Genomic DNA, 71,552 nt, shown 5'->3' on the forward strand with positions numbered 1-71,552 from the left:
CCCCCGGGCCAGCAGCGAAACCAGTCAGGGGACTGATTCACAAGATGCTGCGGGAGACGTTCTTCAGAACTTGGCCACTGGTAGGATGTGCAGGGGACAGTGATGAGCCACGGGTGACCCCCGCCCACCCCCCGCTCCCCAGGTTGTTGGCCTGGGAGTCTGGCTGGGGGGTGAGGCGCTCAAAACAAGACTAGGAGTCAGCGGGATGCCTGGGTGACTCGGTCGGCTCAGGTCGTGATCTCACGGCTCATGGGTTTGAGGCCCACTTCGGGCTCTGTGCTGACAGTGTGGAGCCTGCCTGGGGTTCTTTCTCTCTCACGCTCTCTCTGCCCTTCCCCCACTTATGCTTTTTCTCTCTCTCTCAAATGAAATAAATAAACTTAAAAATTAAAAAAGAAAAAAAAAAAGAATAGGAATCTTTCCCTCGGGAGACTAAGGGCAGGGAGTAACGAGCTCAGTTTTGACACGTGTTTGAGGTGTTCACGTGACATCAGAGTGGGGTGCTTGGGCGAATATATGGCTCGGGCCTAGGAATCTGGATGACACAGTAGGAGAAGGCAGGGGGCGGGCGAGGTGGTGCAGGCCACACATTCAGAGAGAGAAGGGGACACAGGGCAGAGACCTGGGCAGGACCCCATGAAGACCTGGGTCTTAGGAACTCGAGACATTTCTCTTCCGGGGTGTCGATGATGCTTTAATGAGTCTGAAGGTGTTCGACTGTGTTGGAGTGGCCCGTTGGGAGGCCAGCACATCTGAGGGGCATTGAGGAAGGCAGGAAGACCCCAGAAGTGACTGGAAGGGGTGGTTACAGATGAAAATCGGGTTTGAGAGGTTAGCAGTAGAACCCCTATATAAATGTCCCCAGGCAGAAGGGGGCAATGGTGGGATGGTCATTGACTGGCCGTGTTGGACCGATGACAATGAGTAGCCGTGGTGGGACCTAGGTCTGGGCTGGAGGGCAGCTGTTTCTTTTTTTGTCTTTTTTTTTTTTTCTTTTAATGTTTCTTTAATAACTTTTGCTAGACAGAGAGGGGAGACAGAGGGGAGTGACAGAGAGAGAGAGGGAGACACAGAATCCGAAGCCGGCTCCAGGCTGGGAGCTATCAGCACAGAGCCCGACGCCGGGCTGGAACCCACCAACCGCGAGATCATGCCCTGAGCTGAAGTGGGACGCCCAGCTAACTGAGCACCCCCCCCCCCAGGCGCTCCAGGGCAGCTGTTTCTACAGAGACCTGCCACTTCCTGTGTGCCCTACATCGTGCTAAGCCTCTCAGAGGGGTGTGTTGACCCTCTCAGCGACCTTGGGTGGCGGCAACGACTGGCATCCTCACGCCACCAAGTAAGGGACAGTTGGAAAGAGATGGAATTCCTTGCCGCGCGTCACGTTGTAGTCAATGGCAGGGACAGGGTGTGCGGAGCCCCTGCGCGGCCGCCTCCCGCGCCTGCAGTTGTCCTCGGGGCCATAGGGGTCAAGGTTTTCAGCAGGAAACGGATGGTACCTTCAAAGCGGGTGTCTTGAGGTGAAATTGATAAAGAGACTATTTTGGGAGGTGTGGGCGGGGCTTACGGAAGCCAAGGGAAGAGTGCAGGACCTCAGGACTTCACTCCATTTGTTAAAGAAATGCTTCCTGGGGCACTTGGGTGGCTCCGTGGGTTAAGCATCCGACTTCAGCTCAGGTCATGATCTCACGGTCTGTGGGTTCGAGCCCCCGCGTCGGACTCTGTGCTGACAGCTGGGAGCCTGGAGCCTGCTTTGGATTCTGTGTCTCCCTCTCTCTCTGCCCCTCCTCTGCTCACACTGTCTCTCTCTCTCTCTCTCTCTCTCTCTCAAAAGTAAACATTAAAAAAGAAAGAAAGAAAGAAAGACTGCCAGATTTTCCCAGCTTTTCCCAATAGTCAAGTGCACGCTGACGAGGCAAACCTGAGTTCTGACCTGTAGACCGTCTAGAAAGGACTGTCTTCTCACTTCAGGGTAAAGAGAGATGGGGAAGCGCTTGCGTACGAGGGCGTGTATGCGTGTGTGTGCATGTGCACACGTGGATGCGGGGAAAGAGAGAGAAAATGGATGAAGGAAGGAAGGAAGGAAGGAAGGAAGGAAGGAAGGGGCTGGAAGTGAGATATGACAAACTGAGTTCAGAGACGGACCTACACTCCCAAGCAAAGGCCCACATGGTGTGTTTCTTCTCAGCACCTCGTCCATCCCTAGTTCCTTACATTGTGACCTGGTCCTAGACCCCTGGCTGAGGGCAGGTCTGTTTGGAGGACGCGCTGTAGAGTAAGAGCGGGGACAGCGGCTGGGATGCCACATTCCTCGTGGGGTCTCCTGCTGGAGACCAGTGGCGATCTTTGGGTGACAGGCCTTTTTGGGGTACCCTCTGTGCAATTTTATTGTGCCTGCTACCTGTCGCCAGGAGCACCCGAAGAAGTAGTATTTTTGAATGCTGATTCGGGTGGCTCTGAAATTACTTTCATGCATTTGTGAAAATTAACACGAGAGGGGTATTCATTCATGTCCTAACAGTGAGCAGGAAGCTAAATTAGATGCCAACGGGAAAGATCACTGCAGACACATTTTTGAGGGGGGCGGGGTGAGATCCGCAGTGAAAAGTTTTCCTTTGCTGACCACCAGCCATGTTCCTGCTGGCCACCCAGAGCACAGATGACACATGGTGCCTATGCCCCCAAATGGGTTCTGGGATCACAAACTGGGTTTTCAATTTCCTTGAGTTTTGCCCTGGACACCAGGAGGCTCAATACCAATTTCTATGTTATTTCTTCCTCCTGGAATATATTCCTCCCTTTTCATGATTGTGGTGTCTCCTTTGTCTCCAATGGTGTCATTATTTCACTTTATGCCTTTTATCGTAAGGACCCTCAAACTCGTGTGGAGGGAGATAGGAGGATAAATAATTGTAAATAGAATAGAACGAAGGATTTAATTTGAGATGCAAATAACATACTGATTTTTAAAAAATTAGTTTACTGCGAGAGACAGAGCGGGTGGGGGGGGGGGGGAGAGAGAGAGAGAGAGAGAGAGAGAGAGAGAGAGAGAGAATCTCAAGCGGGCTCCACGCTGCCAGCGAGGAGCCCGACATGGGGCTCGAACTCACAAACGGCGAGATCATGACCTGAGCCAAAACCAAGAGTTGGACGGTTCACCGACTGAGCCACCAGATGTCCCAACATACTGACTTTTTTTTTCACACATTAGGCTTGGTTGATATAATATTACCTCTCAAATAAGATTATAAAACTAGATCATCAGAACCTACTTCTCAAGGACTGTCACAGCAAGTCGGGGTCCCAGCTTTGTCTGGCTTGCTAATCAGACTGGGTTTGTGTTGGATCCCAGAGCATGGGATGTGCTTTGACCCCGGTCTTCAGCACGTCACAACTGTCTATCCCTTTTCTGCATTCATACTTCATTTCTGGATTCCTTCACAAGATGTGTTCTGTTTATTTCCTGACTAGCATAGTGGGTTCCTCACTAGCATGGGTGAGGAACAAGAATTTTTTTCTGTTTCATTCACACCTATAGCCTCACCTGCTAGAACAACGCCTGGCACATAGTAGGAGCCCGATAAAGAGTGAATATAGTGGTGTCTGGGTGGCTCAGTCATTTAAGCACCCGGCTCTTGATTTCAGCTCGGGTCATGATCTCACGGTTTGTGGGATCGAGCCCCGCCTCGGGGCTTGGGATTCTCTCTCTCCTCTCTCTGCCCCTCCCCTGCTCGCTCTCTCAAAATAAACAAATAAACGTTTTTTTTTTTTAAAGAGTGACTATAGAAGGAGCCCAATAAATAATCACTGAATGAATGAACGGTGGTATGGATTTTTTTAAGTTAAGAAAAAAAGAAGCAAATGCAGTAATGGGATGTTTTGAAAAGGGAAATAATTCTGAAATTTCTGAAGAGGGAGAATGTTCTGCAAAAAAAGGTTTTGCGGGTTCCTAACAAACCGCCATTCACACACGATCCTCATGCCTCCTTGCTGTGTATTCAGTTTCAAGCTAGCCATCCAGCTGTGCACAAAGCCTGTGGAACCAGATGAAGGCGGCAAAGGGTATTATATGGAATAGAAAATATGTGTTTCTTGTTTCTGATATATTAGATGATTTCTCCCTATGGCGATGCTCGAACTGCACGTAACAGAAATCGTTTCTGTGGCACCTGAAATATTCTGTTCATTTAGAAGCTGTCCTTCCATTGTCATTGAGGAGCTTGTACAGCTACGACAACCTGTTTTTAATAGCTTCCAAAATCTCTCAAAAGTATTTCGTAAACAATAGTTATTTGGGCATACGGTGATTCGAGGATAATAACCCTTTTGGCTGAGTGTGGGAGGGGGTTGGTGCGAGTAGGGAGACGCAACACATGAATCCTTTGTTCTAAATTGGCCTCGTTTTTTGTCCAGTCGGAGCTTGTGGGGTTTCCTACCTGAGGGGACAGCGTCTGTCCTGACCCTGCGTGCTTCCACATTTTAACACTGGTGGGAGCGGGGAGTGCCTGCCGAGCCCAGCTTGGTGTAATAGCAGGCAAAAGGGTCGTGATCCGTAAATGTTTCCTGAACAAAACCAAATTCGTCGAGCGTTCCTAGGGGTCATACAGCCACGCCAGGCCTCGTGAGGAGCAGAGCAAGATCTTAAGACATCATCTTCTCCAGGGAGGGGGTCCGGGGGGAGGGATGAGATAGGTGAAGGGGATGGAGAGGACACTTGTCGTGATGAGCCCTGAGTTGACATACGGGAGGGTTGGATCCCTCTATTGTACACCTGGCACTAATATGACGCTGTATGTTAACTACACTGGAATTAAAACGTGAAACAACATAGAATCTCTGTGGCTTGCAGGTTGACAGTCTCCCTAAGGCGACATTACTCCCAGGAAAATGACCAATCAGTGCGTGGTGGAGTTGAATGAGCATGTATGAACTACGGTATTGGGTCGTTGAGCTTTGCTCTGGGCCACCTCCTTACACTCACTCCCTTGGTGGTGTCACCCAGTGCTTTTCTTTTCTCTTTTCTTTTCTTTTCTTTTTCTTTCTTTTCTTTTTCTTTCTTTTCTTTTCTTTCTCTTCTCTTCTCTTCTCTTTTCTCTTCTCTTTTCTTTTCTCTTCTCTTTTCTTCTTCTTTTCTTTTCTTTTCTTTTTTCTTTTCTTTTTTTTCTTTTCTCTTCTCTTCTCTTGTCTTCTCTTCTCTTTTCTTTTTCTTTTCTTTTCTCTTTTCTCTTTTCTTTTTTAACGTTTATTTATTTTTGAGGCAGAGAGCGACAGAGCATGAACGGGGGAGGGTCAGAGAGAGAGAGGGAGACACAGAATCTGAAATAGGCTCCAGGCTCCGGGCTGTCAGCACAGAGCCTGATGCGGGGCTTGAACTCACGGACCGCGAGATCATGACCTGAGCCAAAGTCGGACGCTCAACCGACTGAGCCACCCGGGCGCCCCCCCAGGGCTTCTTTTCTTAAAGTAAAATGATTTTATTTTATTACAATAAGTAAATTTATATTGCACGTTGGTGTTTTTTTTAACTTTTTTTAAAGTTTATTTATTTTTGACAGAGATAGAACGTGAGCGGGGTGGGGCAGAGAGAGAGACACACACACACACAGAATCCGAAGCGGGCTCTGGGCTCTGGGCTGTCAGCGCAGAGCTTGATGCGGGGCTCGAACCCATGAACCAAGAGATCGTGACCTGAGCTGAAGTCGGATGCTTAGCCGACGGAGCCACCCAGGCGCCCCATGTTGTGCGTTGTCGTAACTAAAAAGAAAATAATCAAATATCACGCAGGGCTTGCAATGGCTTTTGATGCTGTCTGGATGCTGCTGACTCTCACGTGTGTCCTCTGCCCAAAGAGGAGGTAGATGGCATCTCCAGCTCACATGCTTAAAGCAACGGTGCCCCAACCTGCTCCTTGACCAGACGTGCTCCTACTGGTAAATGACATTGCCGTCCCCCTGGCTGTTCAAGCCAGAAACCCGGAGCATTTTATTTTCCCCTCTCCTCATCCCCTATATCCAGTTGATCTCAAGCTTGGTTGTTCCCAACTCTTCAACCCCCCCCACATAGTTCCATCATTTTTTTCACTCTCTCTGCTGCCTCCACACTAGTGAGACCCACGACTGGCTCTCACGACGGAGAAGCAGCCTCCTAACGGGTGTTTCACAACCATTGGTGTCAAAAACAAATCAGATTATATTTCTCATTTAAAATCCTTCGCTAGAATCTATGCACGGGATAAGATTGCATTGGACCATACACACATACGAACGAAACTATACACACGCGCGCACACACACACACAATCCATAAAGCTGAATAAGATCTGTGGTCTAGTTAACAGTGTTGTACCTCCTGGTTTCGATTTTGTACGACACTCATGTAAGATGCCACCGCTGAGGGAAGCCGGGTGAAGTATGGGAATCGATGAGCTATTTTTGCAACTTCCTGAGCGTCTATAAATAGTTAAGGAGTCACCTGGGTGGCTCAGTCCCATTGAACATCGGACTCTTGATTTTGGCTCAGGTCACGATCATGCGGTGGTGAGATCGAGCCCCGAGTTGGGCTCCGCACTGGGTGTGAAGCCTGCTTAAAATTCTCTCTCTCCCTCTGCCTCTCTCCCCTACTTGCATGCATGCGCGCTCTCTCTGTCTTTCAAAATAAAAGAAAAAAGAACGAGGTTAAAAATGACTTGCGTAACAATGAAGAAAATCATTGATGTTCCACTGCAACCAGTCCAACTCTACTCCAGCCTGTGGAAATCATTGACTTCTGTGATTCTTGCCAACCCCCTTTCCAATCCCACCCAATGTCATGCTTCCATCAGTTTATCTTCCTCAGCTACTCTGGCTTCCTGGTAGTTGCTTAAACACAGTAAACACCTTTCTCAACCAGGACATTTGCTGGTCCCATATGCCTAGAATGCTCTGTCCATGGCTGGTTTTCCCTCATTGATCAGAGAAGTCTTTTCTGACACGGGACACCTATATTGGACCCCCCACTTGGCTCTTTTCCTTAATACAACTGTTTGTCATCTGTTATGAATGTTTGCCTAATATGCACCGGAACATATAGCCTAGTGAGAGAACACAGGTCACGTCTGTTTTTTTTTTTTTTTTTTAAATTTTTTTTTTCAACGTTTTTTATTTATTTTTGGGACAGAGAGAGACAGAGCATGAACGGGGGAGGGGCAGAGAGAGAGGGAGACACAGAATCGGAAACAGGCTCCAGGCTCCGAGCCATCAGCCCAGAGCCTGACGCGGGGCCCGAACTCACGGACCGCGAGATCATGACCTGGCTGAAGTCGGACGCTTAACCAACTGCGCCACCCAGGCGCCCCAGGTCACGTCTGTTTTATTTACTACTGTATCTTGTGTCCCTAGAGTGGCGCTTGGCCTAAAACCAGTGTTCAATAAGTTATTTGTTGATAAAAAAGAAGAGGAAGCAAACATGATTAGGGGCTCAAAAAATGGGGATGCCAGTGTCAAAAGAAGCTTGAAGGAGAAGTTTCTTTTTTTAATTAATTTATTTTGAGAGAGAGAGAGACAGCATGAGTGGTGAGAGGGGCAGAGAGAATCCCAGGCAGGCTCTGTCCTGCCAGTGCAGAGCCCAACACGGAGCTCGACCCCATGAATTATGTGAGATCGTGACCTGAGCCGAAACCAAGAGTCAGACACTTAACCGACGGAGCCACCCAGACGCCCCAAGGAAAAGTGTCCTATAAAAATGGATATGTCCAGTTCCATTTATTTACTTTGAAAGTTTTGCAATCTCTTTTAAAACCAACTACAGAAACTACTCTAAGGTCTAATACTTTAAGTCTCCCCCAATATATTCAATAGTAAATTTATTTTAACTCATTTTACCTGATATTTTTTTGTGCAGGATAAAGGAGGGGGGTGCTGCATTTAAGTTACTTTATTAAAAAATATATACGTATTGGGGCACCTGGGTGGTTCAGTCAGTTAAGTGTGTGACTCCCGCTCAGGTCATGATCTCATGGTTCCTGAGTTCGAGCCCCCTGTCAGGATCTATGCAGACAGCTCAGAGCCTAGAACCTACTTTGGATTCTGTGTCTCCTCTCTTGCCCTCCCCCCCCAAAATAAATAGACATTAAAAATAAATAAATAAATAAATAAATAAACATTAAAAATATATATGTTGTTATTGTTTTCTTCTTATTAAAGTTCTAAGTGCCCGTTTCAGATTATTTGGAAAATAAGAAAGTTAAAAATGAAAAGAAATATCACAGTTAACCAATTATCTGGAGATCACCACCATTCACACTTGCATTTTTTTGTACTGTTCTGTGAATATTTCTTGACCATCTAGGAACACACTATAAGTGAAATATTATAAAATATTATAAAATATAAAATAAAACCCTTGCTTTTAAAATGTAACATTAACATAAGTGGTTTTATGTCAACAGGTATGATTTGAAAGAAGCTTTTCAAATGATAATGCCCTGATTTATTTCACTATACTCCTATCGTGTGGATACACTCCAGCTTATTATTAGTCTATTTGAAATGTAGGCTAATTTTCGCCTACTTTCACATATTTGCAATGTTGTGATTACCTCTGTCCACAAATGTTTGTCAACGTTTCTAATATTTACTTGGAATAGCTCTTCAGAAAGAGAATTACTGAGTCAGAAGGTATTCACATTTTTAAACCTCTTGCTAATGTATGGCCCAATTGTTTTTCAAAGAAACTGCATTCCTATGGCTCTTACTTTATTTTAGAGCCACTTTGGCATCCACCGGACCCTAGACCAAAGTGGGGATGGCTCAGGCCCAGATTGGATCCCTTCCAAGAGCTGGATTACAAGGGACCAGCATGGCGTCCCTCTGGGGCGTCTTGCATTCACAATGGTCCCCTGCATGGATACCCAAAGACCCAAAGACGTTCCTGAGTCTCCTGCATGTTTCTTCCTCATTATTCTAGGGAGAGACGTTAGCATTCGGGTCTGGTTTCCTGAGCTTTAATTTGGAGAGAAAGTGGAGGAAGTGGGTTAGTTTAAATTCCCAGAGCATTCCTTTGCATCAGTGAAAAGTTACAATTTTTGAATAGATACCTGTATTCCAGCTGGTCCCATGGTGCCTGAAGAATTTAGGGCATGATTAAAAGAGTTGAAAGGAAGCAGTGTCAAAAGACCCAGAAAATCTAGTGTGTCGAGTCTGAAAACAGGATTTCAAGCTTTTGAATTGCACCAACTCATTCACAGCTGCACATCCTGTCAGATTTGGGCCACTGGGTAAACATCTTTGGAAGAGAGCCTTTGACATTGAAGATAAAAATATTTTGAACCTGAAGGAAAATGAACAATTGCAATTACAAGGGGCCGACAAGTTTTCTGGAAAATAGTTCTTTTGATTCTTAATGAGGTAGGACATGACTGCTCTGAGGAAATGGAGTATTTTTGGCTCATCCATCTGTGTCTCAAGTATTTCGTTACAAAATTGTGTTGACTGAACACAGGGAGGGTTTTTTTCACAGTTTTGATTGTGATTAATAACAAGTACGTGACGTCTTTGTGTGTGTGTGTGTGTGTGTGTGTGTGCGCGCATGTATGTGCCTACAGGGAGTGAATGCTAATGGAGACTTATGTATGCCTTAGATCACAGAATCCATCATATCCACCTGGGTTAGAAGTTTCTGGTTAGACCTCGAGGGAGCCCATGTGGTGACTGATGAGCCTCAGTAGCCCCAGAACAACAAAGCTTGGCGTAAATACTCCTATCTTCAAAGCAGCAGTTCTAGTGAGGTTAAAGTCCTTTAACTCTATTTCCTTTCTGCCAGAGCTTATGTTGCTAACAGATATAAATCACTGTGCCTGTGTCACGCTTTCCTTTGAAGGTGTTCGAGGGTGTTACCTAATTACTGGGCAAATGAACAATTATTTGAAAGAGGTTTTTTTTTTTGTTTTTTTTTTTTTTTTTAAAAGCATGTTTGTTGATACTCCGGTGAGGCTATTTATAGTAATCTTTTCAAGCAGGTTCTGAGTCCCCGTAAAAGCAAACAGATAAAATTAATACAGACGTGCAGCGGGGAGCAGTGATGTGAGCTCTTTTTGTAAGAACATAGAGCTAACGCATCTCTGCTCTGTCAGCTCAGAGCCTCACAAATGGTGAGATCATGACCTGAGCCGAAATCAAGAGTCAGATGCTTAACAGACTGAGCCACCCAGGCGCCCCAGTAATCCTTACTTTCGTAGGATCCTAACTAATACACAAATGTAACATGGTTTGTTTCGTTTAAGGAATATAAAGGAAATACAGCTTCCATGGTACTAGATAGAAATAGCTATTATTTCTAGAAATAATAGAAATAGAAATAGCTATTATTTCCCCTAAGGAAATCGCGAGGTCTCTTAGCTAACGTATTCCATCTTTTACTTTTACTTAAATATTTAAAAACTTTTATAGTACCGTGACATTTCTGCAACTAAGGACTATGGATCTCTAAAAAGGAAGGACATTTTCCTACCTAACCATAATACCATTATCACACATAACAAAATGACTAGTAATTCCCTAGTTGTATTTAATACTCATTTTTTTCCCTCCAAACTTCCCCAATTGTCTTTAAATGTTATTTACAGTTGGTTTATCTGAATCAGTCAAGGTCCACACTGGTTACGGTTGGCTCCTCAGTCTCTTTTAATCTAGAACAGTCCCTCCCACTCCCTCCACCTCACTGACTTGATGAAGAAATCACCCAGTGTTTTGTAACAATCAGTTTCAATTTACTCATTGGTCAACAATAAGCCAACCACGATGGCCAAGATCGTCTTGCCAACCCAATGGAACCAGGTGTCTTCATTCCATCACTGATACTTTTGATCTGACGTTTCCTGACGTTCAACCTCAAGAGCAAAGAAAACAAAAGCAAGACCGAAAGCAAACCCTGCCACTGACTTGAATGTGACCATACATATAGTCATTCTGGAATCTGTGTGATCTAGTTCCATGAGTCTCTGAGTCAGTGGCTGGTTTCGCGCCTCCTTTCTGTGAATGCCTGCTGTGATTTCTTTCTACCTCCCCTGATTCTGAGGTCAGTTTTCAGACAACCACCTTTACCTGTGGGGTTGCCTGCCATACGGTATGCAGTCTCCCGCCAGCTCTGTGAAGCATCTCACGGACAGGAAGACCGTATGAAGTGGAAAGATGTTCCCTGAATTTCTCTTTTACTTCGTTACACCTGACCTTCCTGTTTACCTTTTTCTTTTTTTATTATTTTTAAAATTTTCTATTTATTTATTTTTGAGAGAGAGAAAGAGAAAGCACGTGTGTGCAAGTGGGGGAGAGAGGCAGAGGGAGAGAGAGGATGTTAAGCAGATTCCACCCTCAGTGCAGAGCCCTAGAGGGGGCCCGATCCCACCACCCCGGGGATCATGACCTGAGCCAAAATCAAGAGCTGGGCGCTCAGCTGACTGAGTCACCCAGGAGCCCCTGCCTTTTTCTCGTATGGAAACGAAAACCCCGAGGACAGAATGGTAATCAGTACTGGCAATCCCTCCAGTCACCAGGAACCTTAAACCTTAGAGTGCACATGTATTACAGGCATGGGGGAAGCCTTTTTTACTCACAATGAAAGCAAACTGCCATTTAAAAATTCTGACTCCTACGGGAAGTATTCAGAAATGGTGACCCCCTGGTAAACTAGTATGGGTTAGAGGTTAGCCTTTCCTGCTACACTTGTGAAATAGAGTGCCTCCATCAGGCCGTGTGCTAATTCCAGTTGAACCATATTCAACTGGGTGACCTCAGGTAACCCACCTATCTTCTGCAGCTGAATATTTTCTCTGTGAAAAGTCGGCAGAGCGAACTAGATGTCCCAGGTCCCATCCAGCACAGTCAAGCTTGGTGACCTAATCGTGCTAATAGCTACCTCAATGTTGTCTTTCCTCTTCTCCCATAAATAACCTGACAGGCACCTGCCTTTGTGTGTGTGTAGGAGCCTCTGTGATGGTTTGCCAGCCATGAGTCAGGAGGTTCCTGTTTTTAATCTTTAAGTATGACTTTGCCAAACAGGTTATTTTAGGTAGGTTTCCCGCATATTGGAACCACTCACCTTTTAAATTAAGACCGGTGAATCCAAATACATTTATGTTGAAACGTGTGCCATCACAGGATTGCCTAGATCTGGTTGGATTAAGAAAATACGGAGCAAACAAATAGGCTCATACCGACTAGAACAGTTGCAAACGCGCTGAACGCAGTGCCTGCTCGAAAAAAACACAACCCGTTACGGGACTTGACCCTGTGCCGGGCACACGCCGGCTGCTCATCTCAGTAACCCCCACAGGGACCACGGATGGAGCCAGCCTGTTGTGGGAACGAGCAAAGAAACACCCTTGCCCACAAGGGAGTGAGGATTCCAACGCAGATCCTTCTCCCTCCTCAGACCGATTCTCTTCCTGGTGCCGCAACTCAGTTTTTTTTTTAAGTTGTGTAGGTGAGCGGTATTCTGGTTTATGCTTAGAGCGAGTGCAAGCGCTCTCCTTGTTTTGCTCTGGTGTCATCCCACGGAATGCATCCCGCAGACGAATCTGGAACCCTTCTCAGAATGATTCACAATCGGGGAGAAACGCAGCCCCGAGACCTCCGTATCAGGTGGCCATAGAGACCGCAACCTCGGTTTGGGTCTTGTACAGGTTCTCTCACGAAGCTGAACGGGCCCCAAGTCCTGCTGCGTCGTTGGAAAACCGATCTGTTATTCATGTGCGTGGTTATTTCCCCGTCTCTTCCGTTTCTGCCGTCTGGTCGGTACAGCCGTGGCCCTTTGCGGCCGCTGGGATGTTTGAAGTGGGAAGGGAGGCCCGGTCGGAGGGGAGAAGGGCCGACCAGCACAGTGAGGCCCCGAGCCGGGCAGGGCGGCCAGGCAGGCCCAGTCTTGTCGATTTCGGTCCGCTCGCCTCCTCTGTCGGCTCTATGCTGAGCGAGCTTTAATGATTTCAAGGTTGGCACGGGAAGCGGTGTTTCTTGTCATGGGAGAGACGGTCCATCTCCATTCGTACCCCGCGTGGTGGTTAAGGCCACACATTTCGATGGAGCTTCAGCTCTGGCAGAATTTGAGGCGTGGTATTACATTACCTGCCCGTTTCTAGCTTATTTTTAAAGGCTACGCGTATACAAATACTTATGCTATATGTCAGGAAAATGTTTAAAAATGATTTACAGTTCAGGGGCGCCTGGGTAGGTCAGTGGGTGAAGCGGCCCACTCTTGATTTCGGCTCAGGTCATGATGTCACAGTTGGTGGGTTTGAGCCCCGCATCGGGCCCGGCGCAGGAGGCCTGGAGCCTGCTTGGGATTCTGTCTCCCTCTCTCTCTCTCTCTGCCCCTCCTCCGCTCGCACACGCACGCTCTCTCACTCTCTCAGAAACAAATAAACTTAAAATTATTTGTCGTCCCCCTTACCAGTTTATAGATGTGTCACTTCATGAATGTATGTCCTTCTGGAAAGAGACTTGTCCGAAACCAAGATGAGAGTTTGTGACTACATTCATGATCCCTTTCGCAAATGCCGGCAGGATTTTTGCTTTTGCTGTTCTGTTTTGCTTGGTTTTGGGTCATTCCTGAAACTTCTAATGAGGACAGACTGCTTTTGCTTATTAATTACAGTCGGCTTACCACCCAAATTGTTGACAAATAGCTAACCTCTATCAGAGGAGTAGAAATCATGTGCAGCCTTCTCCATATACATTCAGCCAACAGCTTACTCTAGCAAACATTTGTGAAGCACCCACTACGTGTCAGGCATTGCTCTGGGCACAGTAGAAGGTCTGATAGAAGTGATCTCAGTCCCTCAGGGGCACATAGCTAGTTTCCCCAGTTCAGTGATCCCCAAATTTCTGTAAAATTTTTCTATACATAGAAAAAGACACTTTTTTCTTTATTTTTTTTTTTAATGTTTATTTTATTTTTGAGACAGGGAGAGACAGCATGAACAGGGGAGGGTCAGAGAGAGAGGGAGACACAGAGTCTGAAACAGGCTCCAGGCTCTGAGCTGTCAGCACAGAGCCTGACGCGGGGCTTGAACTCGCGGACCGCGAGATCATGACCTGAGCCGAAGTCGGATGCTTAACCGACTGAGCCACCCAGGCGCCCTTACACTTTTTTTTTTTTTCTATTGCTATTGTAGCAAGAAGAAAAAAAGATGCCAAATAATTAAAGGTTGTTTGGGCTTTACATACCCAGATGTTATTATGACAGAAAGTGCTCCGTAAGTAGTAACAGTTACGACCATCTGTCCAGTGACTGTCTGGATTTGCTCCTTCTCTGGGTTGCTAGAATCATCCTGAATCAAATGACATTTTTCCAGTACTCATATCTCAAAAACCTTTTAGCCACGTCCCAGCCAGACCTGCTCTTCTGGCAGAATTTTCTGTGTTGGCTTATGGTCCCACCAGCCACATAAGCCACTCCTTCGCTCTACCATGCTCCTGCCTACCACAGGGTCTTTGCATGTGCCGGTCCTTGTCCTAGAATGTCCTTCCCACTTCTCCATTTCAAAGATCAGAGCTGCCTTCTGCGGAGGTGGCCTGTCTTATCTCCCTGAGCAGCTCAAATCCTGCTCACTACCCTTTAACACGGGTGCCACTTTATATCTCATTGGGTGATTATTTGATTGATGTCCGTCCCTCCCAGCAGGATATAAGCTCCATGAGAACCAGGGAAGTAGTAATTTTTGTTAGTCGTGGATCCCCACCGTCTAGCCTGAATTACATAGCAGATACTTAATAAACATCTGTTGAAAGAATGGACTAGAAGGCTGTAGTTCATGTGTTATTTGAATTGCTTCATGGAGTATTTATTACTTAACTATAAAGGCGGTGCATGGTATTTGTGATAAATACAAATAATACAGACATTTATAAAATAAGAAATGAAACTGTTTCTAAACCCTGTAATCCCATCTCCCAGTGGTGCCCACTATTGAGACACTATTGATGCAAGCTTTATTATATCTTTCCAGACTGTTCCTGTGCCTACCAATCATACACACAAACACACAGGCACATATATGGTTCTTATAGGAAAACAGAACCATATGCTACATATGTTTTTGTTTTGTTGAACAGTATACTGGAGCTACCTTTCTAGGTTGGTATATAATCGATCTCTCTCATTAAGATGGTTATGAAATATTTCAGAAAGTTGTAAAAATAATACAATGGGCACTCATGGACACGCCCAGATTATTAAATAAAGATTACAAAAACATCGATCGTGTTCCCCCCCCCTTGCCGCCATGAGATGAGGCCACCACCATCTTGAATTTGATTGTTTCTTATTCCTGTGTATTTCTCTGTTCTTTGACTATAGACTAGGTCTGTATCTATAACCATTGGAGAGTCTTTGCATATTTCCAAATTTTATATAAATGGTATCATTCTGTATGCATTTTCTTGCAACGTTATAGTTGTGACATTCATTCAGACTGAAATGGGTAGTTCAGGTTCATTCATTTCCCTTGAGGTAGGGAATATACATTTTTATTTTACTGCAAGAATATGTTATAATTTTACTGCAAGAATATGTTCTATTTTACTGCAAGACTATGTTATAATTGGTTTTCTATTCTTCTGTTGATGTGCATTCAGGTGGTTCCCTCTCCCCCCACTTTTTTTTTTTTTGCTAAGTCAAACAATGCAGCTATAAAACATTCCTCAATATGCCCCCTTTGTGCCTAAGTGAGACGATTTCTCCAGAGATTAAACCTGGGAGGGGGAAATGCCAAGGCTATGTATTTCTTCAATTTTAGTAGCAGGTGCCCATCTACTTCTCCAAAGTTCTCTCGTTGTTTATTACAGCTGAACAGTAGCAGTCCATTAAAAAATGTACACCAATGTATTTGCCCATTCCTTACTGCATTTGCTGGATAGTATCGGGGCGGGGGGAGGTAGTTAAAACAATATTAAATGTAAAATCTTTCCCGTTGAGATGATCACGCTAGCAGGGCACTGGAGAGTTTGGAAGGTCCTCTGGGGCGTTTTAGCTCATTTCATCTGCGGAGAGAGTCAGGTCAGTTACTACCGTTGCTACTTTTTATTTTCAGTGGAGCCCACGAAACTAAACCTGAGACCTCAGGTCCTCGTGGGGGTGAGCAGCAGAGTCAGGTGAAGCGGCCCGGTCCCTGGCCCCTGGCTTGGCCACCGGACTTCTCTGTCTCCTTACCCAGTGACCGAGCTGGTTCAGCCTAGAACGAGTACTGGTCAGAGCACGGGAAATGATGTCACAGCCGCCGACCGCAACAAAGAACAAGGAGGAAACACGCCTTCTTTACCGCACCTGTGAAAATGCAGGGTGTCAGCTCCCAGGCTGCTGCTGGGCCACATTGTCCTGGAAAAGGGGAAACAGATGGCAATTTAATAGGAGCCTGATAGCATTGTTTTGGGTTGGACAGGGGGGATCCTCTGGGGAACCAGGAGAGAGGCTTTCAGCTACGGGCACAACCGGTTGGAGAAGAGGCTTGCTGTGACCACTTCCTCCCTCCCACCCCTGACCTAGGAGGGGCCCAGCGCCCAGAGCGGGTGGGGATGCATAGACCTCTATTGTTTGCCTGCCGTGGGTGTGCACGAATGTGTGTGCACATGTGTGCGTGCATGTGTGGGAGTGCATGTGTGTGCTCACACACACATGTGTGCGTGTGTGTGTGTGTGTGTGTGTGTGTATGTGGGTGTTGGGAGCAGGGCTGGGATGGTGAAAGCCAAGTACAGGAATGGCTTTGGGGGAGGAATAGCTGATGGGGGAAACATGTGTTCACCGGTGATACCCACCCCTCTTACCTTCCTTTTTCTTTTTTATGTGCTAGCTGTGTGTCCGGAACTTGAATGTCTCTTTATCTCTCTTTTTTTTTAAGTTTATTAATTAACTTATTTTTTTTTAATTAAAAAAATTGTTAATGTTTATATTTGAGAGAGAGAGAGAGAAAGAGTGCAAGCACAAGCAGGGGAGGGGCAGAAACAGAGGGAGACACAGAATCTGAAGCAGGCTCCAGGCTCCGAGCTGTTAGCACAGAGCCTGACTCGGGGCTTAAACTCGTGAACTGGGAGATCATGAGCTGAGCTGAAGTTGGGCGCTTAAACCGACTGAGCCACCCAGGCGCCCCAGTTTATTGATTCATTTTGAGAGAGAGAGAGAGGGAGCCTGAGCGGGGGAGGGGCAGAGAGAGAGGAGAAAGACTCCCCTGACAACAGAACTCACGAGCCATGAGATCATGCATGACCTGAGCAGAAATCAAGAGTCGGACGGTCAACCGACTGAGCCACCCAGGCGCCCCGAATGGCTCTTATGTGAATAGACACAGGTTAATACATGCTGCTGTGCGTTGCTCCCTTGGGGAAGCATAGTTGAAAAACCAGAAATCTGGGCACGGCCACCAGCCAGCGGGAGAGTCCCTTACCCTCCCTGAGATTCTTATCTCTTCAGAGATGCCACATTCCTTCTTCACCACAGATCTTTCTAGTGCTGCTCTGCAAGAACAGGGTTGCAGGCTGCGGCCAGGGGTAAAAGGCATGGCCCTTTGCAGGCTCCCTTCTCCGGCTCTCCGATGTCTAGCCCCTGGCTGGCCACCGAGTATCAGAGGAGGAATCCGACTTAAGGTTGTTGGGGGAACAAGGCAAACAGAGGCTTGGATGGCTCCGAGATCTGCGTGGCGCCTCTTTGGAAGTCGCTTAATTGGGGAGGGAGAGGGGTTCTGAAACTTGGAGCGAGGCTGTTCGCCCGGCCAACACCACTTCCCGAAAGCCTTGAATCTAAGACACCCACGCAGGGTACAGACAACACGCTCGGTCTCCCACTTGTCTCCGGATGCCGCTTACGTGTCGCGCCTCCCCTGAACTGGGCACCCCGGAGCCCCGTCTTCTTGCCTTTCCCGGCCTCCTCACGTGCTCTCCACGGGCACCCCTGCACTCCTGTTACCCAAAGGCCGGGGGCTCCGCAGCCCCTCTTCCTGGTCTGCTGCCCTGTAAGCTGTCTGCCGCGCGGCCACTGGACGTCTCCCCTCCGATGTCCCACGGCCACGTCCACCCACCGTGTCTCATCTGCACGCCCCACCCTCACTCCCGACTGCTCTCTCTCTCCGGGGTCCCTTTCATGGTGACTGGCAGCGGGACTCATCACCAAGGCTACCCGGGGAGGCCTCCTGGACGCGTCCCCGCAGCTCTCTGCTCCCACCCCGCCGGCAATTTGCCCATGACTTTGCTTTTCCACGTATCGTTCCTCAGAGCACCGCTTCCTTTTTCAAGCCAACTTTTCTGTGCTGGGGTTCCCCGTCAGAAAAAACCCCAAGCCCTTCAGGGTGACCTGCGAGGCCTGGCTGCCTTTCCAGTCTCTGGCCACTCCTGCCATCTTCGTCCCCGTCCTCCAGCCACCTTGAACTGCTGGCGGTTTGGCCCATGGTTCACAGGGCCTCCACTCTTCTGCAGGTGCACTTTGCCCCCACTGGCTTCCTCTCCTCGGGACTCCTCCCCTTCCGCCAACCCAGCCTCCTCGCCTGCCTGGCTCCCTCCTTCTCACTCTTCAGGAGTTCAAGGGGTAGCATTTTCTCCTCTCTCTGGAAGCTTCCTTGGCCCTCTCATCTAGCTCCGTGGCTCCTCCTAGGGGTTTCGATGGCATCCTGCAGTGCCCTTTACTGCAGCCTTAATGACACCATTTAAGGTGCTTCTCCAGAGGGGGGCAAGGTGATTATCTAGTGTCTACTCCTGGCACGTGCCTGGTTCTCAATACGTGGGATAAGTAAACACATTTTACAAGTCAAAGAGAGAAACTTGCTCCGAGTTTTCTCAGAGTGGCGGTGGGAATCTCAGAGTTTCATCGTATCCCGCCGTATTTACGCGACTTGAAGCAGGTACAAATCCCGGTGGCTGTCCCCAGGTTCCAACAAATCCTCATAACTAGCTGAGTTCTTACACTTCCTTGTGCCACCTGTCACCAGCTCCCCCACTTAGCCATGAGGAGCTGACCGACTGGCTGCCATCCAGGAGCTGGTGACTGACAGATAACCTGGGCATCTTTGCTAAGTTTAAGAGAAATGAGGTAGATGGCAGAGGGTCAGCTGTCCGGGTACTGGGAGTCAAAGCTGATGCCTTCCCCTCGTATATTCATCCGTGCCTCCAGCAGAAGCAGCTTGCAAGAAGAAAGAGAACGGTGGCATGGGGTAAGGCCGAGAAGCCGGCCACGATGGCAATGGAAGGCAGTGAGGAGGTGTGGACGAAGTGACTCTGAGGGGAGATCCTTCAGGTTGTTCTGGAAAAATAGTTGCAGAGGCAACCAGTCAGAAAGGAGACTGGTGCCCACTCCACCCCACCCCCCCGCCACGACCCTATATCTCTTGGCACTTTGGCTGCCATCAGATTAGCGAAATCTTTCCAGTCCTGACAGAAATGACAGCCTCAAGAGGAAAAAAGTATGTTTTCGCACTGGATAAAAGATGAAAACAACTTGAAGAAGCAAACCCATTTCTATATAAGGGCTTGAGTACTTGCCTTGTGCAAAATGTTGCGAGTTAGTATCTTGGTCTCAGGGGTATACTTTTTCTCCTTGAATCTTTAGAGTTTTTTTTCCCAGAATTGCAAAGGACATTTCAGAAACCGTGTTTGAAGTCTCAAGTGCACGAGTACAGTCAGCTCTGTGAGCGGAAAAAAAGGGAAGGGTGTCTTACTGAGAGATGAGAAAGTTACTGCCTTCCAGGGTGAATGTGCAACGTGAATTAAGGTTGTTTTTTGTTTTGTTTTGTTTTGTTTTTAAAACTTGACAACTGTAATGCCTTAAAAAAAAAACTCTAATGATTTTTGGAAAGTTGAAGCAAAGTGAATTTGATTACTCTGGTAATTAAAAAAGAATTCATTTGTTTAAACTGTACTTATATATTTTTCCAGTGCAAAAAGTATAGGATTTATGAAGCAATAATGAGTGGCAGGTGTGGTTTAGAAAAGAAATCTGAATGGAAATCGTTCCTTTCCACAGATAACAATATTTGACTTTAAAGTTGGTTGTTACACTATTAAAGGAATCCGCCCACATAAAGTAAAAGCTAAGTTATATCTCAAATCATAAAAGTGCTTTTTAATTTAAAAAAGATTGTCACAATGTGTTCCCTTGTAAGCATTAATAAGTAGCTTATTTTAAGAATTATGCTTAGATGGGGCACTTGGGTGGCTCAGTCGGTTGAGCGTCTGACTCTTGGTTTTGGCTCAGGTCATGATCCCAGGGTTGTGGGATCGAGCCCCGCATTTGGCTCTGTGCTGAGTATGGAGACTGCTTAAGATTGTCCCTCTCTCCGGGGCACCTGGGACTTTGGCTCAGGTCATGATCTCACGGTTCAGGTCACAATCTCCTGGTTCAGGTCATGATCTCACAGTTTATGAGTTCAAGCCCCCTCTTCTCCCCACCCCCCACCCCAGTCATATATAAACAGTAAAGAGAAAAAAGATTCTCTTCCTCTCTCTCCCTCTGCCCCTCTCCCCTGCTCACACACTCTCTCTCTCTTAAAAAAATATTTTGGAAAAATGTGCTTGTCCACACCTTTTTAGGAGTGCAGCTATCCAAATAGCAAATGATTTTCAAACGGACATTCAGAACACATTACAGTGGGTATTATGTTTAGAGCTTAGATATTCCTTTTTTTAATTTAATTTTTTAAATGTTTATTTTTTGAGAGACAGAGAGACAGACAGACAGAGAATGAGAGGGGGAGGGGCAGAGAGAGAGGGAGACACAGAATTGGAAGCAGACTCCAGGCTCTGAGCTGTCAGCACACAGCCCGACAAGGGGCTCGAACTCATGACCCGGGAGATCAGGACCTGAGCCGAAGTCGGACGCTTAACCGACTCAGCCACCCAGGCGTCCCTAGAGCTTGGATATTCTTATCGAACGTTATTCATTTTAAGATTCGACAGCACACAGAGTCCCTAAGATTAATACGTGCCCTCAGCTAGAATGTGCTTTCGTGTCCCTTCCCTATCCTTAGGAAGAAAAGCCAGGCCAGGACTTCCAGGTCCCCGCGAAGCATTTCCTCTTTGCTTCTCAAGAGCACCTCTCGGTTCCTGGGTTCCAATCTTCCTTCAGCCACTTTTTAGCTGTGAGACCTTAGCTAGGTTGCTTAACTTTTCTGTGTCCCACCTTCATCCATCATTTGGGGCTAAACAGTCTTTTCTTCGTAGGTGTGCTGGAGACTTAAACCTATTCATGTAAAGCTTTAGAAGGGCTGATGACTGGTGCCTGGTCTATCCTCAGTAGGTACGAGCAACCACACTGGTCGATATTGGAAAACTCTCACTCTTTTGTGAAGAATCACATGAACGGGGCGGGGGGGAGGGCTTAGTTTTGAAACATCTTTTTAGTACCTGCCCTCAGACTCTGCGGTAGAGCAAATCCCTTTTGGTGAACAGTCAATATTATTTAGATAAAATATCCTCTCTGTCTCTGCCCTAGGATCCGTTGTCCTGCAACAAAATAAAAAGACAAAGGAGGGGGGTGGAAATCCTGGCCAGGGGACAAGTTGCAGAATTGTTTTAAAGCGGTCATTGTGTTCAGGTGGCCTGGAGGGACGTAAGGAGGAAATCAGAACCCATTGTGGGCCCATAAACCGTAAACCGAGTGTCTTTTCAACTAAACAGATCGCTATCAGCCCGACAGAGCGACAGAGCCCACTCCTGTTCCTTTTTTGCCCGGTCATTTCCTTTCCTGAGTGTCTGTAAGAACCACCCACTTGGATGTTTCTCAGGATTGTAGGTTTTTAGGGCAAACAGAACCCCTGGGGAGTGCCTGGACGAGCCAAACGCGCAGTGACACTGTGCGCGCGAGTGACGCTGTGGCTGACATCGACCCCCGCTGCGGTCGTGCCCCGATCTGTGTGGATTGCCTCCCGTGTGGCCGCCGGCAGCCAGGGGCACAGGTTGGGAGCTCGGCTCGGAAGGGGGGCGGGGGTGCGGGTTTCCTGGTGGGCTGCAGGCTCTGCGTGAGAACCGCCCGCTGCTCCTGCTCCGTTCACCGCGGAAGCTTGCCCCGGGCCCCCCTCCCCTTGCTGCCTCTGTCCTCGGTCAGTCCAGCATGGACGAGACACCAGAGCCTCTGGCCATGACCGTCCACCTCCTGGCCAACTCTGGGCACGGCTCGCTTCTGCAGCAAACTCTCGACCGGCTCCTGGACTGCGTGTGCCCAGACGTCCGTCCCTTTCTGGTGTCAGAGCGGGTCCGGCCAGCGAAATACTACGACAGGGGCCACTCCAGGCGCTCACGGTTCCCGGGGATGTCTGTTTTGCTCTTCCTGCACGAGAGCCTCGGGGAGGAGCGGCTGTTCCGGGTCCTCGACTCCCTCCGGCGCTGGCCCTGGCAGTGCTACCCGGCCCCCAATGCCCCGGGGCGACCTTGTCCCTACGTTCTCGCCAAGCAGGAGTTCTACAGCCTGGACAGCCAGATGCCCGTCTGGGGCGTGAGGCAGGTGCACTGTGGGGCTGAGATCCTGCGAGTGACACTCTACTGCAGTTTTGACAACTACGAGGATGCCATCAGACTCTACGAGCTGATCCTGCAGAAGGACGCCACCTTGCAGAAGAGCAACTTCTGTTTCTTTGTGCTCTATGCCACCGAGAGCTTCGCTCTGCAGCTGTCCCTGAAGCAGCTGCCCCTGGGGATGTCAGTGGACCCCAAAGAGTCTTCAGTGCTGCAGTTTAAGGTCCAAGAGATTGGCCAGTTAGTGCCTCTTCTACCCCATCCGTGCGTCCCCATCAGCCGCACCAGGTGGCAAACACAGGACTATGACGGCAACCAGATTCTGCTTCAGGTATTCCTGTTTTGCCTCTGATCTTTGTAGACGCACATGGAACTGTGTGATTTTATGTCTGAGATGGGCCTTAGCGATGATCCGATGCAGTGGGTCTCAACCTTGGTGGCACGTCACAATCCCCCGGGGAGCTTGGCTTGGAAAACGTCTCCTGCCACAGCAGCACCCCAGGTCAGTGAGACTGGTGTCTCCGGGGGGCGCCTTGGACGACTCAGATATGTAGCGAGTGTCAGGGTTGAGCATCAGTGGGCTAATAAAATCCCCTCATCTGACAGATAAGGGAGTTCAAGCTCCGCGAGCTTGTAGCTTATACAAGATTGTCCTTTAAAACTGTGTGCAAATACTTGGCCCACTCTTGGTTCAGAAATAGTGTAAGCTCCTTCCATCCGACCTAAGGAAGCTCAAGCTGTAATTATAGTTGAGGATGTTAAGTTTGCAGTCCTGTGGACTTAATATTTTCCCTGTTGACTTATGTAGTTTTCTTTTTTATTTAATTTGAGAAAGAGAGAGAGAGAGTGTGTGCATGCGTGAGTAGGGGAGGGGCAGAAGGAGAGAAAACCTTAAGCAAGCTCCACATCTAGCGTGGAGCCCGACCTGGGGTTCGATTCTACAACCCCGGTGATCGTGATCTGAGCTGAAATCAAGAGTCCGATGCTCAACCGACTGAACCCCCCAGGTGCCCCTTGAAAACGCTCCTTGAGAACACTTGACCTCATTTTCAAGCATCTTGTATCACTGTCAAATTCTACCCCAAATCAAGCTAGGTGGTTCGAACTCCTTTTAAAAAAAATCTTGATATAAAAGCCTTCTGTAAGCATCCCCGATAAGCCAAGCACCATCCTGATAGCGATCATGTGGCGTCTCTTATGGAGTATTCTCTTCGGGGTGAGCCTGGCACCTAGAAGCTGCCTGGCTTAGTCTGGGTTTCTTCATTAGCACCACAAAGGTAATATCAACATCTTCCTAGAGTGTGGGTTGTTATGCACACGAAATGCCTTAACACTTAACGCCCACAATGCAATTTTAACTATTATTGATTATGACCTAGACTAATGTATTACGTTGATTACTTCATTTAATTCTTATTTAAAAATTTTTTTAACGTTTATTTATTATTGAGAGACAGAGAAAGACAGAGCATGAGCAAGGGAGGGGCCGAGAGACAGGAAGACACAGAATGTGAAGCAGACTCCGGGCTCCGAGCTGTCAGCACAGAGCCCGACGTGGGGCTTGAACTCACAAACTGTGAGATCATGACCTGAGCCGAAGTCGGACGCTCAACCGACTGAGCCAACCAGGCGCCCCATTCATTAATTCTTATAACAACCTAGGAAATCACTATTTTTCCCATTTTGCAGATGACAAAACTGAGGGGGAGAGATTCTCAGTGAATTGCCTAAGACATAAGACAACTCATGCAATTCTCCATTCTTATCCAGTGCTCTGTGAGTGTGCATGCTTGAGTAAGTGTGTGCAGGCAGGGCATGATACTCACAGCAAAATGTTCTGTGGCTTCTGTCCTTGAGAAATGGTCAGAAACCCCTTTAAGGCCGATTGGATACAGTAATAACAGGACAGAAGACAAAAAGTCTTTCCCTTTGATTAGTTTTGTTGTCATCAGCTTTGAGCTGTTAATAACATATGAATCATAGTGATTCTGTGTCAAAAGATTTCTAAATTATTTACTTCTTGTTCACCTAAGGTGGACAGGTACTCTTTCTGTCGGTTGCCTTGTAATTAACCCAGCAATTTCCAAGGCATCTAAAGTTTCTGCTTCAGCCCCGGTTAATCTCCGGAATTTATAATCAACCTCACTGTCAAATAAACATTTAATATGTGTGTGCAGCAGGGGGCACATTTTTTAAACTGTTCTTATTTTCAAGATTAACCCAACCAGCTCGGATCAGATTCTCTTCTGTAAACCAATTTTTGCATCCAAGGGAATGGGATCATGGGGGTTAGTATACTTCTCAGGCAGAGGCTTATTTTCTATAAAGTCAGACCCCCCTGGGACTCACAGGGGAGGGTCAGGGACCCCCAGTGAAGATTGTAGGGAAACAAATGCCTGGCGGCCCAGATGACTGATGTTGACCAAAAGAAAGAAAATAATACGTACTCAGTGGAAAACCATAACTATGGATTCACCTCTCCACAAATAACCCTTCCTCAGCACCGGAATGGACGTGAGTGTGGGCGGGTGATGGGCAAAGCTTCCTGAGGAGTGATACCTGGGCCTCCTGAAGCTGGACAGCCCGGAAGAAAGGAGCCAGATGGAGAAGGGAGGAAGGTGTTATAAAGAGGAGAGACCGTGGGTGACAATGTGTGATGTGGCATTTCCTTAGCAGGGCATGTAAAAAAACACACACAAAAAAACAAAAAAACAAACAAAAAAAACTGCCCAAGGTTCTATGTGGCTGGGGTGAAGAGAGTGGGGTCACGGGAAGAAGATGAGAGGTAGGTGGGACCACATCATCAGGAATATGGTCAGCCACTGGAAGGTAAGCGCCATGGAGCAGGAACCTCTGTCTTCCCAGTACCTAGGACGGCCCGGCGCATGGTAGGCAAATACATTCTCATGTGGACGAACAAGCGTCTCGCTAAGGAGCTTCTATTTTATCCTTATTGTAATCAGCGGTCACTGATGGAGCCTGTGCATGGTACTGACTGGTACAATTAGGTACAGGATCAAAAGAGAGAAAATATAGATGGAGGTGCTCTGTAAAGTGGACGCTGTAGGAGATTGTGCAGAAGCAATGCAGTTCTTGTGTGTGTGTGTGTGTGTGTAAGAAAGCCACCAGCTGTCCTGCCAGAGGCACACAGGGAACAGTTGTTTTCCCAGCTGACCTGCCAGTGCAGAATGTCAGAATGCGCATTTTTGCAGAGAGTGATATTAGGGTTCATAGTAGGTGCTCAGTAAATGAATGGATGTGTCAATAAACGGTCGACTATGTCCATGTTGATTCACCCACCAAATACTTTTTTATTTTTTTAAAGTTTATTTATTTTGAGTGAGAGAGAGAGAGCGAGAGCACGAGCAGGTGGGGGGCAGGTAGAGAGAGAGGGACACAGAGAATCCTAAGCAAGCTCTGTGCGGTACCGTGCACGGAACCCAATGAGGGACTTAAACCTACGAAACCATGAGATCAGAACCTGAGCCTAAGAGTCGGACGCTGAACCCACTGAGCCACCCAGGTGCCCCTCGTTCACCAAATACTCGTATTGATTGTCTACCCTGCACCGGAACCTGTTCAGGCCCCGCTCTCCATTTGTCTTAGTCCTTTTATTATTTATTTATTTAAAAAAAAATTTTTAATGTTTCTTTGTTTTTGAGGGAGAAAGACAGAGCCTGAGTGGGGGAGGGGCAGAGAAAGAGGGAGACACAGAATCCGAACGCCGGCTCCGGGCTCCAAGCTGTCAGCACAGAGCCCGACACAGGGGTTGAACTCATGGGCCATGAGATCACGACTGAGCCGAAGTCGGAGGCCCAACCAACTGAGCCACCCAGGCGCCCCTGTCTTAGTTCTTAATGGCTGCCAATGTACGGTGGCTTGATTCTTCCCTTCCCCCTTTAGCGGTGCTTTGTCCTTGCATTTTTCCGTGGTTGCCCCGTGGGAGACAAGACAGCCGTCCCTCTTACCCTGTGGTTGGGTCTTCTTTGCCATGACACGTTGCCTTTTCTGGCGGATGGGGGGGGCTGGATTCTCCCCCAGGAGCCTGCGATACGAGGAGCCTGCTCTGGTAGGGCTGCAGCCCACCCCCTCACCCCCCGCCCCTGCCTTGAGTATAGGGACAGAAAGGGTTGATTTGACCAAGATTGGAGCATATGTGACTTGGAGGATGACCGAACCGGGCTGTGGTAGGGGGGTAGGGGTAGGGCTGGAGAGTTCAGATGAGTTTTTGGGGAAAGATTGTGGCCCGCTGAGTATAAGTGCAGGGGGGTCTACAACAGGCAGCAGAGAGGCGTTTATTAAGGTTGTTAGAGAAGAAGCAGACATAGTAGGTCCCTGTAAGATTCAGTTTAGATGATGACGCGGGCACCATCACGGCGGGTAGATTGGATGAGCACCAGACGGACCGATCCAGAGGTGACTTCGACCGCCCAATCAGGGACTAGCAAAGTTTTAAGTAAGGGAAAGCACGATGGAAGCGTGAGGTTAAACATGAACCGGGTTTAAAAGAGAAGGGAGGTGACGATGGGTCTGGACACCTCGGGGCTTGAGATGCCTGCAGGTCATTCGGGTGATATTCCGGAGTCAGGTGGCCCCTGAGGGCAGGAGCTTGGGGTAGGGACACGGGCAGGGTCGGGGGTCGGGGGGAGATGGCTGAAGCCCTGTGCAGAAGTGGTGGTAACCGAGTAAACGTGTGTAGAATTTGAAGAGAAGGAAGCAGAATCTACGAAGTGTCCACACTCCGGGAGACGGGAGAGAGAAGAACTGGGGAACGAAAGGGAGAAGCAGGTGCAGACCGTGATGTCATCGAAGCCAGTGTGTACTTGGTGGCGTGAATTTTCTCGGGTGCGCTAGAACGGGCCCCTGAGGTTCTTCCAGCCTCCTCTCCTCATCGGGCCACTGCTCTCTGGTTGTGTCGCCAATAACCCCGGGGAGATCAGCACCAGCTACAGGGCCGTCCCACCTCCACGGGTAGCTGCTGTGACCACCACGGGCATGTCCTTGCCAACGTCTCCACAACACTACTGAAGCCAGGCTCTAATTTCCAACAAGGTCTTTGTGAAAGGTTGAGGCTAAAAGGGGAAAACAACAGAACATTCTTTACAGGAGAGGTAACTTACAAGCACCACTGGGTGTCACCATTCAGAGCTCCTTGGCCAAGACGTGACCTTGAGGTTCTCTCACACGTCTCCGTGTGTGCTGCACGTGTGTCACCAGGAGGTGTTCCAGGCCAAGCACACAGCGAGAGCAGAAATGTTCCCTCTTATCTCTTGGGGGCCCACCTTCCAGGTCTTCTTTCTTGACAAGAGTTGACTGCTCCCCAAGACGAATGAAATGGGGAAGTTCACACTCGTCTCCACCACCTGCCCCACCGTGGTGGTGTCTCGTCCGCGGACCCAGGCAGGGGGTTTGCTTACATCAGCACATGAACCGAACGTCAGTACAATCTGGGATGCTGAGTCTCAACAACAGATGTTGGTCATTAGCCGTCCTTTCTGGTGGCTTCTCTCAGTTTATTCCGCCGAATGAGTGGGCAATCACGCCTGTGTGAGCTTCGTCCAGTCCCTGGGCTCGCCTCTGGATCCTCTACAAGTAACGCTTGAGTTCTCCAAGAACCAGCGTTTTATTTCATTGATTTTCTCTACTGATTTCCTGTTTTCAAGTGCATTGATTTCTGCTCTAATTCTTATTATCTTCCGCTTACTTCAGATTTTTTTTTAAAGGATATTCTCTTCTTGATGATTTTTTAACGTTTATTTTTTGAGAGAGAGAGAGTGCAGGTGGGGGAAGGGCAGAGAGAGAGAGGGACAGAGGATCTGAAGCAGACTCTGCGTTGACAGCGGACAGCCCGATGTGGGGCTCGAACCCATGAACCGTGAGATCATGACCTGAGCCAAAGTCATATGCTTAACGGACTGACTCACTCAGGCGCCCCTTACTTTGGAGTTAATATGCTTTTCTTTTTTGAGTTTCCTAAGGTGGAAACTTAGATTGTTGATTTGAGGTCTTTCTTCTTTTCTAATATATGCATTCAATGCTATATGTGATATATATATATATATATATATATACACACACACATAATTAAATACATTGTTGGTATTATCATTAAAATTTTTAAAAAAATCTTTATTTATTTTTGACAGAGAGAGAGAGAGAAACAGAGAGAGAGGAGACACAGAATCCGAAGCAGGTTCCAGGCTCTGAACTGTCAGTACCCAGCCCGACATGGGGCTTGAACTCACCAACGGAAGTTCATGACCTGAGCCAGTTAGATGCTTGCCCGACTGAGCCACCCAGGCACCCTTGGTATTATTATTTTAAACACACTTTTTTGTTAGATCAACTAAGAATGAGAAAAATAAAAGTTGACCTTCATTTACTCCTTCTTCAATGTTCTTCCTTCCAAGTTTCTGATCTTTATTACTTTGCTTCTCTCCAAAGAACTTTTAATGTTTCTTGCAAGGCAGGCCTACTGACACACAAATTCCTTCAATCTCTGTTTGAGAAAGACTTTATTTCTGCTTCATGTTTGTAGGAGAATTTCATAGGGTACAGAATTCTAGCTTGGTGGCTATTTTTTTCTCTTCACACTTTAAATATTTCACTCCATTCTCTTCTTGCTAGCATGGCTTTTGAAAAGTGGGATGTGACCCTTATCTTTTTTCTTTTTTTTTCTGACATCTGTTGGGATTTTTTTTCTTTATCTTTGACTTCTGTAGTTTGGAAAACGTATGTCTAGGTGTAGCTTTGGGGGGATTTTTGCGGTGGTGTTCTCTGAGCTTCCTGGATTTGTGTTCTTGTGTCTGACATTAATTTGGGGGAAATTCTCAGGCATGGTTATTTCCAATATTTCTTCTGTTCCTTTCTCTGTTTCTTGCCTCCTGGTGTTCCTACCATGCAAATGTGACACTTTTTGTAGCTGCTTCACAGTCCTTGGATATTCCGTTCTGGTTTTTTGTCTTTGTTCTCTTTGATTTTTAGCTTTGTCTTGCTTTTTTAAAGTTTGTTTGTTTATTTTGAGAGAGAGGGGAGAGAGAGGGAGAGAAAGAAACCCAGGCAGGCCCCGTGCTGCGGGTGAACTCACGAAACCATGAGATCATGATCTGAACTGAAACCAAGAGTCAGACGTTCAACCACTGGGCCACCCAGGTGCCCCCGATTTTTAGTGTTGAAAGTTTCTTCTGAGGTTCGCTCTAGCTCAGTGATTCTTTGCTCAACCGTGTCCAGTCTACTAGTAAGCCCATCGAAGGTGTTCTTTATTTCTGTTACAGTGTTGGTTTTGTTTTTTTTTTTTTCAAATCTCTAGTGTTTCTTTCTGGTTCTTTCTTAGGATTTCTGTCTCTGTTTACATGGCTCACCTGTCCTTGCTTGCGGTCTGCTTTATCCATTAGAGCTCCTAGGACATTCATCAAGTTATTTCAAATTCCTGGCCTGATAATCCCAACAGCGCTGCCATGCCTGGCTCTGATGTTTACCGTCTCTTCAAATTGTATTTTTTAGGGGCATCCAGGGGGCTCAGTCAGTTAACCATTTGAATCTTGATTTCGGCTCAGGTCATAAGCTCATGGTGGTGGGCTGGAGCCTTGAGGTATGGAGCCTGCTTAAGATTCTCTTTCTCCCTCTCCCACTGCCCCTCTCCTACTCACGCTTTCTCTCTCCCTCCCTCTCCCTCTCTATCTCTCCCAAAAAAAAAAAAAAAAAAAGAAGAAAAAAAGAAAAAAAAGGTTTCTTTTCTCCTTCCCCTTCCAGAAGCACAAGGAGAAGTTTCTCCCATATTTATTGTGAGAGTCTGGTCAGGCTCCTGGAGGTAAATCTCACAAGCTTGTGGGGCCCCTCTGGGTCCCCCTGGAGGTTTTAACTCTCAGAGTTGTCCACACGAAGCCTTCTGTCATTCCTTAGTCAGAGTTCAGGTTTTCCTCATCTGGCCCTGCTTCCCGCTGGCATTTCCCCTTAGGAGTCTCTGCTCCGAGAAGCCATGATTCCCTGCATTTATCTGTCTGTCTCTTCGGTCCTGGGGCTGCTATTTGTCCTTCATCCTCACTTCTTGTACAAATGCTGGGAGAGTTTAGCCATAAGGCCACAAGCATCATGCACATTGACCACTCCTGCCTCGAAAGTCTGTCCTCTGTGGGTTTCCATAACCCAGCTCTTTAAGTTTGCCTTCTCTTTCCATCTTTTTTTCAAGGACTCACCTCTTTCTTCCTGTGCCTAAATCAGGTTCTCTCAGCCTTGGCGGTATTGACATTTTGGACTAGATGATTCTTGGTCGTGGAGGACTGTCCTGTGCCTTGCTGATGTGAGCAGCACCGTTGGCTCTGTCACTAGAGGCTAGTAGTACCGACCCCCGCACCCCAGTTGCGACAACCAAAACGTCTCCAGACCTTGTCAAACGCCTCTGGGGGTGAAGGTTCCCCCAGCTGAGAACCACTGTCCTTGGCCGAAGGTTTCCCTAAGGTTAAGAAATATAGACCATCCTGTGGACTTAGCCTCATCTTTGTTGACCTTACTGCTGTGTGAGAATCTCTGGCTCTCGAGCTTTAGCTTATTTCCGGCTCCCTGGAAGACCACGGGACCATCATGTCTCATTCGCACCTCGCATTCAGTCCGAGCGAAACCTAAGACACCATCGACAGCCTCCCCCAACCTCTCCAGCTCTGGTCACCCTCTCCCCATTTGCAGTGGTTTTGAAACACTGTCATTTTTAAAGCCTCTTTTCCCAGAAGCCCCTCATTCAGTCACACCTAGTGAATGTAGGTGAATAGAAAACTGTGGTAGCTTTCTACTGGGGTCATTCTTTTTCCCCCTTCCTTCTTTAAGCCCACGTAGCTTTAATGGTGCGTTATTATTCTTATTATGACATTCTAACTCTTCACTCCGGCTCCAGGCATCCTATTTTACCCAGCACACCACAGTTGAACACATTTTTAAATGGCGGCTAACTTTATGGCTAGCCCAACTTTCTTTCCAGAAGTCTAGGCTCACCCCTGCACCCAGATATGTTTTTTTTATTGTCCTAAAATACACAGAACACAACATTTATTCACCTGAGCCCTTTTTAAGTGTCGGGTTCAGTGCCATTAAGTACATTTACAATGTTACACTACCATCACCACAGTCTGTTTGTAGAACTTTCTCATCACCCCACTTAGAAACTCTGTACCTATTAAACTATAACTCCCTCTTCCGTCCTCCCTAGTCCCTGGTAACCTTGGTTCTTCTTTCTGTCTCTATAAACTTGCCTATTCTAGGCACCTCACCTATGTGATGCGACACATAGCATATAATACTTGTCCTTACGTATGGCTTAGTTCACGCAGTGTAATGTTTTCTAGGTTTATCCATGTAACAGGTGTCAGAATTTCATTCCTTTTTGAGTTGAAAAATTTCCATTTTATGGATATCTGGCATCTCTGCATTGCCTAAGCCGTTTCTTGTCCAGAGATGTCTTTCTCTGCCTTTTCACTTCTCCACCCTGCCAGGCTCTGCTCGATCGAATGGCAATTTGCCTCCAAAACCTGCCGTGAAGCTCCAATGCACATTAGCTTCCGTTTGGTGCACGTTTCACATGGAAATTTTTGTAACCCACAACTGATTACGTATTTTCTTATTCTTGTACCATGTAATTTGGAAGTCTATGACTCTCCGCTTCCTTTCAGTACTTTGTTGTAAATGTCTATTTCCAGTAGACCAGCGGGTAGACAGCTGCTTCCGCACCACCGGTTGCTCGACTGCTTGTTTTCAGGAAATAAGCCTGTCTCTTCGGAAAAGGTGTGTGTTCCAGAAGCTAGTTTGCTGTAAGCGAGCACGTGGTTCTTTTCACCTGACCAACATTTGGCTAAGTCCGTCGTTGTGTTCTGTCTTAGCCGTTCAAAAAATCAAAGAACAAGGTCTGTCCTGAAGAAAGTAATTCATCTTCTTCGGGTAGCATTTCTCGAGGGTCCTTTCCCATTTCCGAATCTCTCCGCTGTGTGCGCTTCTACTCTACTCCTCCCTCTTTGTCACTCTCTTCGTTTCTTATTCATTCTCCATCCCTACCCCAAATGTGCCCCACACAACCACACACAACACACACACACACACACACACACACACACAGCCATCCTTACCCTTCTGCTCACTCAATACTTGGGTTTATGCTGCCCTGAAGGAACACTTCGAGGCATTGCTCAGAAGGTTTTCACTCTTACAGAAAAGCAGTTAACATCAGTGGTTGTGATTAATCAGTTAAAGTAAGTACCTTTCTTTTTTCTTTTTGTAAAAAAATTTATTTATTTTTGAGGGGTGAGGGGTGTGTTGGGGAGGGGCAGAGAGAGAGGCAGACAGAAGATCTGCTCTCTGAGAGCAGAGAGCCTGACACGGGGCTTGAACTCACCAACTGTGAGATCATGACCTGAGCTGAAGTCAGATGCGTAACTGACTGAGCCCCCACAGACGGCCCCCACTTTTTTTTTTTTTTTTTTTTTTGGTAAGTACCTTTACTTTAAAGAACAATTAATCAGAAGACAGTGGTTTCAACTCTTAAGTAAGCAAGTCTGGCATTGTTCGGGGGGTTCTTATTATCTGCATCATTTGTTTCCATTTAATTTTTTTTTTTCAGTGTAGGAGAAATTCTCTTATCTCTTGCAATCACGTTTAGTAAGAGACAATCTTATTTTCCCTTCATGGTATGAATCTGTTCTTTAACAGCTTAATCTTTTTTTAATGATGCATATTCTCTTGTTTCTCAGGTATTTAGAATCAAATGAGTGGCGCACGATAGTCCTATTCATCAAGATAACTGCCAGGGTTCCCCGAAACTTGAAAAAGCTAGTTCTCAATTTGTAACATTTTACAAATATTTCTTGGAAAGATGAGCTCTAAATGATCAGAATTCTTACAAATGCATTTCAATTTGTGTTCTGGCAAGAGCAGCCTTCTTCTCCCCCAAGGGATTTCTCTCAATCACTCAGCATTATGTTTCTCCTGGAAATTCTTCACCGTAACTGCACACGTCTGCATTTCTACATTAATAATATTGCGCTCAATTGTGGTCTGTGGTCTAAAGATCTTAGACCTTACTTTGAGAATGAGAAGTTGACATTTCCTTCTCCTAAAATGTTTGCAGAAATGGCCAACCATACGATGAAAGTCATTTTGACTTTTCTTTAAAAGGCTTGAGATCTACCTAATGTCAAATAATTAGGGGCCCAATAGGATGTTACATCTCCATACCTTTATACATGTAAAAATGTACATTTTGTTAGGTGCTAAGCTTTACGTATGTGTCCAAAAGACATCTAGTTGATTACTTACCATGTGCTAGGCACTATGCGAGGGACTGGAGATACAATAATGAGGAAGATGAATATACCCCTTGCTCAAGATGGCAGGTTCAGAGAAAGACACAGAGATGTAAGTGGACAAGTACATAACAGTGCGAAAACTACTATGATATGGAAGTACAGGCTGCGAGGAGATCTAGTGATAATGCTAATTACTATGATACTAACCAACTCACATTTAGCAGAGCTATGGCCCAGCCACTGTTATCATTTAATCCTTTCAACAACTCTATGATGCTGGTACTCAGGATTATTTCCTTTCATAGGTGAGGAAACTGAGGCATAGGAAGATTAGGTAACTTCTCTAAAGTCCAACAACTAAGTGGCAGAGCCAATATTTAGGGGACCTAACCCAGAATCGGTGACATTAAGAAAGCTTCCATGAGGAAGTGATGTGGAAGCCGGGGCTGATCATGGGTTTTTAAGGAGAGGGGTGAGAAGAGACATATCCCAGACCGAGGAAATAATATACACAAACACTGGCACTGGGAAAGAGCAAATCATGTCCAAAGAAGCTCGATTTTGGCAAGTGGAGGCTGAAAGGGAGGAAGTGGTGAATGACCAGGCTGGAGGAAGAGGGGGCAGACTGTGGAGGGTGTGATCGGTCATATTAAAGGACTTAGATTCTTATCTCAAGAAGAATAGGGAGCCATCTGAAGTAGGAGGGTGACATGATGAAAGCTGTTTCTGAAGCTCCTCTTGTACAGGAGTACAGGAGGGATCGGAGGGACGTGAGGGCATCGACGGGGGCCTCATCCCATAGCTGTGGCAGTAATTCAGACGAGAGATGGCAAGAGCCCGCCCTAGGGTTAAGGGCATTGGACACGGAGAGCCAGGAAGATCGGAGAGATCTTTGGGCGACAGAGTCCACGGGAGTGGATGACACGGGGATGAAGAAGGGGAAATGATGCTCTTGCTTTGCTAGCACGGGGCTAACGCGTTTGAAGAAAGGGGAAAGACTAAACGGAATGGAATTAGCATGAGTAGGGAAATGAGTTCAATTTTGAACATGTTGAGTTTGAGGAGCTGGTGCCTGGAAGGCAGTTGGATAGACAAGTGGGAGGCTTATAAGACAGATCTGAGCTGTAGTTACGCTTTGGGGAGCCTTCATCATTTACACAGTAATTGAAGCTTTAAAAAAAAAAAAAAAAAAGACTTCAAATGTAAAGGAGAAAGGTCAGCCTTGTAAAATTCAACCGGAGCTCAAGTAACAATGAATGACAAGGAAGCTGATTGAGGATGATCTCTGGCAAGGGCAATTTCAGTGGATTGGTAGCGGGGAGAGTCAGTGCCATGGGTAGAGGAAATAAGGGGAGGTTAGTAGGATAAATGAGTGTGGATACATTTAATAGAGAAGCTTGACTGTGAAGGAGAGGAGAGAGAGAGCCGGAGGGCAAGAGGGTGAAGGAATGTGTTTATTCAAGATAGACCTGAGCAGGTTTAATTGTTGTGGTAAAAGAGCGGGCAGAGCATGGGGTAGAGAGAAGGAGGGGAGAAACAAGATAGCAAAGTGGGAGGAAATGAATCATCCATAAGTTGGCGGTGGCCAGGAAGGCAGGAGGCATTGGAATTCACTGAGCGGAGACTGGTCCCGTTTCTTGTGGGGAGGATGATGATGTTGCCGGTACATTGGATGGCAGGCAGCCGAGAGGTGCTAGCTGCTGATGGCTTTTGTTTTCTCCCTAATCTAGAGATCCTTCTGCCTGGGGAGGGGGTGTGGTGGCCCCACTGACGGTGTGAGGATGGCTCGGAAGGTCTGAAGCAGCTGACAGTTGGCTAAGGAAACGGGACCTACGGGGAGCCTGGGCCCAGTTGGAAAGCGCACCTTCATGGTGATGTCACGCTGAACAGTCGTGTGCTTTTCTGCAGCCTGCAGTTCAAGGCACAAGTTCAGAGCCTGTGGGCACGCAGGTGGAACCCGGAATTGGGAGGTCCCGAGGGAGGCTTTGGCGGAACGAAAGGGAGTGGTGGAGAGGAGTGGGAGGTATGGGCGGGGAAGTGGTTGAAGCCATGAGGGCCTTTGGACTCCAGGTGATATGGAAGGAGGTGTTGATGGGAAAGAGCTGATGTAACAGGAGAGCTGAGTGTTGGAACAGGAAAGACTGCTCAGGGGTCCCTGGGAGGTAGAACATTGCCAGGGGGGCGAGGCCCAGGGGAGGGGCCATGGGCTGAGCAGAGCTGAGAGGAGGGGCGACTACAGACCCTGCCCTGAGAGGCACTTCCTGGTTGCTCTGAGGCTTCTCCTTCTCTTCAGGATTGGCAGAAAATTCAGTAGGACCTCAGAACCAAACCAGTGGATTTCCTCATCCAGACTGGATAGTCTAATACCAACCCTGAATGATCTCTGAGTATGGGAATCCCTAGGCCAGTTTCCATTTCCGGAAGAAAAAGACTTCACTGGGTCACGTAAAAAGGTAGATTATAGTGTCAAACGATTCTCCAGGAGGCTAGGCTGGCGGTTCAGCCCTCTGAGGGGACTTGGGGAGTTTGTTCTCCCAGGAGAGGAGACCCCAGCTTGCATCCGGGAGAGAGTCTATTTCCCTCTGATTTGGAAAGAATGAACGAGTTGTGTTCTTGGAGAGGGAGAATTTGGGGTCGCTTGAGGTTGGAGTTGCGGAGAAGCCTTTACTTTTTTTTTTTTTTAATTTAATTTAATTTTTTTTAAGTAATTTTTTTATTCTTTATAAAGCAATCATATTCTTTTGAGTGGCTAATTCCCCGCTAATTGTAAATATATAATAGTTGTTTATTTATTATTTTTTTTTACTTTTTATTTTACACACTTGTTCAATGGGCTTTACAGTGAGCCGTCACTGCCTTTACCATGTTTTTCTTATGAGAAGTTATTAGATGAATATAATTTTTTAACGTTTATTTATTTTTGAAAGAGAGACAGAGTGTAAGTAAGCTGGGGAGGCGGGGAGAGAGGGAGACACAGAAGCCCAAGTAGGCTCCAGGCTCTGAGCTGTCAGCACAGAGCCGGATGTGGGGCTTGAACCCATGAGCTGCAAGATCATGACCTGATCCGAAGTTGGACGCTCAACCAACTGAGCCACCCAGGCGCCCCAGAAATTATTAGATGGATATTATTAGAAGGTAACACTGGGTGAAAGGAAAAATGGAAAGGGACAGAAAGCCAGGAAGGGCAGGGGAGGCAGGAGGAATTAGAGAGAGGCAAAGGCAAATCAGGCAACGGAATGACCAGAAATGTGGAGTGGGAGGTCAGCCTGACACGCTGAGACTCACGGTGACCACGTGATAGCATGCTGCGGGACGCCCACCTTTTCTGGGTCGGTGGCTGTACTTCCCAACTTTTGTTGCGCCATTAGAATCACCCCCGGGCGGGGGTAGATTTAAAAATTCCTCAGGCCCAGGTGGCTCCCAGCCCAATGACATTAAAACGTCCACAGGTGGGAGCCTGGTGTCAGTGTTTTAAAGCTCCCCAGGGGTCCCCAGTGTGCAGCCAAGTTTGGGGACAGAAGTTTCTCCTCTGGGTTCGCACACAAGGACACATCCCGGCATGCAGTGGCCGTCCCTTTGACAGTGTCCCCGCTAGAGGGGGTTGGGATGTTCGTGGAGGCTCCCCCTGCGTGAACGGGGGTGGTGGGCTGGATGGGGGAGGGGGGAGAGGGGGAGAGGGAGAGTGGGGGGAAGGGGAGGGGAGGGGGCGCGGCTCAAGGGAAGCACACCTGTGGGGGAGATTTCAGGGTAAGTGGCTTGGTCCAGACTGCAGAATACGGGTTTTCAAAGTGTGTTCCGGGGAGCCTTAGGGACCTGGTGAGTGGGGTCAGCACCCCAGCGGGCGGGGGTGGGGGTGGGGGAGCAAAGGGAGGCCCAGCAGCCTTCAACCAGGGCCGCTCTGCAGAGAGCACCTCATATCTAGGGATTCCAGAAAAGTTTCTGCTTGAAAAAAGGGGGGGGGGGGGGGGGGGGGGGGGCAGCTGGGGAGTGGGAAGTCATTGCTTTTTTTTCTATAGCGGTGATCAGCCAACCACGGGCCCCGGGAGCTAAGAATAGTTTTTCCACTTTTAAATGGTTGGTGGTGGGGGAGGGGGGGACGTCATGACACATGAAAATTGCACAAGATTGAAACCCAGCCACACCCATTTATCTCCTTGTCTGCGGGCTGCTTTGCAGCAGAGTCGAGTAATTGCAATGAAGACCTTGGGTCCACGGGGCCTCAGATACATTATACGGCTCTTTACAGAGAATATTTGCCAAAGGAGTTGATGGAAACAACTTTTGCTTTTTGCAGTTTGATCACGGTCACTATACCGTTTCTATCAGAGAGAAAATTGGGGGCTGGGCCTACATGTGTATGGCATAAGTAAGCAACTACCGGACGCACGTGCGTGGTGATTTGGTCGTTTCTAGACCTGCTTTCTTACTGTTCTGATTTCTTCCTTCTTGCCTGGGGAGATAAATATGGACCAGTCTTTTTTATTTTCTTCTAACAAACCGAAAAACATTTTTTTTTTTTTTAGATCAGTGTTAAGTTCACAGCAAACTGGAAAATCCCATATGCTCCCCTGCCCTCGCAGGTACCGCCTCCCCCTCTGTCAGCATCCCGCCATCCCACAATCAATGAACCTGCATAGACACATCATTATCGCCGAAAGTCCACGGTTTATATTAGGTTTCACTCCTGGTGTTGCACGAACTGTTTTGACAAAGGTATAATGGCGTGTGCCCCCCCCCCCCCAAACGGTATCGTACAGAGTACTGTCACTGCCTTAAAAATTCTCTGAGCTCTGCCTGTTCATCCCTCTCTCCCCTCTAACCCCTGGCAACCACTAACTTTTTTTTTAAATGTTTATTCATTGTTTTGAGAGACAGAGTGTGAGCAGGAGAGGGGCAGAGAGAGAGAGAGAGAGGCACAGAATCCTAAGCAGGCTCCAGGCTCCGATCTGTCAGCACAGAGCCCAACGCAGGATTCAAACTCCTTAACTGCAAGATCGTGACCTGATCTGAAGTCAGCCACTTAACCGACTGAGGTGTGCAGGTGCCCCCCACTTTTCTTTTTTCCTTTTTATGGTCTCCATAGCTTTGCCTTTTCCAGAATGTCATATAGTCACAATCATACAGTACGTAGACTTTTCAGACGGGCTTCTTTCACTTAGAAAATGTATTTACGGTTCTTTTGTGACATTCTTTCCCGTATTTGATTAAGGGCAGGGCCAGGCAGGGGTAGGCCCTAGATACCAATTTCTAAGGGCTACTGACAAGAGAGAGAACATTGTCTTTTCCAGAAATCTTCTTGGCCAGAGTGCAGTGTAAAGAGTAGGGGATGAGGCTCCCAAGAGTCCAAGGATGGGAGATGGGCCAGTGAACTCCATTCTGCAGAAGGAGACAGCAGTAAACCCTAGGCTGGGAGCTCTGCTGAGTAGGGCCTGTAAGTTTGGAACCAGAATGGAATTGCTAGGGATTAAGAGAACACAGCTCCCTCCTTTCTTTGTTTCCCACACGACACTAGGTCTGTGCTATAAACAAACGGCACCCCCCCAATTTAAAGAATATTGGCTTAAAAGGTGTCAAATTATTAGTCTGGCTGGAGTGCCCACATGTCTTGCAATAGCTCAAGATATATATCATTGGCATGATCTAAAAGAACTACCAACTTTGGAGGACTGAATTCTTATTCCAGGCTTTATCTTGACTATGGCCACGTGTTTGGGTGGCTTTTTATTGTGATTTTGATTGCATAGTTGGTGATACATTGTTGGCATCAGCAAGTGAGGCCGCCAGATGACCTCTTCGAACATCTTTGTGTCGTTTGAACCACATGATCTACAAGAACCGTGTGGTTGTCAAGCGGTCATTTGATTCTCAGATTCGTAGCCTTGTCACACGTTAGTGTAGGGAGTCTGAGAGAAAGATGTGTGGAGCTGAATGCTGATAGAGCTCATAATTAGATTGGACTTAGGACTTCCATTCAACTGGCTCTGTCGCAAGTCGGCTGTGGGCACAGCATGGCGGAGGACGAATGGGACATCGTCTGCTCTCGGCACTTAGTTAATGGAAAACGTCTGTTGAATTTGTTTCTTTTTCCCTTGTCCCTTAGGTCCAACTGAATCCAGGACTTGGTGTGAGGAATGGCGAGCTTTCCTTTCTGAACGGCACCTCGGGAGCTAACACGCTTCCCCAGGGCTCCAGGCTGATCCCTGTCTCCACAAGGAGGACCCTAGAGCCCAGAGGCCGAAGAAGCCGGGCCAGGAGGCTCAAGGTGGGCTCTCCGGAGTGCCCAGCGCCCGGCGGATGCCCAGCGTCAGACAGCTATAGTGGTACTTTGTGGAAAAACCCTGGTTGCCCATCCCAGGACCGCAGCGCAGCCGCGGGTGCCCGGATGCATCTGCTTTCTCCCCACCTCCAGCCTGGGGCCACAGCAAAGGTCCTCAGCCCGGAAAACAGCTTTGAGAAGCTGGAGGCAGAAACTAATGTGGACACGGGGCGCACCACGGTCAACTGTGAACCCAGGCAATCTTTTGTGAGCAAACTTCCAAGGGATCTCCGGGCCAGCCAGCCACCATCCTGCTTGCCAGACTCATCCTTAGGGGCAACTGCCTCCAAGAACAATAAAATCTCTAAGGAAAGGATCCATGGTTTGTCCCTTGCTGGCCAGAGGGATCTTGGTGCAAGGAAGACGATGTCAAAATGTCTCCTTCACCTGCCAGTCCAGGGTGAAGAAAAAGAAGAAGAAGAATTCTTTATATAGCACCAAACAAGTGGGGTTTCCTAAAACACGAGATCAGATACAGTGTTCCAGGAATGGAGCCTTCTGACCTAGAATCGGGCCTGTTTCTTGTTCACGTGAGGGGCCCCGAAGGCTAGCCATGCACAGATCAGTATAGCGCTTATTTCAACTGTTCCCAGTCTCACGGTGCTGTGAACGGTTATTTGCGATCGTGGTCAGGAGGGAACACAGCCAACGTGCAGGGGAAAAAAGCCCTTGGAGACACAGCTAACCCAGCTGGGTGTGTTGAGTTCAGCACCTATCAGAAATAATTGCATTGTATGCAAATGAGTCAGCTGTGTTATGCAATGCTGATGAGCGTATGCACTTTGGTTTTAATTTTCGCTTGGGTTGCATAGTTCATCCCCTTGGACGACACGGACTATTTGTTCTTTAGTGTTTTTTAATTTTATGTGGCCTCCTTTGGTATCTATGCTCTGTATACTACATAGCCGCTCGTGATTTTGCCTTTAAAGTTGTTTGCATCTAGAATGAGTTACCATGCAAGTGTTTTGAAAATTAGAAACAATTTAGTTTTTTCCTGTTTAATGAGCAGAAACACAGGAAGCCAAGAAATCCGGTGAAAAAGGAAAACTAGGCTCTGGGATTTCCCAGCCCCTCCATTTCTCATTTGTTTCTGGGCTACTTCAAAGGGGCCAAGTGGTTCATGTTTCTAACCAGAGAGGAACATGACATGATTGGATGATTCCAGATCTCTACTTAACGCGGCAGGAAGATTGGATTGGATGGGTCGTTGGAGCAGGACTTACGTTCTTCTAGCCATGTTCAAATTCCTAAATTTCTTTGCAATACTCATTCATTCATTTATACATTCATTCACTCATTCAGCAAGTATTTATGGAGCACCCATGTTTGAATGAGACAGACATTGACATATGGTCCACATACATTCTGGGGCCATCCAACCACCAAAAGTTTATGGTCCCACCAGTACAGATCCATTGTATCAACACTTGAGAATATGTTGAAGTGTTAATTCCTCTGGAACCCTTTTCCGCAAGTGATGGTCACACTTGCTGCACAAGGCTGTAGTAACCATTCGTCACCTGCAGGTGGAGACCGGCGCATATTATAAGTTGCAATTATAACCACAATGGACAAATTCTCGGTTGCTCATAGACTGTATTTTTTTGTTGGGTCTGTAATAAAGGTTTTTAAAACATCTGAGGTCTGTGTGTTGTAGTCAATTTATAACGTTATTGGACTCCATGAACCTTATTCTCCAAATCCATGCTGATTTGGCCCGATCTTCGTGACAACCCGACACTTAGTATACCCACGTGGAGAGAAGGATGTGTTCGGGCTCAAGCACGAGTCTCAGGGAAGAGACACCTGGCTGAGTTTGGGTGCTCTGCTGACCTTGAAGAGTAGAAATGAAGACGAGTCGCAAATAGACAAAGATAAGACTTCTAGGTTGATTTTCTTTTTCTAAGCGCATGACGTCAATATATTCTCATTCTCATTTTCCTTCCCTCCCCCAGACTAAAGTTAGATTTTAGGAAATGGGATGAAGAACTTAATTTCGGTATGATTTTCTATAATAAGAGTTTAAAGTAATGAAAGTCTCATTTAAATTGAGCTCTTGAGCTGCCTTGGAAAGCGCGGCAGGCGGGCAATTCTGAAATTTCCTTCTTGCTTCTTTTGAGGTTACCTGAATTCTTTAACATAAAACATGGGCAAGAATATAAGTACATGGAAATCAGGAAGAATACTGATAAACGTGAAGGAGTACCTTACAAAATTGATTTGTAAAATAACACACTCTTAAAGTGACACTGACTAGATCCTTCTCAACACAGGAATCCCATTTATAACACGATGGGATGGATATTCCAGTGCACCAGGGTGCCCAAGTCCCCGCTTTGGGCCCCAGCTTTTAAATGTACTATTTATGGGGCCTTGAACAGTCAGCCTCTTTGATCCTCCGTTGCCTTACCTACTGTAACCAAAAGTTGTTAAGAGAATCAAGATTATGCACCTGAAGGTATTTGGATATTGTTAAGCACAATAAATACGTAAAATAGTAGTATTATTACAAATGGTCCTTCAGACCCGTATTTTTTTAAAATGTCATGACAACGAAAGTTTTTTTTTTTTCAAACAACTTTTAGTAAAATCAATGATTCAGTTAAAAAAAAAAATCAAACCCAGGGGCACCTGGGTGTCTCAGTTTGTTAAGCGTCCAACTCTTGATTTCGGCTCAAATCGTGATCTCATGGTTCCTGGGTTCGAGCCCTGAATCCGCTGACAGTGTGGAGCCTGCTTGGGATTCTCTCTCTCCCCATCCTTCTCTGCCCCTCCCCTGCTTGTGGTGCCCGGTGTCTCTCTCTCTCTCCAAAATAAATAAATAAATGCTAAAAGCAAAAAACAAAAAAACCCAGCTCTCTAAGATTTTTGCTATATGTGCCATTTGTTGACATTCATGTTTCTAGGAGGGAAATTATGGATGGGAAGAAGTCAAATACATCTTAATGTTCAAAAGAGATTGTATGTAACATCGATAAAGTGGCAACTAGTTTAATCGAATTTATCACATTAACCCGACTCTTTACTTGCTTATGCTGTATTTTTTTAATGTAAAATGTATCACTTTTATTTTAATTCATTTTATTTATTTATTTTTTAACGTTTATTTTTGAGAGAGAGGGAGAGAGTGTGGGGGAGGGGGCAGAGAGAGAGGCCGGGAGAGAGGATCTGAAGTGGGCTCTGAGCTGAGAGTGGAGAGCCCAACACAGGGCTCAAACTCAGGAGCCAGGAGATCATGACCTGAGCCGAAGTTGGATGCTTAACTGACGGAGACGCCCAGGGGCCCCCTTCCCCTTTTTAAATCAGAGGGACTCTTGAGAATCCGATTACTTTATGTTTCTTTATAGGCACATTAAAGATCAGTCGCATCGCACTTCTTTAGCTCTTTTTAACCTCATCAATGGTATATCATACTTTTTTGCAACTGTTCTTTGGACGTCGCTAAACGTTACTAGAAATGGTAGCCTTTGGAAGCTTTCGAATGAGTTTGTTCATTAAAAGAAGTAGAGCAGGGGATTTGGGGGTGGAGAAGGGGAAGGGTGGGACACCCCTCGATTTCCAAAGGGAGGTGGGCAGGAGCCTCGGCTCCTTCCTTCCAGGGAAAGTCGGGAAAGGGGAAGGGAAGCCGAAGAGAAAAGAATGGAGCCCATTTTCTGTGCATTGGGAACTCTTAAATTTCATCTCCATGTCATAAAATCTATTCAGAAAGTCCTGAGATACCTAATACTGTCTGCCTTTCTTGAATCTTTTCTAAGCCCTCATGCTTCGCCTTTCTCTCCCTTTTCCTTTCCTTTCCTTCTTTTCTCTTCCCTCCTTCTTGTCCTCCCTCCTTTCCACTCACCCTCTATGCATGGATTTGATACCCTCTTTATTCTGTTTTAATAGACTCTGTCTTGGGGGCGCCCGGGTGGCTCAGTCGGATAAGCATCTGACTTCGGTTCAGGTCATGATCTCACGGTTGGTGGGTTCGAGCCCCACGTTGGTTTCTGTGCCCCTTGTGGAGCTCTGTGCTGACAGCTAGGACCCGGCTTGGAATCTCTCTCTGCCCTTTTCCTGTTCCCTCTCTCTCTTTCTCAGTATAAATAAACATTAAAAAACAGAACTCTGTCTTGGTGGCATCTCCCAGGATTCCTGAAGAGGACCTGTTGGCTAAGCTCTGGGAGAATGGGAAAGACAAGGCCGCTCCTGCTCTGGGGGAGTGCTCCCCACTTTCCAGCTCACGTTCAGGACTCTCCCTGGGACCGGTAGGCCCACGCCACTGAGGAGAATGGTGGTCTCTCTACCCACGTTGCTCTCCTCTCTGGAGAGCACTGGACCTTTCTCGGAGGTCTGAGATGTTTCTGGAACATTTCTCACAACTAGCAATTTTAAAAATTGGCTGTAGTATATGATGGCCAACCAGCAGGTGCCGACGGCCCTAGAGAGCACATCATTAGGATTTACGTTATCAAGAACTCAGTCCTCATAAACTTTCTTTTCAAATGTGTCATTTCAAAGTCGAGTTATCCCAGAGAATCTGTCTGGGCTACTGGACACACGACAAGGTCTCTGCTGAGCATGGGAAGAAATGTGTGGTTTTTACGAGTCCCGCGTCTGCCGGAGATGTTTCTAAGGTGTTTCTTTTAAGGACAATAACTCTCAAGAGGGCCAATGACATTAAATCTGACAATGAGGGCTGACCTGTGCAGTCCTTGCTACACGCGAGGTGCTCTCCTAAGTATTTCAATCTTAACACTAATCCTTTGAGATAATGATCCCCGTTTTACAGGCGAGTAAACCGAGGCACAGAGAGGCCGAGAGAGAACCTAATCCAGAATTGCACGATGAGTTAGTGGCACGGCTGGGATTAGGACACAGGCTGTCTGGCTGCAGTCTGTGCCCATCCATAGCCACTCCAACATCCTGCCCCTCACAGCGGGGGCGCAAGAGGGGAGACCTCAGCTCCTGCACGGTGCCCACACTCTCCACACCATGCACCTGGACAAGGGCATGCCGCCTCAGTGTCCTTTCTGCCCTTCAAGCACATCCTACTTGTTCTGTCTGCACCAGACCCGCCCTGGCAGGGGAGGGGGTGCTCCGTCTCGTCATTTAGAGTTCAAGTTAAAATTCCTTTTGCAGGGGACCTGACCAGATAGCACCCTGTTGAAGCGCTTCTGGAACCCAGCCCCTAGGCCAGGGCCAGGACCGGAGCAGATGCTTTTGCAAATATTTAGTTCAATGAATGCACGTTGAGGGGCAGGGACACAGACGAGGCGAGGCCTCTATTCTCTAGATGCCAGAGGTAAGAGATTGTCCTAGTCAGCTAGGACGCCTATGACAAAGTACCACACACTAGGTGGCTTCAGCCACAGACATTTATATCTCACTGCGGGGAGAAGGGAGGTCTCCTGTGTCTCTTAAAATCTTTTTAATGTTTTTTTTTATTTTTATTTTTGAGAGAAAGATAGAGCAATCAGGGAAGGGGCAGAGAGAGAGGGAGAGGGAGGGAGACACAGAATCGGAAGCAGGCTCCAGGCTCCGAGCTGTCAGCACACAGCCCAACTGGGGGCTTGAACCCATGAACCGGGAGATCATGACCTGAGCCGAAGGGGGATGCTTAATTGACTGAGCCACCCAGGTGCCCTGAGCAGGTCTTGACTGTAAGAGATGTGGCCACACGGGAGGGTTACAGCAGAAGGGATATTGCTGCTTTTAGCACAGGCTGAACTCCTGCGGGCACAGACTGCGGTTGATTCCAGCTAACCTCCCTTATAAATTATGGTCCCTTTGTTTATTTATTTATTTTTATTTTTTAATGCTTATTTATTTTTGAGAGAGAGAGAGAGAGAGAGAGAGAGAGAGAGACAGAACATGAGCAGGGGAAGGGCAGGGAGAGAGAGACAGAGACAGAGAGGGAGACACAGCATCTGAAACAGGCTCCAGGTTCTGAGCTGTCAGCACAGAGCATGACGTGGGGCTTGAACTCAGGGACCACGAGATCATGACCTGAGCCGAAGTCGGATGCCCAACAGACTGAGCCACCTAGGCGATCCAGTTATGGTCCTTTTCATCTCTTCTCACAGGAGAGCGTTTGCATCTTGGAATTTTCTCTTGCTTTGCCCAAGGGTCTGATTCACAGAACCAGAATGTGGTTGAATTTCAGCAGGACATTTTAATGAGGTGTGTGAAGATTTACCTGGTTTCCACCCTCTCACGAGTCTGTCACTAGAGAGCACTCCCGGGACAATCTAATCTCTGTGGGGGCAGCTCCAACCTTTCTCCCCTCTGCTTCACCCCAAGAGAGGACAAATAGATCTTTTCAAATTAACTTGTGTTCAGGAAATTTCCCCATGGGTGTCTCAGAAGGAGGCAAACTTACCAGAAGCACGACCCATGTTTCGTAGGTTATTGTTTGTTTGTTTTTGTTAATTTTTCAGCGTTTGTTGAAGGAAATAAACTTGAACTGCATAGTGATACCTCACAGCATAACAAGGTGGCCACACAACTGGCCAGGAGCCCTATCACAGCAGGAGCAATACCACAAAGCCAGCAGGTGGTAGTAAACGTCCCCAACACCCAGTACAAGCATTTCCATATGCACAGCCTTGGCCATGCTTTGTAAAAACGGCGTCCCTTCACACCTGGCAGAGGGAGGGGCACGCTCCATAGATCTGGCCTGGGGAGAAGCGATGTCTGGTGTTTGGCTGAGCCCTTATCCCAGATTGGTCCTGGGACCTGATTTTCGTTGTCATTCTGCCTGTTCATCTTACTGTTCTTGTGCTTTTTCTGAGTCCGGTTCTCCAGCCTTCTGATAAATTAATTCTCGGCTTAAATCAGCCAGAATCAGTTCTGTTTATGCACCAAATAGCTGAGATTGATACAGAGTGAAACGTTAATAGGGGTTAAGGCCAAGTACAAAATTGGGGCACTGTATTAGGGAATTGAATTTTCAAAGGGATAAAGAGAGATGTTTAAAACCGTACATTGGGGGGTTCCGTGTCTCTTTGAAGTTTTCTTAGCTTTTATTCTTTTGACCCTTTTTCTTTTCGATTGCTTCTTTCTTCTCCCTTGTGGGAGGGGAGAAGACCTCCCCTGAGGCCTGAACCGTAGCTTCTAGTAAAGTGAGAAGACCTGCCCCCTCCCCTTTCCCACGCTAAGAGGGAAGTAGGATGGGATCCACAAAAGGGGGACAGGGGCCCTTTTGAGATGTACTTCTGCCTCCAGACTTTTGTCCAGGCTAGACAGAAAGAATCCTATGGGCTACATGTGGTCTGGCAGAGGTCACCAGGATGGAGCCTTGAATTACAACCCTTTCATTCACAAGCAAGAGAGACTGAGAACTAATGTAAACAAACAGTGAGGAAAAGGAAAGCTATTGGGCCATGCATCTAAGCGAGCCCCCTAGAGAAGCGCTACGGAAGAAAATCCCCCGAAGGGCCTCTGATTGGCCTAACCCGAGTCACATGCTCATCCTGAGCCAATCACAGCACCCGGAGGATGTCCAGAAGGAAATTCCCAGAAAGGCCTCTGATTGGCCTGACCTGAGTCATGTGCTCATCCCTGAACCAATTAGGGCACAGATGTTGATGGCAGATGACAGCAGATGATTGGTGAGGCCACAGTTCTGAGTCTGTTTGTGTGAATGGGAGTTTGGAGGGACAAGAGGAAGGGGAGGTCGCCCCACCTGAACAACGTGGAAAGGGTCCCACGGGAGAGACTTTGTATCAGAGGAAGTGAGAAGACATGTTAGCAGGCAACAAAAACAGGTGTCCTCTCCTGGCCTGAACCGTAGCTTCTAGTAAAGGAAGAACACCCTCCGTGAGCAGGACTGTGGTCGTGGCTCCCAGACATCTGTTTCTTACAAAGAACATGCCTTTTGACAACGTGAGACGTTCCAGCATCGGCCTCCATCAGTTTTGTTTTCTTTAGAGCCTGTGTTAGTTTCCTGGAGCTGTTGTACAAACGACCACAAACGTCGTGGCTCAAAACAAACAGAAAGGTGTACTGTCCCAGTCCTGGAGGCCACAAGTCCGAAGTCAATCAGGGCGTTGAAGGGGTCACCCCACCTCTGGGGGCCCGAGTGGAGAATCCTTTCTTGCCTCTTATGGCTTCTCCCCATGTTCCGTGGCTTGTGGCTGCAAAATGCCAATCGTTGCCTCCACCTTTAGGTTACCTTCTCCTCCTCTTTATGTCTCTCTCTATCTCTTATGATCACACCTGTCCTTGGATTCAGGGCTCACCAGAATAATCCAGGATGATCTCATCTCAAGATCCTTAACTGCATCCCATTTGCAAAGACCCTTTTACCAAATAAGGTCACATTGTTTATTCGTATTGTCTGTCACCCTTCCTTAGCCCACCCTACTTCTCGTTGTCTGTCTGTCTGTCTGTCTCTCTCTCTCTCTCTCACACACACACACACACACACACACACACAACCTCCATCAAAGTTAGGACCTGCCTATCATTTTCGTATCTGCATCCAGAAAGCCTAAAATAGTGCCTGAACCAGAGTAGACCCTCCGTGCATGTTGGTTGATGGAATAAAAGAATGAAAGGGTTGATCTCCTTGGAGTGTTTCTCTTAGTACTTCATCCACACACTGAGTACTGCTCCAAACCCGTTCTTAATGTTGAGCGTGTCTGTGCCTCTGTGCCTCGTTAAAATGCATGCTCTCTGAGCCCCCTTTTTCCTTTCTGGGTGATCATTTGTGCCCTTTAATTCAGAGCAATGAAACCTATGTGCTAAATATTGTGCCAGATGCACCCGAGGAATTAGTGGTTGATAAAGACAGATACAAATACATATCGCATAGGTTTGGTTTTACTTTCATTGGCTGTCCAGCTGTAAATAAACAATTTTGGCTTTTCTCCCTCCTCCTGATGATATGTTTCTTTACAGGTGGAGCCAGCAGTCACTGGACCCTGTGTGCCAGAGCCGTTAACTATTTTTGCAATCTACTTCTCCTTTTTCAAGCCAGTCACCTTCCTTGAGTTTTATTTCCTTAACTTGGCCCTGGACGTGGATAACTGAGGCATGAAAAGGAAGCTTCAGATGGACACTAAACAGATCCCAACAGGCTAAGGAGCAGGAGGCTGACACTTGACGTTGACCGCCTTAAATCTAATTAAAAAAACCATAATTAACACGCTCTGCTTCCTGAGCAGCTGCCTTATCAGTCTGAAGCACCCACTGGGAAAGAAGTATTAATGGAGTAATTTCTACCGGGACACTTCGCAGCCACAAAGATAATTAAACGATAGCAGTGATTTCCCGCAGCTTTGAGGGCTGGTGGGTGACCACCCACGTGTGTGGGGGAGCTTCCTAACCCCTGTCGACAAGACTTTCTTGAACCCTTCCCACCGAGCAGCACAGGGTTCGACACTTAGGAGACATGTGCCCGGTTTGGGGCCAGAGAGGTTTAAATTGATTCTGGCAGCTTCCTCATGAGAGACAAGTTCTGGCATCCTTACAGAAAGTAATCCGCGTGCCCCAGAGAACCAGGTTTCAATTACTTTGCACATTGCTGTGCTAAATGAGCAAGCTTTAAAGGGGCCCTGTGGACACCACGAAAGTGCTCCCCGAGTGCAAAAGCATAAAAACATAATGGTCTTGCTGTAGCTGCTGCCCTACGAGACCTAACACGGGGCTCCTAAGGAATGACAACCAGACTGGGAAATCACCCCCTTAAATGGTTCCTCACTGGTTTTGACCGCACCGGTGCGGGTCATGGTTGGCTTTCGGTCATACTCGTGAAAGTCCGGGTGAGGCTAAGTCAACACAGAATTTGGCTTTGGGAATATTTGCAGTCCGCATATAAAAAGGAGATACGCCGAGGAGGTGACTGAAGGCGACCTCATGAGACAACGTTTTTCTTTGTGTCGGGAGCATAATTTAGGAAAGAGGTGAACAAGTAGAACTGTGTCCTTGGTAGTCTTTGTGAAGTCTGAAATGTGTCCCCGTGAATTTAGTATGTTAAATTTAATATGTTGGGCACCATTCAGTTACGCTACAGGCGTATTTCTGTTCTACGTTGTGCTAAAATTAAGATGGTAATTTCTGTGCCTCTGTTAGGTTCTGTAAGGTTACTTCTGCGGAAAGCTTACAGAGCTGGATGAAAATCGTGACATAAATGAATATCCTCTTGGCTGTCACAAGAGTGACACCTTGGAGTGGAGCGGAGGGGGTCCAGGACTGGGTCAAAATGAGAGGTATTTTTAAATTCATTAAGAAAGAGGTGCCAGGACCTCAGCTTTTACGCAAAGGTGAAGGCTTTGCCTCTCTGAGTCAATGGGTCTGTAGTTTCTGCCTAATTATCCCTGGGTCACCATCACACAAAGATCCAGCGAGGTCTGCTATTACAGGGTGGGAGAGCGCCTCGGGGAGCCGGGGGAGACTGTGGGTGCGGTTCTGTCCCGTGAGGAAGAATGATAGAAGAAAGGAGTGTGTGTCGCTGGTCAGGGACGAGGGACAGCCGGGGGAGAAGCAAGGACGAGTCTGCTGGCACATAGGCCAGATGCAGGAGCACGACTAAGGCAGGGCCCAGTCCAGGATCTTGCTGTCGGTTGCTGATGGCCACGGCAACATGACCTTCTATTTAGTGTGACAAGAGCTGAACCAAGTTCCCCGATGCCCCGTGGGTGAGTTGCCGTGAGAAGCGTAGGACCCTGAACATCATAGCTATGAGGCCTCAGCCAACATGGGGTCAGTGCCAGAGCCCATGGCTTTGGGCATAGAAGGCAGGTAAGGCCCTTGGAAAAAAGGGAAAGAGGAAGTCAAACGGGTGTGTGCATGTGTGCGTGCCTGCGGGACATTCGGGTCTTTAGAAGGATTAATAATAATCGTCATGAGTGCACAATATGTCTGAGGCACTAAGATTTCTTTTTTAAGTGTACAATTCAAGTTCTAAGATTTTTACATATAGTCACTCATTTAATTCTCACAATGACCCCGTGAGAGAGGTACTATTATTATCTCCATTTAACAAATCAGGAAACGGAAGCAAACAGAGTATAAGTAAGGGGTACAGCCAGTTGGTGGAGCCCAGGTCGGAGCACTCCAAAGTCCCGACCCCTCATTACCTCCCTGGATGTGGTCTGCCCCAGAGATGTCCAGTCCCCAGTCCCTGGAATCTATGACTGTTACTGCACGTGGCGAAAGGGTCTGTGCAGCTGTAATTAGGTTGGGGTCCTGAGAGGGGGAGATTATTCTGGATCGTCCGGGTGGACCCTAAATGTAATCACAAGCGTCCCTTACGAGAGGGAGGCACAAGGAGACTTGACCACGGGGGAGGCAGAAAGTGGCATGACAATGGAGACCAGGTGAAGTAATGTGAGGAAGGAGTCGGGAGCCAAGGAGTGCAGGTACCTTCCAGAAGGTACAAAGGCAAAGAAACGGACTCTCCCCTCGTGCCCCCCAGGAGGAGCCAACCTTGCCAATGTCTGGGTTCTAGCCCTGTCATACCCATTTTGGACTCTGGCCACTAGAATTGTAAGATAATACATTTGTGTTGTTTTAAGTCACTGCGTTTGTGGAAATTTGTTATAGCAGCCATAGGAAACTAATACACCATAGTCTTCAACTCTTTTCATAGAAACACATAGAGATGATGTCCTCTGGGGAGACATGGGTTTATACACATGCTTACATTTCGACCCCAACAGCTCCCACCAAATTAAGTAGAGTATGTGTGTGTGTGTGTGTGTGTGTGTGTGTGTGAGGGCAAGGCAAAATAAACATGTGTAAGTCTGTGATTCAGCAATAGATAAATATAAAGTTCATAGATAAAAATAGATATAGACTAAAATTTATTGTTAAAGAAAATGTTAATATTATAAATCTAATACACTCTTTTAATCCTTATTACTCGGACTCCACAAAGAATATTAACTAGTAGGTAGTACCGAAGAATAAACCTTATTTGATTCATACCCAGTGTTAATGGAGGTAGGAAGGTACATTTCTCCTTTACGAATATAAGCGGGGTCACATCGTATGGTACACAGGTGTTGTGTGTTTGTTAGGACAGATCCCCGGGGGCAGCCCTGAGAGTTGAGAGCGAAGGTACCACGGGTCTCATTCACTGTGGGCACCAGATGAGTCAGCAGGGACCTCAGGAGGATTGGCATGGGTGCAGAAGGAAGGGGTCAATGGATGGAGAGTCATGTCCTGTCAGGGTTATTTTGACCTCAAAGAGGTGAAGACAGCACTCGGGAAAAGGCAGGAAGAACACTTAGTGTTGGGAGTGAGCCTCAAGAAGAAGTCTTAGTGGGCCACCTGGAGATCCTATTCTGGAAATCTCCGTGGTCATCTTACGTGAGATGTAGGTGGCTTCCCGGCATCACGGGACAGGCGGATGCTTGGCTGACACAGATGTTAAGTGAATGCTCACACCTGCGTACTATTTTATTCACCATAAAAATCACCCTTAAGTGAAAAGAGAGATAATCTAAGGAAGTCAAATGATATAACAGAAGGGTTAAAAATTTTTTTTTTCTAAATCCTTCTGCTAATTTTCATTGCTAGATAAATTTCCTGCTGAACCGATATGCCATCTACGAAGTTGTCACTAGGCCTGGTGAGTTGGCAACCAAATACGAGTTGCTCACGTATATAATTGAGTTTTCCATGTATAAACAAGTTCTGACGCTTCATTTCTGTCTTAGAAGGAGTTGTGTGCAGTAAAGAGTCATAATCTGCTTTGTAGCAACATAAAAATCTTGTCAGGTAACCTTGGTGTACTTGAATTAATCGAGAAAGTGCTTGTCTTTTTTTTTTTTTTTTAACTTGAATTCAAGTTAGTTAACATATGGTGTAGTACTGGTTACGGGGGTAGAACTTAGCGATGCATCATTTCCATATAACACCCAGTGCTCATCCCAACAAGAGTCCTCCTTAATGCCCATCCCCCATTTAGCCCACCCCCCTCCCGCCCCTCCAGCAACCCTCAGTTTGTTCTCTGTATTTGAGAGTCTTTTACGCTTTGCCTTCCGCTCTGTTTTTATCTTATTTTTCCTTCCCTTCCCCTATGTTCATCTGTTTAGTTCTTACATTGTGTGAGTCTTCGTTAAAGAGTGGTTTTTAAGTCTAGCCATGGTCACGTTAGCATTGAAAAGGCTGCATGGAATCAAGAAATGTGGAATACATTAGGGAAAATAAAAATGTTGGATTCCATCAACAATGGCAATCTCGTTCTAGAATAAACCTTCACGTTTACAGCTCTCATGATTTCCTGGTGCCTCTGTAATTGCAGTGACTGTGGTCAGTCCTGTGATTTCTGTTATTTCTGTTACACTCGTATCTGGTTCCTCTAAGCAGTGGTGAAATCAGGAAAGCAAAAGATTGTCTGTCTGAAATTGTATGCCCCAGATCGCACAATAGGGTGTTTATTTCACAATAGATATTAAATAGTAATTCTATGCATTTTATTGGCAATTGTGTCTATAGGGAGAATTTTATTCTAACAGCATTGAAAATCATCACTATTTCAAGGCTGCCTTGAACTGTGTTAAAATGGTATATTTTTTAAAAAGTTTATTTATTCTGAGAGAGAGAGAAAGATTGGGAGGGGCAGAGAGAGAGGGAGAGAGAGAGAGAGAGAGAGAGAGAGAGAGAGAGACTCCCAAGCAGGCTCTGCCCTGTCAGCGCAGAGCCTGATGGCGGGGCTCGAACTCACGAGCCATGAGATCATGACCTGAGCCCAAACCAGGAGTCAGACGCTCAACCGACTGAATCACCCAGGCGCCCCTATAATATTTGCAATGTAGGCTTTATTATCATCAGGGGATGCCTGCTACTGAATAGTTTGTTACTCACAGTCCCCAAGAGGAGGGGACATGCCGGGCAATTGAGGGCCACGTGGCCACGCACCAGAGTCGGTCAGGAGGCAGAAAGAGCCCGGGAAAGCGTGAGCAGGAGCCTTTCCTGTTGTTTCTCTGGGAAGGAATGGGCAGGGCAGGGTGTGCAGATTTCAGACTGGCAAGTTTGAATGATTTCGGCAGGCTGCATCCAGCTGTCTGGTACCTGTCTCTGGGGTAAATAGGGCCGCGGGGGCCAGGTGGGGGGAACAGAACCCCCTTCGAGCCAGCAAGGTGGTAGTTGGGATGTGGGCTCTGGGCCAGTTGGTTTGCATGTGCAAGGCATGCTCTCAGGGGAGTCTTTACCTCCAGGAATCGGCTGAGCCTGGAGAGGCGCAGTCTCTCCAGGGTCAGCAAGGCCCCCGATGTCAAGGCGTCAGAATAAAAAGACTCGCTTAATACGTTTGGAGGAACCCCTGCCAGAAGTACAGAACCGTAAGAACGTGAACGGCGGACACGTTTTGCACTTGGCCTGTGCCACAGGCTTTGCGTGTTCGAACTCAGAGCCTTCAGACCCGCTGCTGTTTTAGCTAGGTTAGTCACGGGCCTGAGAACGTTCATTCTGCCGGTCAATTTCTGAATTAGGATCACCAACGAATCTGGCTCCCCAGAACCACAAAAGGGCCTGGTACTTTTTTAAGGGAGGTGGCGTGGGGCACTTAAAAGAACACAGCAGTGCTCGAGAGAATGAGCTTGGTGAGAAGGTGGGTGCAGAATGGTTTATAGATTCTTCTCGTCGGAGGGAATAATGAAAGATTGTGCACTGAATGAATAAAAAGTACCTGCATACAACCTTTCATCAAGCTGAAAGACACATGTAGTCTGTTTTCGTTGAAAATTTTTTTAGGGGCTCCTGAGTGGCTCAGTCGGTTGAGCATCCAACTTCGGCTCAGGTCATGACCTCATGATTCGTGGGTTCGAGCCCTGTGTCGGGCTCTGTGCTGACAGCTCAGAGCCTGGATCCTGCTTCGGATTCTGTGTCTCCTTCTCTCTCCGCCCCTCCCCTGCTCACGCTTTGTCCCACTCTGTTTCTCAAAAATAAATAAATGTAAAACAAATTAAAAAAAAAATAAACATTTTAAAAATGTTTCTTTATTTTTGAGAGAGGGAGAGAGAGAAAGACAGAATGCTAGTGGGGGAGGGGCCGAGAGAGGGGGAGACACAGAATCCCAAGCAGGCTCCCGGCTCTGAGCTGTCAGCACAGAGCCCGAGGCGGGGCTCGAACGCACAAGCCGTGACACCATGACCTGAGCCGAAGTCAGACACTCAACCGACTGAGCCCCCCAGGTGCCCCAAGAAATATACACTCTTAAAGCTTATTTATTTAGTTTGACACAGAGAGAGAGAGAGCACAGGAGCAGAGGAGAGACAAAGAGGGAGGGAGAGAGAGAGAGAATCCCAAGCAGGCTCCACACTGTCAACGCAGAGCCCAACACAGGGCTCAAACTCGCAAACTGCGAGATCATGACCTGAGCGGAAACTTAACTGACTGAGCCACCCAGGCGCCCCTACTCTTAATGATCCTCTATTCTGGTATTTGTTCAACATGGCTCATGTTAATTGCCTCACGTTGAAATGTACTTTTTTTTTTTTTTTTAACATTTATTTATTTTTGAGACAGAGAGAGACAGAGCACGAACGGGGGAGGGGCAGAGAGAGAGGGAGACACAGAATCGGAAGCAGGCTCCAGGCTCTGAGCCATCAGCCCAGAGCCCGACGCGGGGCTTGAACTCACGGACCGTGAGATCGTGACCTGAGCTGAAGTCAGACGCTTAACCGACTGAGCCACCCAGGCGCCCCGAAATGTACTTTATTTATTTATTTATTTATTTTTTCATGAAATTTACTGTCAAATTGGTTTCCATACAACACCCAGTGCTCATCCCAAAAGGTGCCCTCCTCAATACCCATCACCCACCCTACCCTCCCTCCCACCCCCCATCAACCCTCAGTTTGTTCTCACTTTTTAAGAGTCTCTTATGCTTTGGCTCTCTCCCACTCTAACCTCTTTTTTTTTTTCTTCCCCTCCCCCATGGTCTTCTGTTAAGTTTCTCAGGATCCACATAAGAGTGAAAACATATGGTATCTGTCTTTCTCTGTATGACTTATTTCACTTAGCATCACACTCTCCAGTTCCATCCACGTTGCTACAAAAGGCCATATTTCATTTTTTCTCATTGCCACGTAGTATTCCATTGTGTATATAAACCACAATTTCTTTATCCATTCATCAGTTGAAGGACATTTAGGCTCTTTCCATAATTTGGCTATTGTTGAGAGTGCTGCTATAAACATTGGGGTACAAGTGCCCCTATGCATCAGTACTCCTGTATCCCTTGGGTAAATTCCTAGCAGTGCTATTGCTGGGTCATAGGGTAGGTCTATTTTTAATTTTCTGAGGAACCTCCACACTGCTTTCCAGAGCGGCTGTACCAATTTGCATTCCCACCAACAGTGCAAGAGGGTTCCCGTTCCTCCACATCCTCTCCAGCATCTATAGTCTCCTGATTTGTTCATTTTGGCCACTCTGACTGGCGTGAGGTCATATCTGAGTGTGGTTTTGATTTGTATTTCCCTGATAAGGAGCGACGTTGAACATCTTTTCATGTGCCTGTTGGCCATCCGGATGTCTTCTTTAGAGAAGTGTCTATTCATGTTTTCTGCTCATTTCTTCACTGGGTTATTTGTTTTTCGGGTGTGGAGTTTGGTGAGCTCTTTATAGATTTTGGATACTAGCCCTTTGTCCGATATGTCATTTGCAAAGATCTTTTCCCATTCCGATGGTTGCCTTTTAGTTTTGTTGGTTGTTTCCTTTGTTGTGCAGAAGCTTTTTATCTTCATAAGGTCCCAGTAATTCACTTTTGCTTTTAATTCCCTTGCCTTTGGGGATGTGCCGAGTAAGAGATTGCTACGGCTGAGAACAGAGAGGTCTTTTCCTGCTTTCTCCTCTAAGGTTTTGATGGTTTCCTGTCTCACATTCAGGTCCTTTACCCATTTTGAGTTTATTTTTGTGAATGGTGTGAGAAAGTGGTCTAGTTTCAACCTTCTGCATGTTGCTGTTCAGTTCTCCCAGCACCATTTGTTAAAGAGACTGTCTTTTTTCCATTGGATGTTCTTTCCTGCTTTGTCAAAGATGAGTTGGCCATACGTTTGTGGGTCTAGTTCTGGGGTTTCTATTCTATTCCATTGGTCTATGTGTCTGTTTTTGTGCCATAAATGTACTTTTTAAAGAAAGATGGAATTAAGGCTTGGCTTCAACAAGTGGGTGGGCTATGCCAGCATCCCCGCCCAACGAGCAGGCTGGGAGCAGAAAGAGACAGGCCAGAGGGCAAGCATGAATGACGTTAAGGGAGGTGGGTAAGGAGCTACCCCCCAGAGAGAATAGGGCTGGCAGTCCCAAACCATTCTCCAAGTATGACAGCCACTTACACGTCAGGGAGGATATCCAGTGAGGGGTCAAAGAAGGGACCACATGGAGGCAGTGTGATTGGGGGGAAGACTGGGTTCAAGCCGGGCCAGCCGGCGTTCTGTCATCATCTGCAACAAGAGAGAATGAGGCTGCCTTGAAAGAAACCCTGTCATTCTGGTAATTTGCCACCGACTGCCAATGTTAGATTATTCTTATCTGGGAAGCTTCCAGAAACCATGCCTGATTGGAGCTCTCCAAGCCCGAACAGCCCCGGACGATGCCAGGGACTCAAGATTCCATCTCGTTCTGGAAGCCTAGACTGTGTGTTGAAGTAATCCGGAAGGTCAACATTGAAGCCAAGAATCCTCAGGCTTCCTTTAGAGTAACGTGCGGCGAAGATTCATCCGGTTGATTCAATTTCATTGGAACAATCTTGGCCTGAACTGGGAAAAGGTGTCGTGCACCCTCAATATACACCGTCACCTTTTTAACGAGTGCAAATTCCTTGAGCCTTGGCGGCATCTGTATGAAATGAGTAGGATGCGACTGCCACCTTGTGATCAGAGACAGAAGTGTTTTTACGCTGGGAGTTGATTATGTCATGCCTCATTTAAACATGGATTAGCTTCCCTTTGGTGTCTCCTCTTTCTGCCCCTCCCTGCTCTCTCTCTCTCTCTCTCTCTCAAAAATAAATAAACATTAAAAAATAAAATAAAATCAGGCTAAATATTTTGTAAATCTTATCCAGGGAGAGCATTCCCAACCATTAGACATTCAAGTAAGCAAAATATTACTGGCAGGAAAACTTCACATTGGTTCTAAACGAACATGAACCATTTTTTATGCTTCCGAAACCAGCTCCCCACCCAACCACCCACAATAGGAAGATCATGGATTTAAATGCTATTTACCTCCTGTGCGATTTTCACTCATTTCTTTCTTGTCAGTTGCCCTGTAATTTGTCTGCTCCTTTAATTTTTTTTTAATGTTTATTTATTTGAGAGAGAGAAGGGGACAGAGGACTTGAAGTGGGCTCCATGCTAACAGCAGAGAGCCTGGTGCCGGGCTTGAACTCATGAACCGTGAGATCAGGACCTGAACCGAAGCTGGATGCTTAACCGACTGAGCCACCCAGGGGCTCCTAATTTGTCAGCTTCTTGAAGGCTGTCTGTGGGTGTCTTCATGAAAGTCTGTTGTCCTTATAATAGTTCTTCCTGGTCTATTATTAGCTCTGATTTGAGCCCTGTCCTCACCTTCTGTCCTTCATCTCCAGCACCCATAACTTTTCATGCTGTTATCTAATTTTGAGCAGGAACATTCTTTGCCAAGCATGGAAGGGGTGTGCCTTTGGAGGAGGCAAATCCAGCTCTTTTTGTTTTTATTCGTTAGAAAGAAGAATCTAGGTCTCAGCAATAACTGAGATAAGTAAAGAATACACCAGGGACCTAAAATATACAAGCTACCTGGCATTTAAAACAAAGAACTGCCTAATCCCAGGAGGGCATCTGAACTGTTAGTTTGAATGGCATCCTAAGCAGCTACCTACTAGCCCTCGTCTTCTGGGGAGAAATGTTAGGGACTCGGTCCCGAAATTACATCCTGAGACTCATATTAAAATGACTACCGTCTGTTTTCGCGTGACTCGTCGGCACTTGTGTGGGAACAAGACTGGGACGATGGGAGTCCGTCACCTGCTCTGTGATGGTATTTGGATACCACCTTCATAAGCGCTTCCTGGGGATGTGGTATCCATGTTGCCGTCTGTCCAGCATATCCCTCCCCCAGAGCAAGGTTGATTTCTTGGGGATAGTTACTTATTTCTGGGTTAGTGCCAGGGTAGCACGTCTAAGGCTCTCCCTGAAATCATACCCTCTTATTCCATATAACTACAGCCCTGAAACCTTCAGCTCTGAAAAAAATGCTAGCGATTGAGTGGCCAAAAGGGAAGAATCCTTGCATCATTAAAAGCTTTCCATGACCACCTTGACCTCTGAGCCTTTCCAATGACGTTTCAACTTCCCTGAAGCCCAGGGCTGAGTTCCAGCTGGTTAGGTGATGGACAACTGTCTCCACCACTGTCCAAGGAGGCTGCGAATGACCTAAGATTTAGGTGTCCCTCAGGGGTTCTACCCAACTTTCACCTGATGCTCAGCACATGTTCACTTGTTGCCTGACAACTTTTCATGGGGTTCTTATTCTCCCGACGAAATTGGAAGATCTTTCAGAAGCAGGGGATCGTCAACTGTCTGTAGCTTGCAGGGAAGCCCTGGAAATTTCTATGGCTGCGGCATGTGTGTGCGTGTGATTGACAATCAGATAGATAATGGCGAGTAAGAGGAGAAGGAGGAGGAGAAGTCAGCGGGAGATAGATATCAATAGAACCAACGGGATCTGAAGAGTGACACAAAGATCCAAGGTTCGAGAGCCCTGCACTCAAGGAGGACATGGAACCTACCGTAATCCCGGGCTAATGGTGCCGTCGTTTGTGTCTTGTCGTTTGATGTTTGGAGTCTTGGGATATCTATCCGGAGGCAACAAAAAGTGAGGCAAGATGGTTCAGAGGCTACGAAAAAAGCCAAGGAAACTGTTCAGTGGAGGGCGGCGGCGAAGTTCCTCTCCACCTCCCTCTCTCCCCCTGGCTGCCACCCTCAAGGGCTCCCGCAGCCTGTGGAACCACAGACGGCGTCTCTTCCAGGCAGAACTAGGACAGAGGCTGCTCTCAGGCAGATTTGGCTCTTGCTGGTGGTCCAGTTCCATTTGAGCCCTTTTACTAGAACGTCCCAAGAATCACAGCAGGGGGAGGGGGTGGGGAGGGGGCCAGAGGCATCTTAAACTGCTGATATCAGGAAGCCCCAGGGGCCAGGAACAAAGTGCAGATGCCTGGGGCACCTGCCTCAAAGCGGTCAGTAGTAGTTGCTGTGGGAGTGGCAATGGGGTCAACCCTGTTCCAGGGGGCGGGGGACAACCAGGACCCAGCTCCTGGGTGCCTGCTGCCATTGGTGCCACTTCTTGTCTGTTCTTCCTCCCAGAGCTTCAACCCCAGATGGATAGGTCTGCTCCGCCATCCGCTGAGAAGGATGAAAATGGCCAAGGGTTCCAGCAAGAGCTTGACCATTTGAGCAATGGCAGCGGGGCAAGACCATTGGCGGGTAAAAGGCAACGAGCAGGGCAGGGAGCGAGAGGGGGTGACAGGTGAGAGAGGATGTATGCCTGAGGCCCCCGGGAAGGTGCCACGGAGATCCAGGAGGAATAAAAGCATGGATGGAGAGAGGAACCAGAGTTTTCTGCGTGGCTCCTCCAGGCCAGGTTCCTGAGCTCAGCAATCTGCATTTTTATCACGCTGATTTATTTTTGCTTTTGATTATGAAATATTTCAAATACGCAGAAGGGTACAGAAAATGACATTGTGGCTATGCGTGTAAGCGCGTCTAGCTAGAGCAGGTGTCAACATGTTGTCGCCTTTCTTCCCATCCCTTCCGAGGTCTTTCTCAGCATCGGGACCTTCAATACTTGAAGAGATTGCTTGGGGACCTGTGGTAGAAGGCCAGCTACCACACTTTTGAAAACAAATAAGCAAGCAAGTCAAAACAAAAAATTTGGCTTCCAAGAAGGCCGATTGTGATGTGATTCTTGTTTTTATTTCTTTTAATGTGTGTGTGTGTGTGGTTTTTTTTTAAGTTTTAATTTATTTAAGGAATCTCTACGCCCAACATGGGGTTTGAACTCGTGACCTCGCTGAGATCAAGAGTCGCGTGGTCTTCCGACGGAGCCAGCCAGGCGCCCCGGATTCTTGTTTTTAGTATCTGTTCACATACTGTGTTAGGTCTTATTTTTAAAAATATTTTAATGATTTTTTTTTATTATAGGGAATTTCACTCCTTTATCCCCCTCTTTGCACGACTGTTTTTGTTTCCTTGTGCTCTCGTGCATTTTCCTCCTTTTTATGAAGTTGCAATCATAGTTTTTTATGTAATTCTGAGTTCTATTTCCCCTCTGTCATGGCCACAAAATATTATTTCATAAACTTCCATTTTACTCCACGGTTAGCATCCACGGTAAATAGTAATGCTTGCTGGCCATTCCGTTGAGCTTATGTGCCCAAATTTCCTTTGGGGGAAATATCATTTCCATTGGCTTTCAGTTCACTCCTCTTTCAATTCCACATTATGATCATGAAGATCTATTAGATACATAGAATCGAGCCAATCATGCTCCTAATTTCATGGCATGTAATCACCATCATTCTCTGCTGAAGTCCCCCTCTTTTATTATTTTATTTTATTTTATTTTATTTTATTTTATTTTATTTTCCTGTCTTTTCATTCCTGGTCCCCAGTCTCATTCTTTTCCTTGCCTCTGGTAGATTCACTATATGCTTTCCCAAATGACTTTCAGTAAGTTTCCTTATATGTGTGTCCGTGACAAACGTATAGTATTGCTTTCTGTTTTAGAAAATGTACTTAAAAGGTATTGTGCCCCAAATCAATTCTGCTTCTTACTTTCTTTTTCCAGCCAGCCCATAGTTTCGAGATCAGTCCATGTTGCCGTATGTACAGCCGACTCCCTCCTTCCCCTGTGCTTTGTTCTGCTATCTAGTGTATGTGTGGGGCGCGTTTTCCTTAACTTTACTTTCACATTTTTTTAACGTTCACTCATTTTTGAGGGACAGAGAGAGACAGAGCGTGAGTGGGGGAAGGGCAGAGAGAGAGGGAGACACAGAATCCGAAGTAGACCACAGGCTCTGAGCCATCAGCACAGAGCCTGATGCGGGGCTCAAACCTACAAACAGAGAGATCATGACCTGAGCTGAAGTCGAACGCTTAACTGAATGAGCCACCCAGGCGCCCCTCTACTTTCACAGTTTTTGATGGACAAATTCATGGTTTCTAACTTCTGGAACCCCCAACGCTGTACTCAACACACTACTATATGGTCTCTTGGGCATCTGAGAGAGAATATTTGGGGGATATAGACTCAGGAGTAGAAAAACTGTGTCTGAGGGTAATGGTGTGCTCAGTTTTACAAAATCCTGCCAAATTGCTCTCCAAATGAGCACACAGGCTATGGTTCCATGAGCGGTGCACGAGAGTTCGTGTTTTTCTACATCCTCACCAACAAATGATTTTATCAAAGTTCTGAAACTTTTTGTCAAAAGTTGCGCTGCGTTAAAATAGTATTTCAGGGTTGTTTACCTTTGCCTTTCTCTGATGCTGGTGAGGGGTCACTTTTCTTCTGTGAATTGCGTAGAATTCAAGTCCATTTTCCTACTGGGTGTCCTATCTTTTTTATCCTCCCAATTTCAGGAGCTCCACTGACAAGCTAAAAGTGCGAAACTTGCCTGATCCTTTTCTAGTCACGTTAAAAATGAACTTGAACAGTTTACCTATGTCCGGAAAAACTGACCCACAAGGTCAAGTATTTGTTGCCGTAACCTCACCTGTCAATGTCAAAGCCGGGAGAAGAGAAAAGGTCACAAGAGGGGAGGCGCTGGGAGCTGCAGACACTTGAGCTTGTATTTGCAAGTGAGAAAAACTGAACTCATGTTTAAGCATAAAGGAGAATGGTATTGACTCACAAAAATTCAGGGCCGTCAGACTTCAGGCAATGGCGGGATACAGGGGTTTAAACACATCATGTTTTCATCTCTGGGTTCTGCCTTCTGCATTGATTGACTTTATTCCTGGACAGACTTCCTGGCTTGTAGCAAATGGCCCCGGGGGCCCTTCAGGCTGGTGCTTGTGTTCTCTGCAGCAAGGGGAGTGTTTTGATCCCATTAAGGGCTGAGGGGGAGTTTGTACTCAAACAAGATTACTGAGACCCTAATCAGCAAAACAAAATCAAAATGTGACTGTAGTAAAATTCATAACTCTAATAAGTTATAAATTCTTTCCTAGTCACATTACTGACTGTAGTAAGTTACAAATTCTATATTCTATGAAGCCCAATTCTTCTTTATGCTTTACAAATTAAATTACAAGTCTTATCATCTATTTATAAACCTAGCAAATTTCAGCAGTCACTTTTAAGAGCGCTTGTATAAGCTAATAAAATCCCCTTAAACATTTAAACTGCGTTAATAAATTTAATATATTTAATTTCCTTTGAAGTCCTTCGAATGTCTGATTAACAAACAAACCTTCCCAAGTTCTTAGATACTATTCTGATAAATCACGTACATTAAAACTGTACATTTGGGGAATCATAAATTCTTCTAAGTGTTCTTACACTGTTCACAACAGGAGTCAACTTCTCTTGTTCCTTTCATCCTAAAAACACAAGTCTAAATCAATTACCCAAATGCCTTTTTACTTTGGAGTGACTAGATTCATCTGTTCAGTACTCAGATTCTCTTATGCATTACCAATGCTTCAAATATCCAATGAGTACAGATTGCTTTTTTTTCCATATTTAATGAGGTTGTATATAACCTGAAGTCTTGGTCAGGGCGTAAGATGGCGTAGCATGTTGGAGGTATGTTTCTCACCGCCCAGACAGACAAACAGAGCCCTCTTTGATGACCTTTAAACCAAGAGAGACTTCCAGTCCATGTGTGTCAATGGGATGGCCTTAGAGCCCTCTTCAAATTATACATTACTTAATTCTGAAATGAGATTAGAGATACAAACCCCTGCCCAGATGCTTTCAACATTTCATTGGGTTCAGTGAACTATTAACTTTGATTCTGTTCTGAATTCTTTACGTATCCTTCTTATTTAGCAGGACCAAAACTCTAACAATTTTTCGTAAATACATCCCATTGGATTCTTCACACCTCTAGAGTTTCGGTCAGGCTCTGTAGTCACAAATCTAAGGTCTTACTAATGACATTCCACAGAAGAAAAAGCCTCTTTCCAAGTGGAACCTACAATTGTAGGTGAGAGCACTTGCTTGGTTCCGTTTGAGTCATGTGCCCACAGAAATAATTTCTGTACCGTAGGCTATGAGATGTTTGGAATAGCCTATCTTGAGAAAGAGACTTTCTTTTCCTTATGTTCACATTAGGAGAAAAACGTATATTTAATACATACATTCATAATTAACTGAACATAACTATATACAAATGTGTCTATGTGTATCTTGTAGGGAGTTTTATGGTAGGTAAAATCATGATATGAAAATATCTACATGTTCTTTTTTTTTAAAGGACAGATGTTGAATTTTTTCTCAGATTGTGAATTTTGACAATTGCCTTTCAGAAATCATAAAGATGATCATATTATTTTTCCATGATTTATTAAAGCGCTAAGTTAGATTTCAAAATGGTAAATTATATTAGATTCTCTAATATTGAAGCTTTCATCACTAATATGAATCCCACCTAAAATCACGTGTTATTGCTTTAAAGTCCTGACAGAATCTTCTGGCTACTATTTTCTTCTATTAGATTGATAATTATAATTGAGATTCCCCTATAATTGTCTTTTCCATGCATTTTCTTTGTCAGGTTTGGGTATTATTTGTTAACTCTGATTTTCAAAATAAAGACAAAGAAAAAAAAGGAAGATTTTCTCCTTACTCTATGCTCTGGAACAATTTAAACTAAATTGAGACCATCTGTTCCTTAAAATGTTGATAGAATTATTTCCCTTCATTCTCTCACTGTCTTTTCTTGCAACTTTCTCTATTTCTTCCATGATAATTTGCTTAGAAGCTCTGTGCTGTCTACACTGTCTTTTGGCAATTCACACTTTCCGATAAAGTCATTAGTTACATACAGATTCTCAAAATTATTGGCTCAGATTTGAGCAGAGTGTTCCGTAATTTGTCAAATATCTTTGAGCCAGATCATTTTTGCATCCTCCTTATGCATATGTAATTCCTACCCCTTTCACTGATTCGATCAGACCAGGGTTGATCAGCCTTGGCACCACTGATGTTTTAGGCCAAACAGGCCTCTGTCGTGGGGCCTGTCCTGGTGTTGTAGTTGAGGCCCAGGCAAGCATAAGGTCCTCCTCCTTCTCCTCCAGCTTTACTCCTTCCTATCCTGGCATTGGAGTCTGTTTTGCAACATCCCTACCTCTACCCACCAGATACCAGTAACACCAGCTGTTACCCTGTTGCGACAACCAAAAATATCTCCAGACATGGTCAAATGTCCCCTAGGGAAGGGGACGGCCAAAATCACCCACGTTGAGAACTCCCGGCTTAGACAATCGTTTTTCTAAATTTTTAAAATTTCATTTTGTATTTAAAGAAACAACCGTTGGATCCTTTAAACTTATGAGTAGGGAAACATGATGACTTCGGATGATGCCTGAATCCTCACTGCTTATGGGACACAAATTTTTGAGTGGGTAAAGGTTGCCTCTGGGGTGACCCGCCTGCTTTGCGGGGTGCCTTGGAGTTGGTGATCTGCCTGTCAGTCTTTACCCCTGAAAGAGTAGACTGGTATGAAGGTAATAAACGAGGTGGAGAAGGGGGAAAAAAAAAGCCCTTGGATTCATTCTTTTGGTTCTATCAGTCTTTAGTCTCCTGATGTATTAATTTCTACTTTTATCTTTATTACTTTTGTTGGGCTTTCTTTGGATCTTTTTTTTTTTTTCTCCTAAATACCTGGATTGGCTGCTTCATTTATTTATTACCATTCTTACCTGTTTCACTCCATGGAGTGAAGTGGGTTGCCAGGGGGTGTCTGTATCCCCAGCCCAGCCATGCACAGGGATCTTCTTGTTCCACACTAATGGTCACTGGCTCATTCATGGATGTTTCATCGCCAGGTAGAAATCTGTGTTTTGCCAGCTCTTCCCAAAGTTCCCAGTTCTCTCCATGATTTGCATTTTTAGTGTTTTCGATTTTCCTTGAAGACTGAGTTGCCATTATTATTTATTTTCCTGTGTGCATTTGGTTCATTTCAGAGTGGAAAAAAGGGCAGACTTGCCTTTGATCCACCATATAATCCAAATCCAATGTACTAATTATGTAGGGTTTGATTTGGGCAAACTATATCGTGGGCTGCTGATTTCAACAATTACGCGCAATTCGGAGGAACGGTTACTTGTCATGTCACTTGCTTAGACCAGTCCTCAGAACCATGAAACAAAGCTTTATTTTGATGCACTAAATTGCCCTACCCCTCTACCATTAGAAATGGCAACAGACAAATCCCAGTTTGATGCATTAATGATTTAAAATAATGCTTTTCTCTCCACAGAGGCATTTCATGAGTGATGAGTTCTATATACCTGGTGACTCAGTGTTTCTCATGATTGGAGGTGAAAGTGCCACCAGCAAAACGTGGATGTCAAGGAGCATTACCTGGATGGAAAACAGTGAGAGATGAGAGCCCTCTGCTTCCCTGTGGAAGCAAAGACTTTATGGACAAAGCCAGCCAACCTCACACACTTAACAAGTTGTTCGTACGCTTTTGTAAACAGGACAATACTCTTCGTGTCTTTCAACTACAATATCACGTTCAGAATTTAAGCTTGCAACGATAGATACGCTGTCAGTCTCAAAATTCTCTCCCGTTAGGCTGGGAAGACTTGAAATTAATGAAATTTAAACTCTGAAAACGACCCGCCACTCGGAGGCAGTAGCGACCATTTTATTAAAAACAGTTTGTCACTGTTAAGTGAAATGTCAAATTTTAGCTTGCGGTGGCAACACGGGGACAGAGTAAAAAGATCTAGTTGTTTTTCAGGATCTTATTCTTCCCACTTAGTCTTGTTGTGCTTCGTGCAGTGGAAACGTGATTTTTTTTTTTACCTACTTATAATTACTACATATACAATCAGACCAAATGAATTATAAGGTGCTCTAAAAGTTTGAAAGACACCAAATATTTGGGGCCAAGAGTTTGACTCTCTTTTTATTTTTTTTAATGTTTTATTTTTATTTTTGACAGAGACAGAGACAGAGCATGAGCGGGGGAGGGGCAGAGAGAGGGAGACAGAATCGGAAGCAGGCTCCAGGCTCCGAGCTGTCAGCACAGAGCCCGACGCGGGGGTCAAACTCACAGACTGTGAGATCATGACCTGAGCCGAAGTCGGACGCTCAACTGACTGAGCCACCCAGGCGCCCCTTGACTCTCTTTTTAAAGGGAACATGTATTGCCTTTTTACAGCCCTGAGCGTGCCATTAATGTCAGTGAAATGATATCTTTATTATATGAGTCATAATTCTTGGTACCGTTTAACAGTGGAAAACTATTAATAACTTCAGGTTAATAGCATAGGTCTCTTCCTGCCTTCAAAAAAAGTGATTTTGGAATTCAAAGTTGCTGACTCTTTTATGATGTGGTGACAGTCCAGTAATTTCGCGGGCTCTGCATTTCTTCCTTAGAAACTGTGATTTGGGTGTGGGTGTTGTCAGAATTTTGTTATTCCATAAAAAGCTTCAAGGCTAGGTTTTCTGTATTGTCCTGCGACATTCTGTTTTTCAAAAATGGAAGTACTTGACCAAATTCACAGCTTGTATCGATGAAGTCAGGAACAGTGGTTGACTAATACTCTCCATGTAATTAATCTGTAATCCATCAAAGGGGTCCAATCACAACCCATTGGCGGTGTGGAGTTGCCTGTTCCTGGGACAAAACTCATTAGCCCTAAATGTTTACAGTACCCCACCTTCCCCTGTTTGCTCCAGAAAATCCTTTATTAGCCGGGTCCCTTCCCCACCTCCCACACCTGCTCTACCTTCTAATCATGAAGGACGAGAACACCCTGATGGCTGGGAGGGAGATTAGATTTAGCCACACAAGGAAAAAATTCTGGCAAGAGTGAAACAATGATGCTTGAGTTGGTGTTAAGAGAGTAAGAGTATGGTGTTTGAGATTTTCCTCAACAGAATTAGGAAGGGACAGAAGCTTCCTCAACAGAAGCAGAAGGGACTGAGGCAGGTTATGACCTCTAACCCTTTCGATGTGCTTTGAGGTGCACCTGCTAAGAATAAAGTTCCCTTTTCATTACTATTGGTTGTTGGGTTGTGCTTCTTTATTTTTGTTTATTTATTTTGTAAATGTTTATTTATTTTGAGAGAGAGAGAGAGAGAGAGAGTGAACGAGCACAAGCAGGGGGAGGGGTGGTGCAGAGACAGAGGGAGATAGAGAGTCCCAAGCAGGCTCCCCACTGTCGGAGCAGAGACCGATATAAACCCTCATAAACCCTGAGATCATGACCTGAACTGAAGTCAAGAGTTGGAAGTTTAACTGACTGAACCACCCAGGTGCCCCTGGACTGTGCTTCTTTAAACGTGACTTCATAGAGTGGACCCTAAGCAACATGAAACCCCTCCTCATCATTTATTCAGGGTATCTCCCTATCTAGAATGCCAAGTTTAAGTTGATAGTGATTAAGAGATCACTATTCTATTAACTTTGAAACAATAATTTTTAAAATAAATATTTATTTATTTTTTTTTAATTTTTTTTTTAGCGTTTATTTATTTTTGAGACAGAGAGAGACAGAGCATGAACGGGGGAGGGGCAGAGAGAGAGGGAGACATAGAATCGGAAGCAGGCTCCAGGCTCTGAGCCATCGGCCCAGAGCCCAACGCGGGGCTCGAACTCACGGAGTGTGAGATCGTGACCTGAGCTGAAGTCGGACGCTTAACCGACTGAGCCACCCAGGTGCCCCTAAAATAAATATTTAAAAAGCAAATTTTTTAGCATGCATTACTTCGTCCTGGACTTCTATTTGTCATGCTGTTATGGTATATGATTATCATGTAATATAATAAGGACTGTATTAATACTTGTATAACATATGTGAGTCATATAAGCCTCTGTTTTAAGTTTATTTATTTATTTTGAGAGGGTGTGCAGGCACACACATGAGTGGGGGAGGGGAAGAGAGAGAGGGAGAGAGAATCCCAAGCAGGCTCTGTGCTGTCAGCACAGAGCCCGAGGTGTGACTCAATCTAACAAACCAGGAGATCATGACCTGGGCTGAAATCAAGAGTCGGACGCTACACCTACTGAGCCACCCAGGTGCCCCAAACCTCTGTTTTTTAGTGACATTTTTTGATAACTTTTTTTTTCTAGTTTTGAAACTGGCATTTTGGGGGAAAGTATAGAAGATTACAGAGAAAGACATGTTATTCATAGTCTGACCTATTAGATTGTTGCTAAAATCTTGGCTTTCAAAACAAAACGTATCTCAGGTTTTATATCTTATTTTTTTTTTCTTCTGTAATAACATTGCTGTGGCTGGGAAAGGTAGTTTTAATTCTATAAGCCTAGCTGATTTTTTTTTCTTAGAGAAAGAAATGGAGAATGGATATTTGGGGACAGCCAGCGTTCTCTGTCACAGGTTTCTAGTAGTGAAATATTGGGTCAAAATTCCTTTGCCTTCAGAAGATCCTGATATAGGTCCCAGAGTGTTCCCCAGAAATGTTCTCCTACTTTATTCTGTCCAGTAGTCACTGGAGTGCCTGCTTTATCTAGCTTTTGGTAACATTTAGTATTATCATCGACACAGGTGTTTGACAGTTTGATAGGTGAAAAAAATAAATCATTACCAAGTTTGCACTTTTCTGATTAGTAGGACTAAATTTCTTTTTCATGTGTTCATTGGCCATGTGTATTTCTTCTATGTGAAGTGTTTTTTTTAAATGTCTTTAGCCCCTATTTGATGTTTATATTCAGCCACGTGGGGCATTATTCTACTTGAAATTAGTATCTCCAGCAAGGAGATAGGGGGTAATTTTTTGTTGTTGTTGTTCTTTGGTGTTGAAGATTAAAAACAACCTTAACACACACAATGGACTTCCTTAGCCTTACCGAAAACCCTACTGAAAAACAACAGAACGGTAAAGTGTTACTTTCTCCCTTATAACTTAGGAAATTCAAGCCCATATTGGCTCTCTCTGGATGCAGCAGGCAACCCAAAAAGACTAGAAAATATCCTCCACTTGATTAACCATGGATCCTCTAAAGTCTCAGAAAAGTAGCGAAGCAATGCCAGCTTATCTCTTTCCACTAAGGGCTACGTTTGGAGTCCTGCCGAGAGCTTATTGCGAGGTGCGCCCAGTGCGCCCAGTGCCTGAGGGAAGGCCATCTTGCGACAGAGGGGAGTCTGGAGCTCCCATCAGGTGCCCAGGTCGGGAAGGACAAATGCAAATGAGACTTGAGAAATAGAAACTCCTCCTCCTGCTGCCTGCCTTTGTGTGTAACTATTCATCAGAATGTCCTTCTGCCCATTCTCATTCAAGTGTTTCAAGTGGAATGGGGGTAAAAATCTCAATGTGCTTTCAACATTTGCATTTTGGCCTCCTGGTCAAGCAGGTTTAAGTGCCATGTTATTTTGCCCTAACGGTTGTCATAAGGAAGTGTGATTGCATTTTAATTACAGAGACCTACGTACTTACAGCCTCCACTATCTCCGCAGCAGCCAAGCCCTGCCAACTTCCAAAACATCATGGCAGAGAAAATGGCACTTGCCAACAATACATGGGTCTCTTTTGGTGGTTCTCAGGCAGGGTTCCCTGCAGTGCGGTTGAGAATAAATACCCCAATCTGTTTGCTGCAGCTGTGGGCAACAGTGGAATGATCCAAGCAAAAGCTGACCTTTCTGATGAGTACACATTTGACAGAGAAAGATATTTCTGTAAGTGGGTGAACCACTTCCTACATCAGTTGATCACTCACAGGGTCATCCAATTTGAGCTGTGTCTACCCCAACCCCACCGTTGGCTACAACTTCGCGAGAGACACCCAGGCTACAACCAGCTGATAGTTATTTTATCCATTTCTAAAGGCAGCTGACTGGCTTGGCTTTAAATGGGTGACCTCAATTGTGACGTGAATAGCGAAGTGAATCATCATCTAGAATTTCCGAAGAAGTCAAAGTAAAGCTCTTATTCTTGATGGGTAGAATTTTCAAATTTCTGAGTTGCCTTTTAATTCTTCTCTTTTCAATAACCTGCAAGCGTTAACTATTTCATGGTAAATTATATATAATTACCGTCTTGGGATTTGGGCCACCCATCATTCACATGAAACTGAGAAAGGCATTAAACTTCTTCTAATCAGGTAAATACTTCGGAAGCAAATAATCTCAGATTGCATGTTAGGTGGGACTTGCTATGATATTTAAATGTTAAATATTCAATGGTGAACAAGTATTGAATTTCTAGCTTCCCTAGCCTTACTACATGCTTATTCTCCTCTAAGCCTATAATGCCCCCAAATTGCATTTCTTTTCTCCTGCCTCTTTTAGACAGCAGGGCTGTGTCCCAGTTGATTAATAGGTCAAGACTTGCAGAATATGGTTATACTTCTCTGCTTTAATATTGACTTTTTGTTCCATCCTG

At 46.1% G+C, this 71,552-nt stretch overlaps 1 protein-coding gene and 1 non-coding gene across 2 annotated transcripts; both read left to right on the forward strand.

The window, feature by feature from the left end:
* Nucleotides 1-22,055: 22,055 nt before the first annotated feature.
* FAM124B (family with sequence similarity 124 member B) lies at nucleotides 22,056-41,820 on the forward strand. The gene is made up of 2 exons (XM_049615862.1): nucleotides 22,056-22,788; nucleotides 39,843-41,820. The coding sequence occupies exons 1-2, from the start codon at nucleotides 22,057-22,059 to the stop codon at nucleotides 40,491-40,493; spliced, it is 1,383 nt and encodes a 460-aa protein (XP_049471819.1). The 5' UTR covers nucleotide 22,056; the 3' UTR covers nucleotides 40,494-41,820.
* A 23,689-nt stretch (nucleotides 41,821-65,509) lies between these two features.
* On the forward strand, nucleotides 65,510-65,661 carry LOC125912040 (U12 minor spliceosomal RNA). The gene has a single exon (XR_007454596.1). It is a non-coding gene; the product is annotated as a U12 minor spliceosomal RNA (small nuclear RNA).
* Nucleotides 65,662-71,552: the final 5,891 nt, after the last annotated feature.

Source organism: Panthera uncia (genome assembly GCF_023721935.1).
Source record: "Panthera uncia isolate 11264 chromosome C1 unlocalized genomic scaffold, Puncia_PCG_1.0 HiC_scaffold_3, whole genome shotgun sequence".
NCBI classification, from domain to species: domain Eukaryota; kingdom Metazoa; phylum Chordata; class Mammalia; order Carnivora; family Felidae; genus Panthera; species Panthera uncia.

Excerpts from the sequence above, each read along its gene's own strand:
- FAM124B (XM_049615862.1), top strand. The coding sequence starts at position 22,057 with ATGGACGAGACACCAGAGCCTCTGGCCATGACCGTCCACCTCCTGGCC. Across the intron at positions 22,789-39,842 it reads GCAACCAGATTCTGCTTCAG|GTCCAACTGAATCCAGGACT; the intron begins GTATTCCTGTTT and ends CTTGTCCCTTAG.